The 72,089-nt window shown below is 28.8% G+C and overlaps 4 protein-coding genes and 2 long non-coding RNA genes across 6 annotated transcripts; 2 read left to right on the top strand and 4 right to left on the bottom strand.

Moving 5' to 3' along the window:
• The first annotated feature begins 1,985 nt into the window (after positions 1 to 1,985).
• LOC123898713 lies at positions 1,986 to 5,207 on the top strand. The gene is made up of 4 exons (XR_006805405.1): positions 1,986 to 2,436; positions 4,101 to 4,231; positions 4,660 to 4,776; positions 5,094 to 5,207. It is a non-coding gene; the product is annotated as an uncharacterized LOC123898713 (long non-coding RNA).
• Positions 5,208 to 13,074: 7,867 nt separating this feature from the next.
• LOC123898682 (serine carboxypeptidase-like 51) lies at positions 13,075 to 17,346 on the bottom strand. Its single transcript, XM_045949696.1, has 12 exons — positions 17,084 to 17,346; positions 16,861 to 16,958; positions 16,653 to 16,760; positions 16,282 to 16,525; positions 16,000 to 16,043; positions 15,847 to 15,914; positions 15,485 to 15,590; positions 15,199 to 15,353; positions 14,678 to 14,747; positions 14,441 to 14,491; positions 13,937 to 13,989; positions 13,075 to 13,168 (listed from the first exon to the last, which is right to left on the bottom strand). Exons 1-12 carry the CDS (start codon positions 17,286 to 17,288, stop codon positions 13,144 to 13,146), a joined length of 1,227 nt encoding a protein of 408 aa, XP_045805652.1. The 5' UTR covers positions 17,289 to 17,346; the 3' UTR covers positions 13,075 to 13,143.
• Positions 17,347 to 18,919: 1,573 nt separating this feature from the next.
• LOC123896512 (serine carboxypeptidase-like 51) lies at positions 18,920 to 23,666 on the bottom strand. Its single transcript, XM_045946888.1, has 13 exons — positions 23,644 to 23,666; positions 23,394 to 23,538; positions 23,204 to 23,311; positions 22,741 to 22,981; positions 22,490 to 22,533; positions 21,973 to 22,040; positions 21,568 to 21,673; positions 21,284 to 21,486; positions 20,508 to 20,577; positions 20,377 to 20,427; positions 19,783 to 19,835; positions 19,538 to 19,670; positions 18,920 to 18,988 (listed from the first exon to the last, which is right to left on the bottom strand). The coding sequence occupies exons 1-13, from the start codon at positions 23,664 to 23,666 to the stop codon at positions 18,920 to 18,922; spliced, it is 1,314 nt and encodes a 437-aa protein (XP_045802844.1).
• A 6,982-nt stretch (positions 23,667 to 30,648) lies between these two features.
• Positions 30,649 to 33,870, top strand: LOC123898716. The gene is made up of 4 exons (XR_006805407.1): positions 30,649 to 31,099; positions 32,764 to 32,894; positions 33,323 to 33,439; positions 33,757 to 33,870. It is a non-coding gene; the product is annotated as an uncharacterized LOC123898716 (long non-coding RNA).
• Positions 33,871 to 41,711: 7,841 nt separating this feature from the next.
• LOC123898728 (serine carboxypeptidase-like 51) lies at positions 41,712 to 45,853 on the bottom strand. The gene is made up of 12 exons (XM_045949744.1): positions 45,727 to 45,853; positions 45,504 to 45,601; positions 45,296 to 45,403; positions 44,923 to 45,166; positions 44,639 to 44,682; positions 44,486 to 44,553; positions 44,125 to 44,230; positions 43,839 to 43,993; positions 43,319 to 43,388; positions 43,082 to 43,132; positions 42,577 to 42,629; positions 41,712 to 41,805 (listed from the first exon to the last, which is right to left on the bottom strand). The coding sequence occupies exons 1-12, from the start codon at positions 45,851 to 45,853 to the stop codon at positions 41,781 to 41,783; spliced, it is 1,149 nt and encodes a 382-aa protein (XP_045805700.1). The 3' UTR covers positions 41,712 to 41,780.
• Positions 45,854 to 66,611: 20,758 nt separating this feature from the next.
• Positions 66,612 to 70,631, bottom strand: LOC123898697 (serine carboxypeptidase-like 51). The gene is made up of 12 exons (XM_045949712.1): positions 70,505 to 70,631; positions 70,279 to 70,376; positions 70,071 to 70,178; positions 69,698 to 69,941; positions 69,414 to 69,457; positions 69,261 to 69,328; positions 68,900 to 69,005; positions 68,614 to 68,768; positions 68,094 to 68,163; positions 67,857 to 67,907; positions 67,366 to 67,418; positions 66,612 to 66,754 (listed from the first exon to the last, which is right to left on the bottom strand). Exons 1-12 carry the CDS (start codon positions 70,629 to 70,631, stop codon positions 66,730 to 66,732), a joined length of 1,149 nt encoding a protein of 382 aa, XP_045805668.1. The 3' UTR covers positions 66,612 to 66,729.
• Between the last annotated feature and the right edge of the window lie 1,458 nt (positions 70,632 to 72,089).

Below are 72,089 nucleotides of genomic sequence, written 5' to 3'. Positions count from 1 at the left end.
AATGTAATGGTAATAAGTTACTTATTGACATTTGATTTTGCGAGCAACTTTTAACTAATATGAGAAACATCATAGGTTTTCTATATCTAATAAATAAGCAATTTAATATATATATATATATATATATATATATATATATATATATATATATATATATATATATATATATATATATTTCTCCTCAAATTTATTTCTTTACATTTACACACACTATAGCACTTAAATTATCTTACATTCGAAAATGATATTTAAGTAGACTTAAAGTGTTAACTCAATGGAAATAATTTACATAATAATTTTAAGGTACGACGGGTTCTAATTCTATCAGGGATGATTGTAAAATGGTCATTGGTACCACATTGAATTAATAAAACGAATGATATTTAAGTGCAGACTTATTTCCGTAAAAAAAAAAAAAAAAGTGCAGACTTATTTCATTTTTCTTTGACATAATAATTAAAAAAAATAGAAAATCATTTGAAGAAAAACATGTGAACTAATTAATGTTATTGAGATGAGAACAAAGAAACAAATTATGTACTCTGTTTTGGACTGGATCAATGCACAATACACACAGCACAAACGCTCTAAGATTCAAACGCTCTAAGATTCAGCCAAAATTCACCCCTCAACGGACACTTCTCATATTAGCCAAGGGTAACAAAAATAATAGTTTATGTACACTCTTATAGCTATTACACTCCGAACACGCTCGAGCAGGAAGAATAATTTAAAAATAAGACAACAAAGAAAGTATACTTCATGTTAATCGTTCATCAACTTCAAAACGCAAGCCAAATTCAAAAAGAAAAGAAATACTTTATATGACACTTTTTTTTAAGGTCCTGAATCTATGAATAGTAGTTTTGTTTAGTGATGAATTTCTAGCTAGATCGATATATATGCTCTCATGATAATAAATTAATTATATTTTCTTTCAATTTCATTATAACAATATTAAACAAATATTATAGATTTTCTATATTCAGTAAATAGGCCTTTTAAAAAATTAACTTTGAACATCATTGCAATAAAGTACCTATCCATAATGGTGATAATTCATAATTGAGTTTTTTTATACAACTTTTTTCATTATATTTTGTACATGAACTCGATTAGAGATATGGGTCTATACTCTCCTAGTCTTTGGTGTTATTTTTCTTTCTTATCAACACAATGTTTATGAACTATTATTCCTTTTAAAAATGTGTCCATTGACATGAAATTGAAGGCAAGATTTGCTGAAATTGGTCTTTACATCCTTCCAAAATTTAGTTATTTGTACATTTTTTTCGTAAACATCAAAAAGATAATTAAATATATAAAGAGGAGTGTAAGGTCAACTCAAAGCAGTAAATTTTTGCTCACCTATTTGTTTGTTCGTTAAAAAAAATACTCCCACAAAGCAGTTTTTTTTTTGTTTTTTTCCACGGTTCTTAGCACCAGTGGTTCTTTTGACCCGACCAAATCGGCGAATTGGACCTTGGTTCAAAGTTTAACTGGTTCAATCGGCTGATTCGATTTTAATAACATTGGTGTCATGTAAATGACTAATTTGACAGTAAGTTGAAAATGTCAATACTATTTTGATAGAAAATGGATAATGTCAAAGACATGAACTATTTTGAAATATTGATAGAGTTAGATACCTATTTAAGAGCGACAAAGACAATGACCAATTTACTAATCTACTCATTATTTGTATTTGAAATCGTTATGACCCCCACAAACTAATTAATGTGGGTCTTTCACTAGTAGAAATATGACATATTACTTAAGCATTTTACATCTGACGAACATATGTCAGATGTAAAACGCTATATGGAGTAGTCTTTTCATCTGGTCTCAATATCCACAGATGTAAAAAATATATAGACAAGACTTTTTACATCTGACTTCAATATACCAGATGAATAACTAAACGCGGTGGCAATCTTGTAATTATGGTGAAAATTATCTAAAATACATATATATATCTGGCCATATTTAGCCTCAGATATAAAAAGTCAGGTTGAATAAAAAAAATAAAATAATATTTTTGGAATAGAGGTAATGTACGTATATCTCTCTCTCAGCTCGCAAGACAAAAAAACACTCGCACAAAAAAAAAGAAATCGATACAATACAACCCTAGCTCTCTCTCGCGATGCAAACCCAGCGCCGTCCTCCACCGGCGACGAGATTGAACCTCAGCGCCGTCCTTTAATCAACTCACCACCACCGCCTTATCTCAGCAGTCGTTCTCTCTCTCACTCGCGCAGTCGTCCTCTCTCTCTCACTCGCGCAGTCGTCCTCTACCCTCACGAACCCTAACTCCAAATCGAAGGTTGTCTTTCATTCTCCAGCCTCTACTCTCACGAATCGAAGGTTGTCCTCCTTTCTCCGGCCTCTACTCTCACGAATTGAAGCTTGTCTTTCTCTTTCACATCGATTCAGGTACGTACTCTTGTTTCTCACGAATCGAAGGTTTTAGCTCTTAGCTCTTTGTGGTTTGTTACTTGATTTTGTTTCTACTGAACTGTTTCTTTGTGTTTGTGGTTTATTTTGTTTCTACTGAACTGTTACCTGATTTGGTTTTAGCTCTTATTCTTTGTGTTTGTGTTAAAGTTTAGTGGTAAAGTTTAGCTCTTATTCTTTGATTTTAGTTCTTAGTTTCTCAATTTCTATTCTTAAAATTATGTTATGTTTGTGTTCTTAGTTTAGAACTCTGCAGATCTGTTTCTGTTCTATTTTGATTAAACTAAAATTTCTGTTTAGTTGAATTGAAGTTTAGGTTAATTGGAAGAATTTTCACATATCAATTAACAGATATAACTATGAAGAATTTCTGTTTAGTTTAAGAATTTCTGTTTATATTTGTTACGGTATGGTTTTGGTTTTAAAACTTTTGTTTAGTTTAAGTTTAAGTTAATCTGTGAAAAATTTCTGTGCTATTTCACATTGGTTAATTGGAAAACATTTCAACACAATTATGGTATGGATTCTTCATATTTATATTTTTTTTAAGGTGTTAAACTTGTCTGTAGTTGTTGGCTTATTGATAAAACAATTCTTCAATTATATTAGTGAACTAACGATTTTACTCTCTTTGTATCAATAACGTGAAAGTTCCACTTGCTTTAACTATATGTGCTTTAACTATAACGTGAAAGTTGTTTGGCATATGGTACTGGTTTTTATGTGCTTTCTTGCTCAGTTCTTGAGTGATTGGATTCTTAGTTTATGTTATTCTTGAAGGCCTGCTTTGGTTTGGGTTTCCTGGCGTCTGTCTTTTGGGGTTTGGCCCTTAAGTATGGTTTTGGGTTCTCTTGTTTGTGGTTCTGTATCTGTTTTTGCTGCTGGTAGTTTGGGTAAGGTGATGGTTTTTGGGACTTGTAGCTTTTTAGTTTTTAGTTCCAGCTGTTGTTTCATGGTTTCTTCTTGATTTTTATTTTTATTTGCATTTGTTTCTATGATTTCTTTTGTAAGTTATTGCTTTTGATTGCTTTTGGTGTTGATTCATGACTTTAGCAGTTATGTTAAATTAGGTGACAACAAGCACATGTATTGCTTTTTTTCTCAGTTATTGCATATATGTTTCACAGGTTAACTTCTTTTGTCTCTTTCTATGTGAGTGTTGTTGATTGGATAATTTGGATTGATTTTCTAGTTTAAGCATTGGTTGCTATTAGCTAACAGAACATGGACTTCATGTTTCAAGGTTGGTGATCTTATTCATTAGGTCACCGGAAGCTAATGAATGGCTTTGGTGATCCTGTTACCACTCTTTTTCATTAACTATTTCTTTGATTCTGTTGGATTCAGGCATATACAGAGACAGAGTAAGTGTATGCACAAATGACCATGTTTTCTTGAGTACCAATGGAGGCATATGATAAATAGCCTTTTACGGTTATGTGGCTGGTTATATTGTTTCAATTTCAATACCTAACATAACATGTGATTGCATTTGGCCATTCAAAAAAGTATTGTAGAAATTACTATTGTGACTTGTTTGTGTTTATGCTTATGTTTTTGTTCATATGTTGAGCCAATGTTCCTTCAATGTGTGGCTATTGAAATGTTGTCTTCTAATTTATTGTGATGACCATATGATTCAGGTTTGAGAGAGTGGTTACATTTTATTTCTCAGAGTTAGTAATATCCATTACGATGCCAATGTGGATGGATGGCGGGATCTTGATTGGAGTAGCAAGGCCATACATATTGCTGCTAGAAACCAAACAAAGTGGTAAGTATATGACTTATCAAATTAATCTTCTAGTCACAAATGGTTTGAGTAATATTACACTACCTGACCCTGGCTCTGTTAGTAGACTTTTGAATGCATTTGTTTATATGATAGCATATGATATGACTGCCTTGTCTTGATTCAAGTTGAAGTTCTGTACATTTTTGCTATATGATATTTATGTTTCATGTAAAAGACTAAATTATAACCTTTTCAGTTTTCAATCACTACCATGATTTCTTTGCAACTGATATTATCCTTATATTAATTTAGGTCACATTAAGTTGCTAAGTAGTCTTTGTTTACCCTTCCGAAATGGTAGAAAAGTAAGTATTATACATGTTATATTTATATTTATATTCTTTATCTTGTTTTTATATTCCCCCCAAAGAACAAATTAATTAATTAATTAGGCATCTGTTTTGCAGATAGGTTGAGATTGTAAGGGAAGAAGGATTGGAGATATCTCAACCAGCTCTTGATCCAAATTCGACAGAGATACATCATAGAATTACAGTTAGAGCTAGGACCAAGAAAGCGCATAGGTAACATTTGTTTTAGAGCACACAATTGTACTTACTAATCGTTGCTTGTCACTTGTCATGCCTTATCTTGATTTTCTTACCTGCATACGAGTGTATGACTTAGTAATTTGTTGTTCTTGAGCATCTACTATAAACTTCACTAAATGGCTATGCTGGTTGTTGCTTGCGTGATTCACTAGCTAGAAAGGGGTCAAACAGTGTGTTATTCACATTTGCTTTTGCATTTAGCTGTTGTTTGGATAAATGATTCATTTACCATACATTAATTAACATATTGTAGTTATTTACATATGAATTAAGTTATTTACATATTGTAGGTGTTCAATGATCCCACGACATTAACAGAGGAGGAGCTGTATGATTTGCGAGACCGTTGGGCAACTTGTTTTCTTGACCTATATAATCCTGATGTAGATTATGATGATGCCGACGGAAAGATTAGGAGCTAGCTAGGTTTGTGTGAAGTTACAATTGATTAGTTATGATGATGTTTTAATTTGTATTTTGGATGGATTAGTATTAATTATTATGATGTTTTGTATTTTGGATTTCAATGGTTATACTTTAATGACATTATTACTATATATATGTTGAATGTTGAATTTGGCTACGGATGTTGAATTTTAGTATTATGTTCTTGATGCAAGTTATGTTATATTGTTGGCATTGTGGGTTAGATTTTTTTTAATAAGAAAAAAAGATTTAAAATATTAAAAACAATGCAGGTTTTTGAAAAAAAAAAAGTTAAGATTTCACATCTGGTGGACTTGGTCAGATGTAAAAGGTCCAATTTAATTTTTAAAAAATAATATTTGATTTTCCCGTTGGTCAGAGGTAAAAAGTGTTTTTTTACATCTGACTATGCCAGATGTAAAACGTGTATACTTACTAAGTCTCGTGCGCCTACATCTGACATTTCTCAGATGTAAAAAGTGTTTTTCGCCAGATGTAAAAAAGCTTTTTTCTACTAGTGTTTCAAGTGTGATTTGTCTCACTCACTCCTACACTTTATAAAAACTTTTCATAAGGTCATCCATATAAAGCGTTTTTACAAATTAGTTTTTATAAGCCTTCTTTCTATGGTACAGTCTTATACAGTCTCCGGATCATAGTCCCATATAATCTTAGGATTCCTTCAATTATTGATTTGAATTTGGTTCGTTGATGTAATTTTTGCCCCAAAGCTGTCAAATGTCGCTCACTGTCCATATCTTGTGCATCAACGATCACTTTTACCGTCACATGATCAATTATAACCTTAAATATATTTTTATTATATTTAGAAAAAATGATCACAGTTTAAAACTGAAACTGTTCAAGTTGAAATATATTAGTATCTATTGTCGGCTGATCACATTTATAAAATAGTTCAACCACATCTTTTATCAAAATTATAAATGTAATGCATCATTTGCTCACCTTTTATCCACTAGTTTTTACTAATTTAGTTTTAGGAATTTAGAAATCTAAGAGGCATTTTGTTAACCGTAGCTTTAGTCATGTAAAAGAAAAGAGGAGGGGAATAAACTTGCTCACCTTTTAGCCCACTATGATCTTCTAGAGACTAACCGGATTTGATATTTTCTCTCCCCACCCCCCATGAATCTTTTATCTCCCTTGAATTTCCAATTTTGCTCTTGAAAAAACTTCGGTTCGTAGAAAGTTTTTTTTTGCCTTAAAAACAAATTTCGGTTTCTAAAAACCGAAATTTACTCTGAATTTGCACTAGAAAAATTTCGGTTTCTGCGAACCGAATATTTCTGCAAGGGCAAAATTGGAATATTGGGGGGTATAAAAGATTCATGGGAGGGGGGAAGAGAAAATATCAACCGGATTTAGATGGGGGAGGTTTTCATGGGCTTTGGGCCCAATTACTCTGATCTTGCTTCTTGATAAAATTAGTCTTTGTTTCAAATTTAATTTAATTTTAAAGAAATTTATAAAACTATTTGATTCTTTGAGACTTTAACTATTTATAATCATTATATATATATATATATATATATATATATATATATATATATATATATATATATATATATATATATATATATATATATATATATATAAATTTAATATGTTTTATATTTGTTTTAGAAGGTATCGTTTGATGGTAAGACTTGTCAGGTTTTTATATATTTTCTATAGTTTATTAATTTCCTTTTATTTAATGAATATAAAAAGGAATCTTTTTATTATTTTTCCAAGTTATAAAATAAAATATTAAAAGTTACAAAGTTTGTTATACATTTTCTATAGATTAATAATTTCCTTTTATTTAATAAATTTGCATTTAAAAAATAATCATCTTATTATTCTTCCTTTCTCCAAGTGAGGCTACGTCTCATCCAAAACATGACAATATCTTAGACGAGAAGACGCAAAAAAAAAAAAAAAAAAAAGCAAAAATAGGGAAAATGTATCATTTTAGAGTATAAACTATTAAATCTTGAGACTTTATTAATTATATATAATAATTGTTTGGTATGTATATAAATTTTTGCCAAAATAAATTTAGAAAAACTTATCAAATAAAATAAAATATTATTGTTTAGTATATACTTCCTCCGGTCCTTAATATAAAAAAAAATTACTTTTTAAATTCATTGAAAATATAATGTATCTAGTCAATAATTTGGACTAGATACATTAGATTTTCAATGAATCTAAAAAGTAAAATTTATCTTATATTAAGAATGTATAAAGTTTTCAAAATAAATTTAGAAAAAGATCATATAAAATAGAATATTAAAAAGTACCATTTGACTATATGGCTTGTTAATTTTGGTATATATTTCTATACTCTCTCTAGTCTTTTTTTTTTTTTTTTTTTGATGATATCTCTCTCTAGTCCTTAATATAATAGAAGTTTTACTTTTTAAGTTCATTGAGTTTTTAATATATTTGGTCTATATTATTGACCAAATACATTAGAAATTCAATGAACTTAAAAAGTAAAACTTCTATTATATTAAAGACCGGAGGGAGTAGATAATTAGTTTCTTTTTATTTAATGAATTTTCATTTTAAAAAAAATCAGAGTTTTACGTCTAACTATCTTAGTTTATGAGCCTCTGTTGACCCACCAATATTTTATGTTGACTGCCTATAGATTATTGTTTGTCAATTTCTAATCACTACTATTTTATGTTGACTGTCCAGAGTCAATATTCTACACAATCGGAATGGTAAGTTTACTCATTTCAATTACAATGTCAAGTTTGATTTTTTTATTCTTATTTTTTCTGATTACAATTGATGTGTTTGTTGCATAGGATATGATGCACGTGCCCTGGTTGCAAACATTGTTGGCAATCACTACGTTTTTCACTATTTGTGAAGACCATTCAAACGATCCCAAAAATGAGCGTAACAAGTTCTGCATCGATTGCATTGACAATCCATTATGCGGATCTTGTATTCTTAAACAAGAGGAATCGACCACATCCTAAGAGGAACAATATTGGTAAAATTGGTCACAATAGCAACTCTCTTTGTAAAATATGTGATAGAAATCTTATTGATTCTTCTTGCTTTTGCTCTTTAGCATGTAAGGTAAATTGTTTGTCTTGATCTCATTTATATTCTCTTTATCATATATCTCTTAGTTCTTTTATATATCATTTTTTATTCCATTTTTTTCAAATAAAATAAAATTGTGACAAGTTATCTAATCAAGAATGTAATTGGTGTTTATTTTTTCTATTTGTAATTAAATTTAAGAAAATATGGTGCTTAAATTTGAATAGGCTTTCGGTGATTATATTGAGTATGTGATGGATAATATTTTCTTATGAATTACAAAGTATTCTTTGTAGTTTTTTATGGTTATTTTTGTTTAGTCTACTAATTAATTTTTTTATGGTTATTTTATTTATTTCACTTTTGGAAAAATATAAATGTGAATTGTTATTTTTTTTTTTTTTTGGAATAAGTAAAAGAGAATTGGCTTGAAACGTGATAAATTTGAATGTTGAATGAAATAAATTATAATATTATTTAAATATTTTTTAATCAAAATAAAGAGTGTAGCTTACTTTTGTAACAAAAAAAAAAAAGAGTGTAGCTCACTTGACAAAAAAGAGAGTATTGATCATCCTAATCCTAAATTGAACGGGGAATTAGAATGGAATTAATCTACTTGATAGTTTTTTTATTTTAACAAACAAAGAGAAATAGACACTATTGTGAAGTGTGGATTACCTTACATTCCCTCCTTGATAGTTTTCTTGCACCCAAAGAAAGGGAAGTCGGGGCATAAAGGGATATCGATGATATGGCACACAACGATTTGGCGTGCACGTAATGAGAAAATTTTCTCGGCCAAGGAAATTCAGGTGAATGAGATAATTGTGAGGAGAAAATCGGTGTTGTGGAAATGGTTGCTAACAAAGAAAGTTCATTTGTCATGCCTTTATTATTAACGGTGTGTGAACCCATTGGATTGTATAGCTAGATAACTTTTTGAGTGGTATACGGAAAAGGAATATACAACGATATGAACATTGTCTATTGTTTTAGCTATAGCTTTTGGGTTTTGAGTACTATATATCTATACTTCTTTTACAAGAATTGGTAGAATACGTCTTATATATGATAGTTTTGTTGCACCTAAAGAAAGGGAAATCGGGGCATAAAGGGATATCGATAATATGGCACGCAACGATTTGGATGATTTGGCGTGCACGTAATGAGAAAATTTGCTCAGCCAAGGAAATTCATGTTAATGATATAATTGAGAGAATAAAATTGGTGTCGCGGAAATGGTTGCTAGCAAAGAAAGTTCATTCGTCATGCCTTTATTATGAATGGTGCGTGAACCCATTGGATTGTATAGCTAGCTTATAGCGTACATTTTGGGTGGTATAGGGAAAAGTAATATACAACAATATTGTCTTTTGTTTTAGCCGTAGCTCTTGGGATTGAGTATCATCTATACTTGTCCTACCAGAATGGGTAGAGTATCTCTTGTATTTTTTTTCTTCCATTTGTTGATTTATAATATATTATTAATCGTTAGTTGGTCCAGTGACAATTGGCGGTTGGGGTCTGAAACCACTTGATGCCAAAATTGATCCCAAGTCAGATTAGACGGTACATTATTTCTAGGAAAATACAATGAACACAATGAACACTATTGGTTACACACCCCCACAAAGTGAAATAGAAAAAATAAAAAGGAAAATAGAAGTTTTTTAAGGGTTTCAAATTGTGTAAAAAAAAAAAAGGGTTTCAAATGAAATTTGCACGTCAACTTTTTTTTTTTAATAAGCAAAATTTTATTATAAAAAAATACTTGGGGATACTCAATCATTCACATAATCACATTTGCCGTTACGGACTAATTTTCTCCATTATGACAGCCCCTTCCATTAAAACCATAACACTTCTATGTTTGTTTAAATCATTATTTATTAGTAGTAATGTGATTATGTGAGTGGAGCACCGAAACGAGTTCAGGTATGCTCCATTACCTTATTCTCAAGTTCCTTCCATTACCTTGCCCAGATAGTGACACTTGGATAAAAACTAATCAACAGTCCGGATTAAAAATTAAAAAAAGTTTTAACAACATCATGTAATTTGTCTTCTTCCTTTCCTTTGTCACTCTTCCTCCACAGTACAATGCTTCATTTTCCTCTCATCACCGTTTGGCCATCGTCGCCCACTCTAGCAATCCCTACGCCGCTCGCCACCGTCCTAGTGACGACATCATCCCTCTGCGTTCATTCCAGCGCCGAGCATATTTTCACGTTGCAGATCTTCCAAACAAGAACAAAATCTAATGGAAAAAAATGAAACACCTCTTCCGAAAAACTGATAGATCTTAAAACATTAGAATCTTAAAATTACAGAAACTTAAGTTGCAGAATCTTAAAATTACATTTTCCCTCTTTTCTAATTCCTGTCTCAAATCGATTGCATCACCACCAAACAACAATTTCAATCAATCAATCTTCAATGACAATCTTAAGTTTCAATCAAACAATCTTCAAACTGAAAAAAATGGGGAGATGGCGGCACAAAGAAGATACCACGACGGCAAGCGGCGGCGGATGTGAAAATAGCGGTGAACGGCACCGTAACAAACATAGCGAAAAACAATTTGGGGGAGAAAAGTGCAAATCTAAAAAAATTGCAGAGCTTTGGCATGGTAGATTTGAGAGAAAAAGAAGATCAATAATATAAACACGGTGGCGGCGAAGCTTTGCCATGGTGGTGGCCGTCGAGTGTCAACGGTGACACTGCAAAACTGCAAACAGAGAAGAGGAAGCGTACAGAGAATAAGAGGAGTAGAGTAACCATAAAATGTTGAACCTATTGAAGTTTAATCTCACCCATTAAATTTTTTAATTGCCACATGTCATTCATCCATAAAGGAACTGGAGCAAACTGGAGGATAAAGGAATGGAGCATAACTGAACTCCACCGAAACAGAGTTTTAATAAATCTTGATTTTATGGTTTAAACTTTAAAATATGGCGAGACCTATTCTATATCTTCATAATTTAGGAAAGATAAATTTATTCATTTTCGTTCATTAGTTCTAAAATTAAAATTGAATACATGATGAATAAAAATTAAAAATTAACTACGAAAGATAATACAAATTAACTACATGATGTATGGTTGAGTTAAATTGAATACATGAAAGATAATAAAAATTAAAAAATTAACTACATGATGTATGGTTGAGTTAAATTGAATACGTGATGAATAAAAATTAACTACGAAAAACAAAAATTATTCATTTTCGTTCATTAGTTCTAAAGTGTTTTAATGACTACATATATTTTTTTTCTTCTGTATCCGTATTCCGTATGTCTTCCTTTTAAAATTCTTCACAATATAGTCTACGGTGGTGATGGTGCGATGAGGTACTACTTCGTGCCATTATTTCACCTTGTTGGGGTTCTTATACTCCTTTCCACCGTCAATCTCCACCACGTCGGTAGAGTTGAAGTAGTTTTCAAATGGTGATATGGTTCTCGTTAGTGTCGTCAAAACCGGGTTTTATTATTGAGGCTTGTTGTTACACCGCTAGGGGATTTGTTACGCCATCAAATAATTCTCTATTTGATTGTTGTTGTTTTTGATTGAATTTCTTGAAATTTGGAAGTTTTGAGTGTTAGAATTAGAGATACACAAATAGGAAAAGAGAAAGACGGTTAGGGTTCAATAGAATATCATTGCATTAACTTAACATTACAAAAAGTTATTAGAGAATATGTATAAGACCTAATGAACTCTAAACTAACAGGCCCAATAACATAGCCTATTATTTTATTATCTAACACATACTCTTAAACTCATTATGTATCAACAAGAAGCATTATGAGTTTGTCAAACAAAATACGAAAAACTTACTATAAACTTCAAACATTGAGTTTGGCATACGCAAAGTCGTCCCCAATTTTTTAGAAGTCTTACTTGAATATTAAAAATGAGTCGCTAATAAAAAATACAAAATATTTAAAAAGAATTATTCTTAATTTAAATTATAAAAACATAAAAATTAATTATCATTGTATATAACATTAAAAAGTGACATTGGTTAAAAAAAAACATTAAAAAGTGACATCTTAATTCACAATTAAATTTGACGCAAAATTTAAATGACCTACTGATTGAGTTCTATATCTTTTGAACCAAAGACCTTGCACACCAAAAAAAAAAACAATATCCTACCACTAATTTATTAATGCACAAATGATATTTTTACAACCATTAAAAATATATAACTATTATTAATAAGGCATCAAAATTTTGAGGCTCGATATCGTTGCACGCTCAACACATGGGTGTGGGTCGAGCCTGCTGTCAGTGCTGTTTAATATTAACTATATACTATTCAGATTTGAGCTACTTCTAATTTAACCAATTCCTAACCTCATAGGTTGCATTTTTTTTATGACGTTTTCTTTTAATCAATGAAAAGAGAAATTTCAATATGAGATTTAAATTTTAAGTATTTTTTTAGTTTAGTTGGTAAAGTTGAAAAGACAAAAGTCCAATCCTTAACCTTAGCAATATTTTAACTTTTCTATTTTTTTTTCTTTTACAAAGCCTATTTTGTTATCGTTTTTTATAAGTTATAAATTTATAAAAAAAAGAAACACAATTGGGGTGGACAAAATCTAATCAGAAAAAATAAAATAAAAATATCTTAACAAATAAAAATATATTTATGATTATTAATAATCGATAAACATAGAATGATCAACATTTTACATATGCCATCACGAATTTTCAACAGGATCTCTGTTTCATTCTCTATTTGTATTATTTATATTTAATAATATGTATGCCATATAAGATAAATTCAAGGCGCTGGTGATTTTGTAATTGCACCCACCATGTTTAGTGCTATGCATGGCTCAAAAAGAGGTACCTACATCAATGATCAAAATAAAGAGACAAAGATAAGCATACCACAAATTAAATATATGGTTTTGAATTAAATTTAAGATATTATATAATAAATCTAAATAAAATCATAACTATTTTGTCAAAAAAATAAAATAAAATCATAACTATTAAATGAACAAAGTAGTTCATCTCATATATATGAAAAATATTTTAGAGGATTCTTTTTCAAAATTTTAAATTTCGATCCTTTATTGATTATGTGGTCTGAGCTCTGAGGCTGACTACATAATACTTTATTGAATGAATTTAATGACTGACCTCGAATATATATATATATATATATATATATATATATATATATATATATATATATATATATATATATATATTAAATAATTAGCAATCTCAATTATTCTTAAAGTAAGCACTTAACATATGATCATTATATTAAAAATTTGTTAATATTTCAATATTAAAAAAGAAGCATAGGTGAGAAATAGAAGCAATGTTTTTTAGATGATGATTGATTTTGACTCACATTTTGGCCAGCATTAAGTATCCAATAGAAGCTTAGGTTTTCATATGACTTAAAAAAGCCATTGGTAATTCTTTCATTTCCACAATACAAGGGAGTTCTGTCTTTGCTCAAGAAATTTTGAAGGCCTGACCATCTACACAAATAACCCAAAAAAGTAATGAGAATTAAAACAATAATTATGCAAATTAAATTAATTACTGATTGCTTTCACCAAATTTGAAGAGGTGAATAAATAGGTGAGATGTTACTTACTTGAGTTTCTTGACCCAAGCTTCAGTTCCCTTGGTTGAACAAAGTAGATCAACCTATAATTGTCAAGAATAGTATATTTATTTTATGGAAAATGTCAACGAGTGCTTCCGGAGAGCTCTTTAAGCAATTTATTTAAATAAATTATTTAATTAAAAATTTAAATATTTTGATTTTCAATATATTGACTTCACACATTTTCATAAAAAGTTTATAAAAATTTATTATTTAAGATATGTAAAAAGTGTTCCGAAAAGACTTGTTAGCAAATTCTTATTTTATTTTGTAAAAAGGACCTATAATAGTCGAGAATAATTTATTTTGTTATTTTGTAAAAAGGAACTATAATAGTCGTGAATAATTTATTTAGTTTTTTTTTTTATGTAAAAAGGACCCAATAATCATCATTATAAACAAAAGGAAAAATACAAGATTGTCAATTAATTCTAAAATAATTTCAAATGCAATTAACAAAAATTATATATTATTTTCATGAAGAAAACTTACTTGTCCATTGTAGATAGTCACATTGACCCCAAGAGCTAGCAACTCATCAACCTAAGATAACCAAATTAGAGACATCAAATTAAAATCATGCAGGCACCTAAGTTTAGAAAATGAAATAAAAATTATACACTTAAGTTTAGAAAATGAGAGCATAATGTTTACAAGAAATAAAACATGATGAATACAATTTTTTAACCCCAAGTTGAGTTAAAACCAAAGTTTCAAGCTTGTTCTCACCTCAGCTATTCTTGGTTTCATAAAATCACCTTTTAAACTGTTAAACACACCTTCACACCAGGGTGTCCACCTGTCAGCAATTGCAAAAAAAAAACATCAAATTATGGCTTTAATCATTACAATTAAGAACATTTAATATAGACCTAGTCCAAATGTGAATCTTACTATTTTTAATAAATTTTAATAATTGCTTCAAAATAATAAATTTTAATAATTGCTTCAAAATAATAAATTTTAATAATATATTATGAAAAATGTTAAATAATATCTCTGGGCCACACTAATAAGAAAGTATATATTATGTACTTAAAAAAAAGTATTATTTTGAAAATGTGCCTTCAATATCTTAAAAAAATAAAAAATAGTACCCGGAGACTTTTCTAGCATTTTCCTTTTATCATCATTATATAAAATTCAATTTTACAAATTCAATTCTATTAAAAATGTTAATTAGGATCCACATTTAAACTATTTTTAGAGGTACATTTATTTTTATTTTAGAAAGTTATATAGAGACTTACATAAGAATCTTTGGAATGATCTTTAATTTTTTTCTTATGGCACCATTTAATAAGTTGTATACATCATCTTTACGCCTCATTGATATTTCAAAGAATGATCTCTTCTTTGTTGTTGACAAATTTCTTCCAACATCCGCCATAAAATCAGTGAAACTCTTGAACACACAAACATGAGATTTAATTCAAATTAATTCTTCAATAGTACTAATAGATATTATAATTATGAAGATATATCTCTCATTTAAGTGCTTTTAAATATGATTAATAAAAATATATATGTTAGTACCACATAGTTGCTGCTATTGCTAATTACATCTTCAACTTCTTTCCATGTATCAAATGCATTCGAAAATTCACCAGCATCAAGTTGTTGCTTCATCTTTTCAGCCAAACTGTTCTCAAAATCATGTTCATCAAATAATATATAGAGAACAACTGGTAAATTGATTCTACAATACTTCAGCTACAATTATAAGCATTTTTTATTTACATATTTATTGAATAACTAATGTATCTATAAATTATATATAAATTAGATATATCAGTTATTCAATAAATCTAAAAAAAAAATACTTATAATTATGGTCGGGAGAAGTACGATCATTAATTAACACTAAAAAGATGAAAATTAAAACATATGTTACATACATGTTTGATTTTTGTAGTCCATTGTCATCTATTCTTGAGAGGTCTTTCAATAGAGGAGCCCATGAGAACTGCAAAGTCAAATTAAATGTTAAAAAAGTGAAAGCTCAAATTAATGTTGAAAGAAATTAAGGATAGAATTATTTTTGTTCTTACCACATAATCTTCTGGGGAGATCCAACTATCTGCTAATACCACACCTAAATTTGGATAAAAATAGTATAGAGTCACAAAATACTATATAGTATATATATATATAATATAATTAATATTTAGGACTTTAATATGATTTTTATTTGTGACATATATATCCAATTTTTAGTCTTTTTTTTTCTTTTGAAATGATTTATGTGTTCTTTTTTTTTTTATTCCATTTTAATAGTTGTTTTTGTTTATTCCTTATAACAAATGATAAAAAATTTCAAAGAAAATGAATACCTCCAAGTTTGGCCTTCAATGTTCCATTTTTAATTGCTTTGTAGGCTGATAATCCAAGAGTAGCAGCAAATTTTCCACCATAAGATTCTCCAAAAATGAATAAATTACACTTTTGGAGGAATGAATCATTATTGAATACTTTGATTAATAATGTAACCAAGTCGGTGGCTGCATCCTCGTCTGTTTTAACAAATAAGCTGGTGTAATCCTCAACAAAACTGTACCCTATTCCAACTGGATTTTCCTATATATATAACAACAAAAAAGAAGTATTTAATAAAAATTACACTTTTAAAGTTTAATAAAATTACAGTGTAAGTTAAATTTCATCAAATTCATCATTATTTGAATCGTGCATATAGCTAAGTTACCACAAATAGCAAATCTGCTTTTCTCAACCAAGTGAAATTCCTTTGCTTCAAATCGAGATCAAGAGGGCCAATCTCTTGAAAATTTCCAATTGCAACTGCTGAACCACCCTGTTTGATTCAGTTAATATTGGAGATTTCAGTCCACAATAAAATAAAAATATGGATTAATTGTTCTTGTTCAAAATTAATTAAATCAAATAATACTTACTGGTGGTCCTCCCCCCAACCAGAGAATTATTGGCCATGGCTCGGAGGAATTCTCCACTCTGTAGGGACTTTTATAATGCCACCAAAACATGTGTGCTTCTATGATAACACAATTCAAAATAACACCATCATTATTGAAATTACACAAATTCTAATGCAATCAATTTAAAAAGTTTGGAAAACACAATAATTGAAATTACACAATTCTAATGCATTTGGCTTACTAGGTCTAACTTGTACATATCCCCATTCCTCTGATCCATCTTCACTACTCAAAGCACCAACTTTTCCATCATGAAATAGGATACCAATGCATATAAGAGTGGCCAAAAACACATAAAGCTTTGCCATTGTGAAAATGAAAAACAATAACAAGTAATAATAATATGAGTAAACAATAATGAAACTCGCTAGCAATTTATATTGCATTGGTATGAAAATACTCTACATGATAAACATGTTTAATTTTGTCGTTAGTCCCAACAGAAATAATGTGACGATGGAAGGCTAGCACAAAAAATGGAAAAGCTAGACAAAAGCATGGTGATACCCATGCTACCAATTCATAAATAGTGTGACATTCCTTAATGTATAAGTATAATATATACACCACTCGGTCACTATTATAAGCAAAAAAAACCACTTTTTAGATTCATTGAAAAACTGATGTACTCCCTTCATCCCAAATTTTAAGGTAAAAAAAAACTGCTTAAGAAAAACCAAAACATAATAATTTGAAATCTTTGTTTGTATTTTTCTTGAAAATAGTTGCATGAAAAAATGTAAAAACAATTTGTACTGGTTATGGAAAAGATGAGAGAGAGAGTAAATTAAATGCAATTTACATTTAATTTTGTGAGAATAAGCAAAAAGAAATTTTAAAAAAGATAAATATTTGTGTTTTTCATTTATAATTTGGGACAAAAAAAAGTGAGTATTTTCTCTTATAATTTGGGACGAAGGGAGTATCTGACTTACAATACAGTTCATATATATCATTTTTTCGATGAACCTAAAAAGTGGTTTTTTTTGCTTATAATAGTGATCGAATATGAAATATTTTCTTTTAAAAACTTAATTACACAAGTTTCAAAACCATTTTACTATATTTGGCTCTTTAATTAATGCCACTGAGACACATTACTATTTTCATATTATTATTTGCATGACAACGAGGCGGGACGGGTACGAATTTTGCACTCGCCAAACCGATAAAGTTTGGTATCCCCATACCAATCTCAATTCTCAACGGAAATAAAAAATAGAACCCAAACTCATATCCAACAGAGTTTGATTTTTGCGTGGGGTTCAGGTATCTCCATGCCAGTCCACCTCCATATGAACTTATGTTACAAAATTTGTTTATGAAACAAAGAGTTATTAAAAGTCGAAAACTATTTTGTTTCAGTAATATGATGTTTTTTAAACAAAATAAATAAATAGAGAAAAAAAAACTTGTTTAAAACTCAACTTAAAAATAAAAATAAGGCATAAATAATCAATTCATCCCTATAAGTTCGTGAGTTTTTGGTTTTCTTCCATGTACTTTTTTTTTTTTGTTTTAAAGCGGCTCCTAAAAGATCAATTTTCTTTGGTTTTTGTCTCTGATGCATAGTCTCTTAAAAAACGTATGTGACAAACAGGGATTGACATGACATCGTGTGACATGACAAACTAGGATGATGTGTCAAAAATGATATTCAGTCATCCACTTAGAGAGACCAAATTCAAACGATCACAAATAATTAAAAGAAGAAGATGTCTCACTTTTTAGTTTTTCATTTTTTTATGCAAGTTTTTAGTTTCTCATCGAAAAAGGATGATATGTGAACCACATTTTTCTTTTCTTTCCACTTTTTCCAACTAGCTGTCTTTAGCACACAAAAATATCTTAACATATAAAAAGGTATGTATGATTATTAATAATCGATAAACATAGAATGATCAACATTGTACATATAGCATCCCTAATTTCCAATTATGTTTCATTCTCTATTTGTATTATTTTTATTTATATTTATTTAAATTCTCTATATATGATATGATATATGCTGGTAACTTCAAGCCGCTGGTGATTGTGTAATTGCACCCACCATGTTTAGTGCTATGCATGGCTGATAAATAGGTACCTACATCAATCATCAAAATAAAGGAACAAATTGATAAGCATACATAAATATATAGTTTTGAATTAAATTTATGATATTATATAGTATATCTAAATGAAATCATAAATATTAATGAACAAACCTCATATATATGAAATAAATATTTTAGAGGATTCACTTTCCAAAATTTTGAATTTCAATCCTTTATTATTATGTGGTCAGAGATCGAATACATATATGATTCATCCGTTAAATATTAAATAATAAATAATAGATTTAATAGGTGTGAAATGATCATTTTTCTAAACCCTCGAACTCTCTATTACTTTTTGTATTCGTAGATTGACCATGAAATTCATCAAATAAATGAGTTTAGCCCTCTCAATTATTGAATGGATTTCATGGCTAACCTTTAATCGTATATACGCGTAGTTAATAACACACATGATCAATATATTAAAAAAATTGTAGATATTTTGATATTAAAAACCACAGTTATTATTTTTAATTTCTTTTTTTAAGTGAGAAATAGAAGCAATGTTTTTGAGATGATGATTGATTTTGACTTACATTATGGCCAGCATCAAGTATCCAATAGAAACTTAAGTTTTCATATGACTTAAAAAAGCCTTTGGTCTTTCTTTCACTTCCACAATACAATGGAGTTCTATCTTGGCTCAAGAAATTTTGAAGGCCTGACCATCTACACAAATAACCCAAAAAAGTTATGATAATTAAAAAGACAATTATGCAAATTAATTAAGTTACTTTCACCAAATTTTAAGAGGTAAATAAATAGGTGAGAGGTTACTTACTTGAGTTTCTTGACCCAAGCTTCCGTTCCCTTGGTTGAACAAATTAGATCAACCTATATATAATACTAATCAATAAAAATATATTCTTTTTATTTTGTAGGAACTATAATAGTCAAGAATAATTTATATATATTATATTTTCTAAAAAGGACCCAATAATAGTCAAAAATAATTTATTTACTTTTATTTTTTAAAATGGACCCAATGAACATGATTTTATACAAAAGGAAAATACATGTGTTATAGCATGTTAGATCCTTGTCTCTCTTTTTGAGGGGTTTTTGGATTTTCTTATAGTTGGAGGTTAGAGGTGTTTATTTTTGCTATTGTTATGTCATTTTGCTTATATGTGTTATAGCCTGTTAGATGTTGGTGGAGCGTACTTTTAATACCCATGTATTCTGAATATTATATTGTACTTTTGTCGCTAATATATATATATATATATATATATATATATATATATATATATATATATATATATATATATATATATATATATATATATATTATTTTTCCATTAAAATAAAAATCTTAAATCTAAAATAATTTCAAATCCAATTATCAAAATTTATTTTCATGAAGAACACTCACTTGTCCATTGTAGATAGTCACATTGACCCCGAGAGCTAGCAACTCATCAACCTAAGACAATCAAATAAACATCATGAATATAATTTTAACCCCAAGTTGATTTAAAACCAAAGTTCCAAGCTTGTTCTCACCTCACTAATTCTTGGCTTCATAAAATCACCTTTAAAATTTTCTAACACATATTGTAACACGGGTTGCCATCTGTCAGCAATTGCAAAAAACATGAAATTATGGTTTTAAACTTTTAATCATTAGAATTAAGAACATCTAATATAGACCTAGTCCGAATGTCAACCTTACTATTTTTAGTAAATGTTAATAAAATATTAATTAGTATATTTGCTCTCCATTTTTATCATAATAAATTATACTCCCTCTGGTCCTTATTATAAGAAGAAGTTTACTTTTTAGATTCATAGAATATTAGATGTATCTGGTCCATATTATTGACTAGATCCATCCAACATTTTATGAATCTAAAAACTAAATTTTTTCTTATAATAAGGACCGAAGGGAGTATTTTACTAAAAAAGTAAGGGTTCACGTTTTAACTATTTTTAGAGGTATATTAGGTGCATTCGATCTGCTAAAGAATAAAAGATTGAACAAGACAACTTTAGTTATTATAGTTTCAAACTGTTCTTCGGACTGGACAAACTGTGAGCCAAGGGATATGACAAAAACTGAAATTCTTATCGCCACTGAACCATGCAGGTACTGCTTTTTGTCATCTGCACAAGTTTTTTAATATTATTTTTTTCACCAAATATCATACAAGACAACATTTACTCAATACCTTAAATTTCATCATATGTTGTTTTGTCATCTACTATTTTGGTAAGTACTTATATTTTGTTGATCAAAGAGACTCTTATTTTTATTTTAGAAAGTTATAGTATAGACTTACGTAAGATTCCGTGGAATGATCTTTAATTTTTCCTTTATGGCACCATTTAATAAGGTGTATAGAATCTTCATATCATCATTACCAACTGTAGAAGTAATATAGTTGGAGTAACGCCTCATTGATATTTCATTGAATAATCTCTTCTTTGTTGTTGACATGGTATTTATATGGCTTCCATTATCCTCCGTAAAATCATAGAAATTCTTGAACACACAATCATGAAATTTAATTAAAATTAATTCTTCATTTAAGTGATTTTAAATATGAAGAATATATGTTAGTACCACATAATTGCTGCTATTGCTTATTACAGCTTCAGTTTGATTCCAAGTATCAAATGCATTTAGAAATTCACCAGCTTCGAGTTGTTGCTTGATCTTTTCAGCCAAACTGCTCTCAAAAATATGTTCATCAAATAATATAGAGAAATTGGTACATTAATTATACAATATTGACTTAACTGCACATTTGATCTGTTACGTTTATTTTAGATTTCAATTTGGTCCATTACTATTAAAACGTATCGATTTACAAAAATATTTACATTTAACCTCCTCCAACTAGCGGGCCTCGAACCTGCGACGTCTAGAATTTAATTAAGACTTTTTTACCACTAGATCAAGCCTTTGGATTGGAGTACCATAATTTATTAACATTAGAAGATGGAAATTAAAACATATGTTACATACATGTTTGATTTTTGTAGTCCATTGTCATCAATTCTTGAGAGGTCTTTCAATAGAGGAGCCCATGAGAGCTGCAAAGTCAAATTAAATGCTAAAAAAGTGACTCCGTGTTCAACAATGTAGCAGTTACGGTGGAGGAGGTGGTAGAGCAAATTAAGGTTGTATCATGGCAATGGTTCATTGGGAGGATGGCGAAGGGTCCGTGTATGCTGTATGAATGGAAATGGAGTCCGATATATTGCATGAGAAGATGAATTGTGTGCTTTTTGTATCTGTGGTGTGGATGGTTTACTGCTTTTTATGTGAGCAGTAACTGACTTTTGTTTTAGCCCTATTTCTAGCTTTTGGTTTCTTTCCTCTGTGCTTATCTCTTGTACTCTTTTAGCCCTCATAACATGCCTTATGTTATGCAGTGGTTGTTAATAAAATTTTTGTTGCTCAAAAAAAAAAAAATGCTAAAAAAGTGAAAACTCAAATTAATGGTGAAAGAAATTAAGGATAGAATTATTTTTGTTCTTACCACATAATCTTCTGGGGAGATCCAACTATCTGCTAATACCACACCTAAATTTGGATAAAAATAGTATATGGTCACAAAATACAATATAGTAACATATAGTAATATTATTTATACATTTAGGACTTCAATATGGTTTCTTTTTCTTTTTCCCATTGAAATGATTTATGTATTTTTTTTATTTCATTTTAGTAGTTGTTTTGTTTATTCCTTAATTATAACAAATGATCATGAATTTCAAAGAAAATTAATACCTCCAAGTGTAGCCTTCAGTGTTCCATTTTTAATTGCTTTGTAGGCTGATAATCCAAGAGTAGCAGCAAATTTTCCACCATAAGATTCTCCAAAAATGAATAAATTACACTTTTGAAGGGTTGAATCATTGTTAAATATTTTGATTAATAATGTAGTCAAGTCGGTGGCTGCATCGTCGTCTGTTTTAACAAGTAATGTTGAATCCTCGACAAAACTGAACCCTGTTCCAACCGGAGTGTCCTATATATGACAAAAAAAAGCATTTAATATGAGTTAAATGCATTTTTAGTTCTCCATTTTCTATGAAATAAGATTTTAGTTCTCTCATCTTAAAATCTAGAATTTTAATATTGAATTTCATACATTATTCGAATTTTAGTTCTCTCATCTTAAAATAATAGTGTCAATATAATTTGGTCAAATTCACTATATTCGAATCATGCATGCACATAGCTAAGTTACCACAAATAGCAAATCTGCTTTTCTCAACCAAGTGAAATTCCTTTGCTTCAAATTGACATCAAGAGGGCCAATCTCTTCAAAATTTCCAAGTCCAATTCCTGAATCACCCTATTCAATTCAATTCAATTAATATTTGAGACTTCAATCCACAATAAAATAAAAATATGGATTTAATTCAAATAATACTTACAGGTCCTCCTTGCAACCAGAGAATTATTGGCCATGGCTCGGAGGAATTCTCCACTTTGTATGGACTTTTATAATGCCACCAGAACATATTTGCTTCTATGATAATACGATTCAAAATAACACCATTATTTTCAAAAATTGGATAACTAAAATATCAAGATTATGCGTTTTCTGACTTTTTTAAGGTGATTTTAGGGTTTCTAAAGTCAACAAAAGACTAGAGTTTATTAGAGAACTTCTCTTGGGCATACTCTAGGGTTGGGGATTGATTCATCACCTTGTAAACACTTATTGATTGAATTTCTTGGTCACGGGGAGAGATTCGGGAAAAGGGTAGAATTTAGGATCAAGACTAAATTCTTGCAACTCTTGTATTGAATCTTTGTAATCAAGTTTTTCATTGATAGTGGAACGGAGAGTCTCTCTCCCCCAGACTAGGTTGTTATAACCGAACTGGGTAAACAATATCTCGTGTTCTTTACGTTTTCGCGGTTTATATTTTGTTATTGTTATTATTGTCATTCTCGCTTGTTGATTGCTTTAATCCATTTGCTCCACACACATCAAGGTATTGGTGTGATTCAATCCGAATTCACAACAGAGACTTTAACTATTTAATATCATTTTCCATAAAAGGTTATTAAAAAAAATAAAATATTAAAAAGTATCGTTAGATGGTAAGGCTTGTCAAATTTGTTGTACATTTTCTATAGTTTATTAATTTCCTTTTATTTAATGAATTTTCATTTAAGAAAAATCATTTTATTATTTTTCCTAGTTATCAAATAAAATATTAAAAAAATTCAAACTTTGTTAGGTTTATTATAAATTTTCTATAGATTATTAATTTCCTTTTATTTAATGAATTTGCATTTAAGAATAATCATCTTATTATTTTTCCTTTTTCCAAGTGATGCCACCCGTCATCCAAAATATGACAACGATACAAAAATAAAAGGAAAAAAAAGAAATGAAAAAGGTACTATTATAGAGTGTTCCAATTCAGTGCTCTAAAAATAAAACCTCTAGAAATAATATGAATCGTATGATGTATGATTTAGAATTTGTTTTGAAAATATGATTATGTGATTAAAGGAAATGTATAAAACTATTTAAATAATTGAGACTTTAATAATATATAACCATTTTTTAGTATATATAAAGTTTAGTCAAAACAAATTTAGAAAAAGTTTTTTTTTTTTGAAGCAAAATTTAGAAAAAGTTATAAAATAAAATATTATTGTTTAGTATATATAAATTTTGTCAAAATAAATTTAGAAAAAGTTATGATATAAAATAAAATATCAAAAAGTATCATTTGATGATAAGGCCCGTCAATTTTGGTATATATTTCTATAGATAATTAGTTTCTTTTATTTAATGAATTTTCATTTTAAAAAACATTACTTTATTATTTTTCCTTTCTCCAACAATATAAAATAAAATGGTATTCTATATTGGTCAAATGATTCTAAGAAAAATAAAATAAAATGATATTCTAAACTTAAAATCTACACCGTCTAATTTCAATCGAACCATCATAATTTATCGTCAAACTAAATTTGTGTGCTTGCATGAATTCCTACGTATAGAGGATCCGAGTCTCCGTTGGCCCAACAATCTAATGTTGACTGTCTATAGCATCACTGTCACTATATAAACCCTTTTATTGTCACTATTAGGGGTGATCGCGGTGCGGTTTGGTTCGGTTTTGAGCATAAAAGTCATCCTAACCGCGAGATAAAAATGTATGCGGTTCGGTTTGGTTCGGTTGATTTTTAAAAAGTCATCCAAACCAAACCAAACCAAACCAATGCGGTTTGGATCGGTTTGGTTGGTGCGGTTTAAAACATAACGATTGTACCGAACAATTTTAAGCATAAATAAAAAATAAAAAATTGAAGTTCCAAAATAACATTATAGTACCAACAAAAATTATTTATCCAAAATAACATTATAGTAACTTACAATTTTAAATATATAAAAAAATTGAATTTTCAAAATAACATCACGGTACCGATAAAATTTGTTTATTTAAAACAACATTACAACACCAAAATAAAATTTCAGTACAAAAAATAAAAACAACTTGAAGTTCGATTAATTTGGTCGACTGACTTGGTAATTGGGCATGTATATTGGAATATAAATATATTTTCTTTTACGATATTGGAATATAAATATATAATAGTAACTTAATGCGGTTTTTGCGGTTATCCGCGGTTTTTGCGGTTTGCGGTTTTGCGGTTTGCGGTTCAGTAAGAAAGCCATCCAAATACATCCAAACCAAATGCGGTTTTTGCGGTTTTCGGTTTGGTTTGGTTCGATTTGCGGTTTTACTTTTGGATTGGTTCGGATACGATCACCCCTAGTCACTATATAATCACCATATTTACTGAAAATTATCATCCTTCTCTATCTTTTTTAAGCTTGTTCAAAATCATTTTTCTACACATTCATAATGGTAATACTTATTTCAATTACAATATAAAGTTTAATTCATTTATTTATATTTTTTCTGATTAGACTATATACAATGGTTTCAACACCAAAACACCTTCAACATCTACTTTTTCACTCCACATCATTTTCTCTTTCTTCCACCTAATCATTCAACACACATTCAACTTTTACCCTCTCCAATGGTTTTTCTATTCAACACCCTACCCCACCACTTTCTCTACCCCACCACTTTCTATTTCATATTCTTATTTAAATTTTAATTTTTGTTTTTATGATTAAATAAAATTATAATTATCGATTAAAATTAAATTAAAATAATACACTTAACAAAATTTATTTAAATATTTTTTTTATTTTCTTAATTTAAAATGCAATACATCACACAAATAACGTAATTAGTACGATACAAATTAACTTAAAATGCAATACAACACACAAGTTACGTAATTAATACAATGTAAATTAACTTAAAATACGAAACAACACACAAATAACGTATAGAAGAATTGTTGGGATCCATTTCACTAAAAAAAGATTAAAACTTCAAAAGAAAGACTAATTAGAAAGATAATAATAGATTAAGATAGTGAAAATTTTGGTTTTTTTTCTGTGTCCAAATGAAATGAACCAAGTCTCTATTTGTAGAGAAAAAAAAATCACGAATTTTGGTAAAAAAATAAAAAAATAATTTGCAATGAGATAATTGAGTTCAAAGTATTAATGTGATAAGAATCCGAAGAGCCAATCAGACGAAGACACGTGTCCTTATTTCTTTCTCTCTCCGCGTTTCACTCTCGCCCACTCTCCTCACCCGCGCGTGTATCACACGCGCCCTGCTGCAACCAAACAAAACCCGCCGCGTGGCCACTGCGTCAGATTCAACACAGTTGAAACATTTCATCACCCAACTCCTCCACATCATTTTTTCAACACTCCCTCCAATGGTTTCAACAGTTGAAACACTCCTTCAACACCCTTTTTTCTTTCCATTGCACATGGTCTTACAATTGTTGCGTTTGTTGCTTAGGATATGATACAAGTGCCCGGGCTGGAAACATTGTTGGCGATGACTACGTTTTTTACAACTTGTGTAGCCCATCCAAACAATCCTAAAAATGAGTGTAACAAGTTCTGCATCAATTGCATTGACAATCCAATATGCGCATCTTGTATAAAATTTCATCACAAAGATCACAACGTAATTCAAGTAAGTGTTGTTAATTAATTTGACAGCATATCTATATAACATCTCCACAATCTATGTATCTTTGTGTTATATCAATTTCTCTTCATTTTATATTTGTTACATTAAAGCAATTTTAATTATTTTTTTAAACTTTGAAATGTAAATTTGAACCTTGACACTTGAAATTATAAAACAGGTAAGGAAGTCATCATATAATGAAGTAGTTAAGATCACTGAAATTTACAAGCATGTGGACATCCTAGGAATCCAAACATATGTGATCAATAGTTGTCCAGTTGTATTCTTAAACAAGAGGAATCGACCACATCCTAAGAGGAACAATATTGGTAAAATTGGTCACAGAAGCAACTTTCTTTGTAAAATATGTGATAGAAATCTTATTGATTCTTCTTGCTTTTGCTCTTTAGCATGTAAGGTAAAGTATTTGTCTCGATCTCATTTATCTGTTCTCTTTATCATATATCTCTTAGTTCTTTCATATATTTTTTTTTATTCCATTTTTTTCCAAATAAACTAAAACTTTGTCATCTTATCTAATTGAGAATGTAATTGGTGTTTATTTTTTCTATTTGTATTTAAATCTAACAAAATATGGTGCTTCAATTTCAGTAGGCTTCCAATTTTTTTTTTTTTTTTTTAACACTAGGCTTTCAGTGATATTATATTGAGTATGTGAATGCATAATTTTTTTATGGGTATTTTTGTTTAGTTTGCAAATGAATTTTTTTATGGTTATTTATTTCACTTTTGGAAAAATATGAAAGAGAATTGACTTTTTTTTTTTATAGAAAAAGAGAATTGACTTGAAACGTGATAAATTTGAATGTGGAATAAAATAAATCATAATCCTAAACTGGACAGGAAATTAGAACAGAATCTACTTGATATTTTTTTTTTAAAAATTATTTTTTATATTATATTTTAATCGGTTTAAATTATAAAAAACTAGTATATTTTATTCCATTTCAGTTCATTCGCTTCTATTAGTCAAATCGGATCGGAAGCAAATAAAGGACATTATAATTTTTTTTTTTTTTACCAATTACAATTGTTGTACTTTCGTTTTTTTAAATATAATTAATTAATATTGCATTATGCGTTTATGATACTAGTTTGAATATATAAAGAAGAATGGAGGCTTTTCCGTAAACCCAAAAGAAATGGAAGAAATGGAAAGATTGCTAGAGGAATCGATCAAGGTATCACCACAAAAAGAAAAAGCCAAATGTTCGCGTGAACAAAATCTAAAACAAAAAGTAGATGAAGCAGGAATTGATGAACAAAATGAAGAAGGTGAAGAGAAAGAAGACAATAATAAAGAAGAAGTAGAAGAAGAAGAAGAAGAAGAAGAAGAAGAAGAAGACGACGACAAAGAAAGTGCCCTTCCTGTTAATCGTCCATCGGCTTCATTTCGTAAGCTAGATTCAAGAAGAAAGGGAATACCTCACAGGGCTCCTTTTTTTTAATGTTCTTTATAATTGCAGAGGGCCCAAGGCCGTCAGTAATGCATGCATTTTAGACGAAATTTGTGCATTACTGAGGGCTTTTGGCCGCCAGTAAATACTTGTTTTCTTGTAGTGAGATAGATCGATATGTATGCCAATGTAATGGTAATAAGTTACTTATTGACATTTGATTTTGCGAGCAACTTTTAACTAATATGAGAAACATCATAGGTTTTCTATATCTAATAAATAAGCAATTTAATATATATATATATATATATATATATATATATATATATATATATATATATATATATATATATATATATATTTCTCCTCAAATTTATTTCTTTACATTTACACACACTATAGCACTTAAATTATCTTACATTCGAAAATGATATTTAAGTAGACTTAAAGTGTTAACTCAATGGAAATAATTTACATAATAATTTTAAGGTACGACGGGTTCTAATTCTATCAGGGATGATTGTAAAATGGTCATTGGTACCACATTGAATTAATAAAACGAATGATATTTAAGTGCAGACTTATTTCCGTAAAAAAAAAAAAAAAAGTGCAGACTTATTTCATTTTTCTTTGACATAATAATTAAAAAAAATAGAAAATCATTTGAAGAAAAACATGTGAACTAATTAATGTTATTGAGATGAGAACAAAGAAACAAATTATGTACTCTGTTTTGGACTGGATCAATGCACAATACACACAGCACAAACGCTCTAAGATTCAAACGCTCTAAGATTCAGCCAAAATTCACCCCTCAACGGACACTTCTCATATTAGCCAAGGGTAACAAAAATAATAGTTTATGTACACTCTTATAGCTATTACACTCCGAACACGCTCGAGCAGGAAGAATAATTTAAAAATAAGACAACAAAGAAAGTATACTTCATGTTAATCGTTCATCAACTTCAAAACGCAAGCCAAATTCAAAAAGAAAAGAAATACTTTATATGACACTTTTTTTTAAGGTCCTGAATCTATGAATAGTAGTTTTGTTTAGTGATGAATTTCTAGCTAGATCGATATATATGCTCTCATGATAATAAATTAATTATATTTTCTTTCAATTTCATTATAACAATATTAAACAAATATTATAGATTTTCTATATTCAGTAAATAGGCCTTTTAAAAAATTAACTTTGAACATCATTGCAATAAAGTACCTATCCATAATGGTGATAATTCATAATTGAGTTTTTTTATACAACTTTTTTCATTATATTTTGTACATGAACTCGATTAGAGATATGGGTCTATACTCTCCTAGTCTTTGGTGTTATTTTTCTTTCTTATCAACACAATGTTTATGAACTATTATTCCTTTTAAAAATGTGTCCATTGACATGAAATTGAAGGCAAGATTTGCTGAAATTGGTCTTTACATCCTTCCAAAATTTAGTTATTTGTACATTTTTTTCGTAAACATCAAAAAGATAATTAAATATATAAAGAGGAGTGTAAGGTCAACTCAAAGCAGTAAATTTTTGCTCACCTATTTGTTTGTTCGTTAAAAAAAATACTCCCACAAAGCAGTTTTTTTTTTGTTTTTTTCCACGGTTCTTAGCACCAGTGGTTCTTTTGACCCGACCAAATCGGCGAATTGGACCTTGGTTCAAAGTTTAACTGGTTCAATCGGCTGATTCGATTTTAATAACATTGGTGTCATGTAAATGACTAATTTGACAGTAAGTTGAAAATGTCAATACTATTTTGATAGAAAATGGATAATGTCAAAGACATGAACTATTTTGAAATATTGATAGAGTTAGATACCTATTTAAGAGCGACAAAGACAATGACCAATTTACTAATCTACTCATTATTTGTATTTGAAATCGTTATGACCCCCACAAACTAATTAATGTGGGTCTTTCACTAGTAGAAATATGACATATTACTTAAGCATTTTACATCTGACGAACATATGTCAGATGTAAAACGCTATATGGAGTAGTCTTTTCATCTGGTCTCAATATCCACAGATGTAAAAAATATATAGACAAGACTTTTTACATCTGACTTCAATATACCAGATGAATAACTAAACGCGGTGGCAATCTTGTAATTATGGTGAAAATTATCTAAAATACATATATATATCTGGCCATATTTAGCCTCAGATATAAAAAGTCAGGTTGAATAAAAAAAATAAAATAATATTTTTGGAATAGAGGTAATGTACGTATATCTCTCTCTCAGCTCGCAAGACAAAAAAACACTCGCACAAAAAAAAAGAAATCGATACAATACAACCCTAGCTCTCTCTCGCGATGCAAACCCAGCGCCGTCCTCCACCGGCGACGAGATTGAACCTCAGCGCCGTCCTTTAATCAACTCACCACCACCGCCTTATCTCAGCAGTCGTTCTCTCTCTCACTCGCGCAGTCGTCCTCTCTCTCTCACTCGCGCAGTCGTCCTCTACCCTCACGAACCCTAACTCCAAATCGAAGGTTGTCTTTCATTCTCCAGCCTCTACTCTCACGAATCGAAGGTTGTCCTCCTTTCTCCGGCCTCTACTCTCACGAATTGAAGCTTGTCTTTCTCTTTCACATCGATTCAGGTACGTACTCTTGTTTCTCACGAATCGAAGGTTTTAGCTCTTAGCTCTTTGTGGTTTGTTACTTGATTTTGTTTCTACTGAACTGTTTCTTTGTGTTTGTGGTTTATTTTGTTTCTACTGAACTGTTACCTGATTTGGTTTTAGCTCTTATTCTTTGTGTTTGTGTTAAAGTTTAGTGGTAAAGTTTAGCTCTTATTCTTTGATTTTAGTTCTTAGTTTCTCAATTTCTATTCTTAAAATTATGTTATGTTTGTGTTCTTAGTTTAGAACTCTGCAGATCTGTTTCTGTTCTATTTTGATTAAACTAAAATTTCTGTTTAGTTGAATTGAAGTTTAGGTTAATTGGAAGAATTTTCACATATCAATTAACAGATATAACTATGAAGAATTTCTGTTTAGTTTAAGAATTTCTGTTTATATTTGTTACGGTATGGTTTTGGTTTTAAAACTTTTGTTTAGTTTAAGTTTAAGTTAATCTGTGAAAAATTTCTGTGCTATTTCACATTGGTTAATTGGAAAACATTTCAACACAATTATGGTATGGATTCTTCATATTTATATTTTTTTTAAGGTGTTAAACTTGTCTGTAGTTGTTGGCTTATTGATAAAACAATTCTTCAATTATATTAGTGAACTAACGATTTTACTCTCTTTGTATCAATAACGTGAAAGTTCCACTTGCTTTAACTATATGTGCTTTAACTATAACGTGAAAGTTGTTTGGCATATGGTACTGGTTTTTATGTGCTTTCTTGCTCAGTTCTTGAGTGATTGGATTCTTAGTTTATGTTATTCTTGAAGGCCTGCTTTGGTTTGGGTTTCCTGGCGTCTGTCTTTTGGGGTTTGGCCCTTAAGTATGGTTTTGGGTTCTCTTGTTTGTGGTTCTGTATCTGTTTTTGCTGCTGGTAGTTTGGGTAAGGTGATGGTTTTTGGGACTTGTAGCTTTTTAGTTTTTAGTTCCAGCTGTTGTTTCATGGTTTCTTCTTGATTTTTATTTTTATTTGCATTTGTTTCTATGATTTCTTTTGTAAGTTATTGCTTTTGATTGCTTTTGGTGTTGATTCATGACTTTAGCAGTTATGTTAAATTAGGTGACAACAAGCACATGTATTGCTTTTTTTCTCAGTTATTGCATATATGTTTCACAGGTTAACTTCTTTTGTCTCTTTCTATGTGAGTGTTGTTGATTGGATAATTTGGATTGATTTTCTAGTTTAAGCATTGGTTGCTATTAGCTAACAGAACATGGACTTCATGTTTCAAGGTTGGTGATCTTATTCATTAGGTCACCGGAAGCTAATGAATGGCTTTGGTGATCCTGTTACCACTCTTTTTCATTAACTATTTCTTTGATTCTGTTGGATTCAGGCATATACAGAGACAGAGTAAGTGTATGCACAAATGACCATGTTTTCTTGAGTACCAATGGAGGCATATGATAAATAGCCTTTTACGGTTATGTGGCTGGTTATATTGTTTCAATTTCAATACCTAACATAACATGTGATTGCATTTGGCCATTCAAAAAAGTATTGTAGAAATTACTATTGTGACTTGTTTGTGTTTATGCTTATGTTTTTGTTCATATGTTGAGCCAATGTTCCTTCAATGTGTGGCTATTGAAATGTTGTCTTCTAATTTATTGTGATGACCATATGATTCAGGTTTGAGAGAGTGGTTACATTTTATTTCTCAGAGTTAGTAATATCCATTACGATGCCAATGTGGATGGATGGCGGGATCTTGATTGGAGTAGCAAGGCCATACATATTGCTGCTAGAAACCAAACAAAGTGGTAAGTATATGACTTATCAAATTAATCTTCTAGTCACAAATGGTTTGAGTAATATTACACTACCTGACCCTGGCTCTGTTAGTAGACTTTTGAATGCATTTGTTTATATGATAGCATATGATATGACTGCCTTGTCTTGATTCAAGTTGAAGTTCTGTACATTTTTGCTATATGATATTTATGTTTCATGTAAAAGACTAAATTATAACCTTTTCAGTTTTCAATCACTACCATGATTTCTTTGCAACTGATATTATCCTTATATTAATTTAGGTCACATTAAGTTGCTAAGTAGTCTTTGTTTACCCTTCCGAAATGGTAGAAAAGTAAGTATTATACATGTTATATTTATATTTATATTCTTTATCTTGTTTTTATATTCCCCCCAAAGAACAAATTAATTAATTAATTAGGCATCTGTTTTGCAGATAGGTTGAGATTGTAAGGGAAGAAGGATTGGAGATATCTCAACCAGCTCTTGATCCAAATTCGACAGAGATACATCATAGAATTACAGTTAGAGCTAGGACCAAGAAAGCGCATAGGTAACATTTGTTTTAGAGCACACAATTGTACTTACTAATCGTTGCTTGTCACTTGTCATGCCTTATCTTGATTTTCTTACCTGCATACGAGTGTATGACTTAGTAATTTGTTGTTCTTGAGCATCTACTATAAACTTCACTAAATGGCTATGCTGGTTGTTGCTTGCGTGATTCACTAGCTAGAAAGGGGTCAAACAGTGTGTTATTCACATTTGCTTTTGCATTTAGCTGTTGTTTGGATAAATGATTCATTTACCATACATTAATTAACATATTGTAGTTATTTACATATGAATTAAGTTATTTACATATTGTAGGTGTTCAATGATCCCACGACATTAACAGAGGAGGAGCTGTATGATTTGCGAGACCGTTGGGCAACTTGTTTTCTTGACCTATATAATCCTGATGTAGATTATGATGATGCCGACGGAAAGATTAGGAGCTAGCTAGATTTGTGTGAAGTTACAATTGATTAGTTATGATGATGTTTTAATTTGTATTTTGGATGGATTAGTATTAATTATTATGATGTTTTGTATTTTGGATTTCAATGGTTATACTTTAATGACATTATTACTATATATATGTTGAATGTTGAATTTGGCTACGGATGTTGAATTTTAGTATTATGTTCTTGATGCAAGTTATGTTATATTGTTGGCATTGTGGGTTAGATTTTTTTTAATAAGAAAAAAAGATTTAAAATATTAAAAACAATGCAGGTTTTTGAAAAAAAAAAAGTTAAGATTTCACATCTGGTGGACTTGGTCAGATGTAAAAGGTCCAATTTAATTTTTAAAAAATAATATTTGATTTTCCCGTTGGTCAGAGGTAAAAAGTGTTTTTTTACATCTGACTATGCCAGATGTAAAACGTGTATACTTACTAAGTCTCGTGCGCCTACATCTGACATTTCTCAGATGTAAAAAGTGTTTTTCGCCAGATGTAAAAAAGCTTTTTTCTACTAGTGTTTCAAGTGTGATTTGTCTCACTCACTCCTACACTTTATAAAAACTTTTCATAAGGTCATCCATATAAAGCGTTTTTACAAATTAGTTTTTATAAGCCTTCTTTCTATGGTACAGTCTTATACAGTCTCCGGATCATAGTCCCATATAATCTTAGGATTCCTTCAATTATGATTTGAATTTGGTTCGTTGATGTAATTTTTGCCCCAAAGCTGTCAAATGTCGCTCACTGTCCATATCTTGTGCATCAACGATCACTTTTACCGTCACATGATCAATTATAACCTTAAATATATTTTTATTATATTTAGAAAAAATGATCACAGTTTAAAACTGAAACTGTTCAAGTTGAAATATATTAGTATCTATTGTCGGCTGATCACATTTATAAAATAGTTCAACCACATCTTTTATCAAAATTATAAATGTAATGCATCATTTGCTCACCTTTTATCCACTAGTTTTTACTAATTTAGTTTTAGGAATTTAGAAATCTAAGAGGCATTTTGTTAACCGTAGCTTTAGTCATGTAAAAGAAAAGAGGAGGGGAATAAACTTGCTCACCTTTTAGCCCACTATGATCTTCTAGAGACTAACCGGATTTGATATTTTCTCTCCCCACCCCCCATGAATCTTTTATCTCCCTTGAATTTCCAATTTTGCTCTTGAAAAAACTTCGGTTCGTAGAAAGTTTTTTTTTGCCTTAAAAACAAATTTCGGTTTCTAAAAACCGAAATTTACTCTGAATTTGCACTAGAAAAATTTCGGTTTCTGCGAACCGAATATTTCTGCAAGGGCAAAATTGGAATATTGGGGGGTATAAAAGATTCATGGGAGGGGGGAAGAGAAAATATCAACCGGATTTAGATGGGGGAGGTTTTCATGGGCTTTGGGCCCAATTACTCTGATCTTGCTTCTTGATAAAATTAGTCTTTGTTTCAAATTTAATTTAATTTTAAAGAAATTTATAAAACTATTTGATTCTTTGAGACTTTAACTATTTATAATCATTATATATATATATATATATATATATATATATATATATATATATATATATATATATATATATATAAATTTAATATGTTTTATATTTGTTTTAGAAGGTATCGTTTGATGGTAAGACTTGTCAGGTTTTTATATATTTTCTATAGTTTATTAATTTCCTTTTATTTAATGAATATAAAAAGGAATCTTTTTATTATTTTTCCAAGTTATAAAATAAAATATTAAAAGTTACAAAGTTTGTTATACATTTTCTATAGATTAATAATTTCCTTTTATTTAATAAATTTGCATTTAAAAAATAATCATCTTATTATTCTTCCTTTCTCCAAGTGAGGCTACGTCTCATCCAAAACATGACAATATCTTAGACGAGAAGACGCAAAAAAAAAAAAAAAAAAAGCAAAAATAGGGAAAATGTATCATTTTAGAGTATAAACTATTAAATCTTGAGACTTTATTAATTATATATAATAATTGTTTGGTATGTATATAAATTTTTGCCAAAATAAATTTAGAAAAACTTATCAAATAAAATAAAATATTATTGTTTAGTATATACTTCCTCCGGTCCTTAATATAAAAAAAAATTACTTTTTAAATTCATTGAAAATATAATGTATCTAGTCAATAATTTGGACTAGATACATTAGATTTTCAATGAATCTAAAAAGTAAAATTTATCTTATATTAAGAATGTATAAAGTTTTCAAAATAAATTTAGAAAAAGATCATATAAAATAGAATATTAAAAAGTACCATTTGACTATATGGCTTGTTAATTTTGGTATATATTTCTATACTCTCTCTAGTCTTTTTTTTTTTTTTTTTTTGATGATATCTCTCTCTAGTCCTTAATATAATAGAAGTTTTACTTTTTAAGTTCATTGAGTTTTTAATATATTTGGTCTATATTATTGACCAAATACATTAGAAATTCAATGAACTTAAAAAGTAAAACTTCTATTATATTAAAGACCGGAGGGAGTAGATAATTAGTTTCTTTTTATTTAATGAATTTTCATTTTAAAAAAAATCAGAGTTTTACGTCTAACTATCTTAGTTTATGAGCCTCTGTTGACCCACCAATATTTTATGTTGACTGCCTATAGATTATTGTTTGTCAATTTCTAATCACTACTATTTTATGTTGACTGTCCAGAGTCAATATTCTACACAATCGGAATGGTAAGTTTACTCATTTCAATTACAATGTCAAGTTTGATTTTTTTATTCTTATTTTTTCTGATTACAATTGATGTGTTTGTTGCATAGGATATGATGCACGTGCCCTGGTTGCAAACATTGTTGGCAATCACTACGTTTTTCACTATTTGTGAAGACCATTCAAACGATCCCAAAAATGAGCGTAACAAGTTCTGCATCGATTGCATTGACAATCCATTATGCGGATCTTGTATTCTTAAACAAGAGGAATCGACCACATCCTAAGAGGAACAATATTGGTAAAATTGGTCACAATAGCAACTCTCTTTGTAAAATATGTGATAGAAATCTTATTGATTCTTCTTGCTTTTGCTCTTTAGCATGTAAGGTAAATTGTTTGTCTTGATCTCATTTATATTCTCTTTATCATATATCTCTTAGTTCTTTTATATATCATTTTTTATTCCATTTTTTTCAAATAAAATAAAATTGTGACAAGTTATCTAATCAAGAATGTAATTGGTGTTTATTTTTTCTATTTGTAATTAAATTTAAGAAAATATGGTGCTTAAATTTGAATAGGCTTTCGGTGATTATATTGAGTATGTGATGGATAATATTTTCTTATGAATTACAAAGTATTCTTTGTAGTTTTTTATGGTTATTTTTGTTTAGTCTACTAATTAATTTTTTTATGGTTATTTTATTTATTTCACTTTTGGAAAAATATAAATGTGAATTGTTATTTTTTTTTTTTTTGGAATAAGTAAAAGAGAATTGGCTTGAAACGTGATAAATTTGAATGTTGAATGAAATAAATTATAATATTATTTAAATATTTTTTAATCAAAATAAAGAGTGTAGCTTACTTTTGTAACAAAAAAAAAAAGAGTGTAGCTCACTTGACAAAAAAGAGAGTATTGATCATCCTAATCGTAAATTGAACGGGGAATTAGAATGGAATTAATCTACTTGATAGTTTTTTTATTTTAACAAACAAAGAGAAATAGACACTATTGTGAAGTGTGGATTACCTTACATTCCCTCCTTGATAGTTTTCTTGCACCCAAAGAAAGGGAAGTCGGGGCATAAAGGGATATCGATGATATGGCACACAACGATTTGGCGTGCACGTAATGAGAAAATTTTCTCGGCCAAGGAAATTCAGGTGAATGAGATAATTGTGAGGAGAAAATCGGTGTTGTGGAAATGGTTGCTAACAAAGAAAGTTCATTTGTCATGCCTTTATTATTAACGGTGTGTGAACCCATTGGATTGTATAGCTAGATAACTTTTTGAGTGGTATACGGAAAAGGAATATACAACGATATGAACATTGTCTATTGTTTTAGCTATAGCTTTTGGGTTTTGAGTACTATATATCTATACTTCTTTTACAAGAATTGGTAGAATACGTCTTATATATGATAGTTTTGTTGCACCTAAAGAAAGGGAAATCGGGGCATAAAGGGATATCGATAATATGGCACGCAACGATTTGGATGATTTGGCGTGCACGTAATGAGAAAATTTGCTCAGCCAAGGAAATTCATGTTAATGATATAATTGAGAGAATAAAATTGGTGTCGCGGAAATGGTTGCTAGCAAAGAAAGTTCATTCGTCATGCCTTTATTATGAATGGTGCGTGAACCCATTGGATTGTATAGCTAGCTTATAGCGTACATTTTGGGTGGTATAGGGAAAAGTAATATACAACGATATTGTCTTTTGTTTTAGCCGTAGCTCTTGGGATTGAGTATCATCTATACTTGTCCTACCAGAATGGGTAGAGTATCTCTTGTATTTTTTTTCTTCCATTTGTTGATTTATAATATATTATTAATCGTTAGTTGGTCCAGTGACAATTGACGGTTGGGGTCTGAAACCACTTGATGCCAAAATTGATCCCAAGTCAGATTAGACGGTACATTATTTCTAGGAAAATACAATGAACACAATGAACACTATTGGTTACACACCCCCACAAAGTGAAATAGAAAAAATAAAAAGGAAAATAGAAGTTTTTTAAGGGTTTCAAATTGTGTAAAAAAAAAAAAGGGTTTCAAATGAAATTTGCACGTCAACTTTTTTTTTTTAATAAGCAAAATTTTATTATAAAAAAATACTTGGGGATACTCAATCATTCACATAATCACATTTGCCGTTACGGACTAATTTTCTCCATTATGACAGCCCCTTCCATTAAAACCATAACACTTCTATGTTTGTTTAAATCATTATTTATTAGTAGTAATGTGATTATGTGAGTGGAGCACCGAAACGAGTTCAGGTATGCTCCATTACCTTATTCTCAAGTTCCTTCCATTACCTTGCCCAGATAGTGACACTTGGATAAAAACTAATCAACAGTCCGGATTAAAAATTAAAAAAAGTTTTAACAACATCATGTAATTTGTCTTCTTCCTTTCCTTTGTCACTCTTCCTCCACAGTACAATGCTTCATTTTCCTCTCATCACCGTTTGGCCATCGTCGCCCACTCTAGCAATCCCTACGCCGCTCGCCACCGTCCTAGTGACGACATCATCCCTCTGCGTTCATTCCAGCGCCGAGCATATTTTCACGTTGCAGATCTTCCAAACAAGAACAAAATCTAATGGAAAAAAATGAAACACCTCTTCCGAAAAACTGATAGATCTTAAAACATTAGAATCTTAAAATTACAGAAACTTAAGTTGCAGAATCTTAAAATTACATTTTCCCTCTTTTCTAATTCCTGTCTCAAATCGATTGCATCACCACCAAACAACAATTTCAATCAATCAATCTTCAATGACAATCTTAAGTTTCAATCAAACAATCTTCAAACTGAAAAAAATGGGGAGATGGCGGCACAAAGAAGATACCACGACGGCAAGCGGCGGCGGATGTGAAAATAGCGGTGAACGGCACCGTAACAAACATAGCGAAAAACAATTTGGGGGAGAAAAGTGCAAATCTAAAAAAATTGCAGAGCTTTGGCATGGTAGATTTGAGAGAAAAAGAAGATCAATAATATAAACACGGTGGCGGCGGAGCTTTGCCATGGTGGTGGCCGTCGAGTGTCAACGGTGACACTGCAAAACTGCAAACAGAGAAGAGGAAGCGTACAGAGAATAAGAGGAGTAGAGTAACCATAAAATGTTGAACCTATTGAAGTTTAATCTCACCCATTAAATTTTTTAATTGCCACATGTCATTCATCCATAAAGGAACTGGAGCAAACTGGAGGATAAAGGAATGGAGCATAACTGAACTCCACCGAAACAGAGTTTTAATAAATCTTGATTTTATGGTTTAAACTTTAAAATATGGCGAGACCTATTCTATATCTTCATAATTTAGGAAAGATAAATTTATTCATTTTCGTTCATTAGTTCTAAAATTAAAATTGAATACATGATGAATAAAAATTAAAAATTAACTACGAAAGATAATACAAATTAACTACATGATGTATGGTTGAGTTAAATTGAATACATGAAAGATAATAAAAATTAAAAAATTAACTACATGATGTATGGTTGAGTTAAATTGAATACGTGATGAATAAAAATTAACTACGAAAAACAAAAATTATTCATTTTCGTTCATTAGTTCTAAAGTGTTTTAATGACTACATATATTTTTTTTCTTCTGTATCCGTATTCCGTATGTCTTCCTTTTAAAATTCTTCACAATATAGTCTACGGTGGTGATGGTGCGATGAGGTACTACTTCGTGCCATTATTTCACCTTGTTGGGGTTCTTATACTCCTTTCCACCGTCAATCTCCACCACGTCGGTAGAGTTGAAGTAGTTTTCAAATGGTGATATGGTTCTCGTTAGTGTCGTCAAAACCGGGTTTTATTATTGAGGCTTGTTGTTACACCGCTAGGGGATTTGTTACGCCATCAAATAATTCTCTATTTGATTGTTGTTGTTTTTGATTGAATTTCTTGAAATTTGGAAGTTTTGAGTGTTAGAATTAGAGATACACAAATAGGAAAAGAGAAAGACGGTTAGGGTTCAATAGAATATCATTGCATTAACTTAACATTACAAAAAGTTATTAGAGAATATGTATAAGACCTAATGAACTCTAAACTAACAGGCCCAATAACATAGCCTATTATTTTATTATCTAACACATACTCTTAAACTCATTATGTATCAACAAGAAGCATTATGAGTTTGTCAAACAAAATACGAAAAACTTACTATAAACTTCAAACATTGAGTTTGGCATACGCAAAGTCGTCCCCAATTTTTTAGAAGTCTTACTTGAATATTAAAAATGAGTCGCTAATAAAAAATACAAAATATTTAAAAAGAATTATTCTTAATTTAAATTATAAAAACATAAAAATTAATTATCATTGTATATAACATTAAAAAGTGACATTGGTTAAAAAAAAACATTAAAAAGTGACATCTTAATTCACAATTAAATTTGACGCAAAATTTAAATGACCTACTGATTGAGTTCTATATCTTTTGAACCAAAGACCTTGCACACCAAAAAAAAAAACAATATCCTACCACTAATTTATTAATGCACAAATGATATTTTTACAACCATTAAAAATATATAACTATTATTAATAAGGCATCAAAATTTTGAGGCTCGATATCGTTGCACGCTCAACACATGGGTGTGGGTCGAGCCTGCTGTCAGTGCTGTTTAATATTAACTATATACTATTCAGATTTGAGCTACTTCTAATTTAACCAATTCCTAACCTCATAGGTTGCATTTTTTTTATGACGTTTTCTTTTAATCAATGAAAAGAGAAATTTCAATATGAGATTTAAATTTTAAGTATTTTTTTAGTTTAGTTGGTAAAGTTGAAAAGACAAAAGTCCAATCCTTAACCTTAGCAATATTTTAACTTTTCTATTTTTTTTTCTTTTACAAAGCCTATTTTGTTATCGTTTTTTATAAGTTATAAATTTATAAAAAAAAGAAACACAATTGGGGTGGACAAAATCTAATCAGAAAAAATAAAATAAAAATATCTTAACAAATAAAAATATATTTATGATTATTAATAATCGATAAACATAGAATGATCAACATTTTACATATGCCATCACGAATTTTCAACAGGATCTCTGTTTCATTCTCTATTTGTATTATTTATATTTAATAATATGTATGCCATATAAGATAAATTCAAGGCGCTGGTGATTTTGTAATTGCACCCACCATGTTTAGTGCTATGCATGGCTCAAAAAGAGGTACCTACATCAATGATCAAAATAAAGAGACAAAGATAAGCATACCACAAATTAAATATATGGTTTTGAATTAAATTTAAGATATTATATAATAAATCTAAATAAAATCATAACTATTTTGTCAAAAAAATAAAATAAAATCATAACTATTAAATGAACAAAGTAGTTCATCTCATATATATGAAAAATATTTTAGAGGATTCTTTTTCAAAATTTTAAATTTCGATCCTTTATTGATTATGTGGTCTGAGCTCTGAGGCTGACTACATAATACTTTATTGAATGAATTTAATGACTGACCTCGAATTATATATATATATATATATATATATATATATATATATATATATATATATATATATATATATATATATTAAATAATTAGCAATCTCAATTATTCTTAAAGTAAGCACTTAACATATGATCATTATATTAAAAATTTGTTAATATTTCAATATTAAAAAAGAAGCATAGGTGAGAAATAGAAGCAATGTTTTTTAGATGATGATTGATTTTGACTCACATTTTGGCCAGCATTAAGTATCCAATAGAAGCTTAGGTTTTCATATGACTTAAAAAAGCCATTGGTAATTCTTTCATTTCCACAATACAAGGGAGTTCTGTCTTTGCTCAAGAAATTTTGAAGGCCTGACCATCTACACAAATAACCCAAAAAAGTAATGAGAATTAAAACAATAATTATGCAAATTAAATTAATTACTGATTGCTTTCACCAAATTTGAAGAGGTGAATAAATAGGTGAGATGTTACTTACTTGAGTTTCTTGACCCAAGCTTCAGTTCCCTTGGTTGAACAAAGTAGATCAACCTATAATTGTCAAGAATAGTATATTTATTTTATGGAAAATGTCAACGAGTGCTTCCGGAGAGCTCTTTAAGCAATTTATTTAAATAAATTATTTAATTAAAAATTTAAATATTTTGATTTTCAATATATTGACTTCACACATTTTCATAAAAAGTTTATAAAAATTTATTATTTAAGATATGTAAAAAGTGTTCCGAAAAGACTTGTTAGCAAATTCTTATTTTATTTTGTAAAAAGGACCTATAATAGTCGAGAATAATTTATTTTGTTATTTTGTAAAAAGGAACTATAATAGTTGTGAATAATTTATTTAGTTTTTTTTTTTTATGTAAAAAGGACCCAATAATCATCATTATAAACAAAAGGAAAAATACAAGATTGTCAATTAATTCTAAAATAATTTCAAATGCAATTAACAAAAATTATATATTATTTTCATGAAGAAAACTTACTTGTCCATTGTAGATAGTCACATTGACCCCAAGAGCTAGCAACTCATCAACCTAAGATAACCAAATTAGAGACATCAAATTAAAATCATGCAGGCACCTAAGTTTAGAAAATGAAATAAAAATTATACACTTAAGTTTAGAAAATGAGAGCATAATGTTTACAAGAAATAAAACATGATGAATACAATTTTTTAACCCCAAGTTGAGTTAAAACCAAAGTTTCAAGCTTGTTCTCACCTCAGCTATTCTTGGTTTCATAAAATCACCTTTTAAACTGTTAAACACACCTTCACACCAGGGTGTCCACCTGTCAGCAATTGCAAAAAAAAACATCAAATTATGGCTTTAATCATTACAATTAAGAACATTTAATATAGACCTAGTCCAAATGTGAATCTTACTATTTTTAATAAATTTTAATAATTGCTTCAAAATAATAAATTTTAATAATTGCTTCAAAATAATAAATTTTAATAATATATTATGAAAAATGTTAAATAATATCTCTGGGCCACACTAATAAGAAAGTATATATTATGTACTTAAAAAAAAGTATTATTTTGAAAATGTGCCTTCAATATCTTAAAAAAATAAAAAATAGTACCCGGAGACTTTTCTAGCATTTTCCTTTTATCATCATTATATAAAATTCAATTTTACAAATTCAATTCTATTAAAAATGTTAATTAGGATCCACATTTAAACTATTTTTAGAGGTACATTTATTTTTATTTTAGAAAGTTATATAGAGACTTACATAAGAATCTTTGGAATGATCTTTAATTTTTTTCTTATGGCACCATTTAATAAGTTGTATACATCATCTTTACGCCTCATTGATATTTCAAAGAATGATCTCTTCTTTGTTGTTGACAAATTTCTTCCAACATCCGCCATAAAATCAGTGAAACTCTTGAACACACAAACATGAGATTTAATTCAAATTAATTCTTCAATAGTACTAATAGATATTATAATTATGAAGATATATCTCTCATTTAAGTGCTTTTAAATATGATTAATAAAAATATATATGTTAGTACCACATAGTTGCTGCTATTGCTAATTACATCTTCAACTTCTTTCCATGTATCAAATGCATTCGAAAATTCACCAGCATCAAGTTGTTGCTTCATCTTTTCAGCCAAACTGTTCTCAAAATCATGTTCATCAAATAATATATAGAGAACAACTGGTAAATTGATTCTACAATACTTCAGCTACAATTATAAGCATTTTTTATTTACATATTTATAGAATAACTAATGTATCTATAAATTATATATAAATTAGATATATCAGTTATTCAATAAATCTAAAAAAAAATACTTATAATTATGGTCGGGAGAAGTACGATCATTAATTAACACTAAAAAGATGAAAATTAAAACATATGTTACATACATGTTTGATTTTTGTAGTCCATTGTCATCTATTCTTGAGAGGTCTTTCAATAGAGGAGCCCATGAGAACTGCAAAGTCAAATTAAATGTTAAAAAAGTGAAAGCTCAAATTAATGTTGAAAGAAATTAAGGATAGAATTATTTTTGTTCTTACCACATAATCTTCTGGGGAGATCCAACTATCTGCTAATACCACACCTAAATTTGGATAAAAATAGTATAGAGTCACAAAATACTATATAGTATATATATATATATAATATAATTAATATTTAGGACTTTAATATGATTTTTATTTGTGACATATATCCAATTTTTAGTCTTTTTTTTTTCTTTTGAAATGATTTATGTGTTCTTTTTTTTTTTTATTCCATTTTAATAGTTGTTTTTGTTTATTCCTTATAACAAATGATAAAAAATTTCAAAGAAAATGAATACCTCCAAGTTTGGCCTTCAATGTTCCATTTTTAATTGCTTTGTAGGCTGATAATCCAAGAGTAGCAGCAAATTTTCCACCATAAGATTCTCCAAAAATGAATAAATTACACTTTTGGAGGAATGAATCATTATTGAATACTTTGATTAATAATGTAACCAAGTCGGTGGCTGCATCCTCGTCTGTTTTAACAAATAAGCTGGTGTAATCCTCAACAAAACTGTACCCTATTCCAACTGGATTTTCCTATATATATATAACAACAAAAAAGAAGTATTTAATAAAAATTACACTTTTAAAGTTTAATAAAATTACAGTGTAAGTTAAATTTCATCAAATTCATCATTATTTGAATCGTGCATATAGCTAAGTTACCACAAATAGCAAATCTGCTTTTCTCAACCAAGTGAAATTCCTTTGCTTCAAATCGAGATCAAGAGGGCCAATCTCTTGAAAATTTCCAATTGCAACTGCTGAACCACCCTGTTTGATTCAATTAATATTGGAGATTTCAGTCCACAATAAAATAAAAATATGGATTAATTGTTCTTGTTCAAAATTAATTAAATCAAATAATACTTACTGGTGGTCCTCCCCCCAACCAGAGAATTATTGGCCATGGCTCGGAGGAATTCTCCACTCTGTAGGGACTTTTATAATGCCACCAAAACATGTGTGCTTCTATGATAACACAATTCAAAATAACACCATCATTATTGAAATTACACAAATTCTAATGCAATCAATTTAAAAAGTTTGGAAAACACAATAATTGAAATTACACAATTCTAATGCATTTGGCTTACTAGGTCTAACTTGTACATATCCCCATTCCTCTGATCCATCTTCACTACTCAAAGCACCAACTTTTCCATCATGAAATAGGATACCAATGCATATAAGAGTGGCCAAAAACACATAAAGCTTTGCCATTGTGAAAATGAAAAACAATAACAAGTAATAATAATATTGATTAACACTAATGAAACTCGCTAGCAATTTATATTGCATTGGTATGAAAATACTCTACATGATAAACATGTTTAATTTTGTCGTTGGTCCCAACAGAAATAATGTGACGATGGAAGGCTAGCACAAAAAATGGAAAAGCTAGACAAAAGCATGGTGATACCCATGCTACCAATTCATAAATAGTGTGACATTCCTTAATGTATAAGTATAATATATACACCACTCGGTCACTATTATAAGCAAAAAAAACCACTTTTTAGATTCATTGAAAAACTGATGTACTCCCTTCATCCCAAATTTTAAGGTAAAAAAAAACTGCTTAAGAAAAACCAAAACATAATAATTTGGAATCTTTGTTTGTATTTTTCTTGAAAATAGTTGCATGAAAAAATGTAAAAACAATTTGTACTGGTTATGGAAAAGATGAGAGAGAGAGAGTAAATTAAATGCAATTTACATTTAATTTTGTGAGAATAAGCAAAAAGAAATTTTAAAAAAGATAAATATTTGTGTTTTTCATTTATAATTTGGGACAAAAAAAAGTGAGTATTTTCTCTTATAATTTGGGACGAAAGGAGTATCTGACTTACAATATAGTTCATATATATCATTTTTTCGATGAACCTAAAAAGTGGTTTTTTTTGCTTATAATAGTGATCGAATATGAAATATTTTCTTTTAAAAACTTAATTACACAAGTTTCAAAACCATTTTACTATATTTGGCTCTTTAATTAATGCCACTGAGACACATTACTATTTTCATATTATTATTTGCATGACAACGAACCTTGTTTCAAACAAAGAACCTTGTTTTTTGCCCAAATTTTCAGGTTACTCTAGTTTCCTCTTTCCTCATATTTCCAAATGTACTATTTCCTTTGAATTGAAACACATTATAGTTAACCCTATTTATAATGGAATTCAAAAGCATCATACATTTTCTTCATGGCAAAACAATTCTAATCACTGGTTTCAATTACTTAAAAAAATATTTGTCTCACTCTTCTAAATAAAGGTTTAGTTATATACCATTTGTTTGTATGCTTGTGTGATTTTGTGGTTTTTATGGAAAAAAAATTAGAAGTTCAACTAAATGTGAAGAAACTATATCTTCTTCTTAGAGCCAAAAATTATAATTCTACTAACCAACGCTTCCACGTTGAGGTGATGAATATTTGTATTATGGAAAGGCTACTTTTCTTTTTAACCAAATAAAAATAAATCAAGTATATTTGACATACAATATTTTTTTTGTAAGATATACAATTATTATTTATTCTTTTAAAACCTATAAACATAATTTATTTGTATGACATTCTTTATATAAAAATTTGTTTATTATTATTAGTGGTATATGTTCTTGTTTTATACAATTTATGGCATTCTTTTTATGAAATTTTCAAATTTTCATATTTTTTATATTTTTTTAAAGACCGAGTTATCCGATTCAACTGGTTTAATAACTATATAGTCTTATCATAGAGACCGGTTCATTCCATCGGTTTAATCCGGTTTGTCATGCGGTTCGACCAGTGACCCAGTGGTTCGACCAATGAACCAGTGACGCAGTGCCCTCGCCGGTTCGATGACCGGTCCGGTTTTTAAAACACTGATCTCATTATATATTATGATAGTGTGTATTGTTACTAAACTTCACCTATTATTAAGGTAGCCACTTAACTAAATCAATCCTAATTACAAGGATTTGTTGTTTTACAACATAATCATGTAGACCCATTAAATTAGGTGATACGTTATTGGTTGTTTTGTTGTTGTTTTTTTATATCATTTTCTTTCATTGTATATTATTATTTTTTTCATTGTATATTATTGGTTCTATATAAAGTGAAACTTTGTGCTTCTTTAATTTGCAAGGCCGATTAGACGGACGGAAATAAGCAACTAGTCGTGCCATCATACTATACGTTACGGTCGGATTGGCAAAGCTAAAATATAATATATTTTTTGGACAAAACTAAGCTAAAATATAATCTAAAAATATAAAATTTCCACCATCATAAAAGTAACAATTATCATACAACAGTATAAAACTCTGATGATATATTTTTGACTAGAAAAAAACAAGAAACAACAAAGGTATACTAGGTAAAATTGAATTCACACTTCTAAATAGAATAAAATATTTATATTTATGTATATATAAAGTAAATTTCTCGGGTCTTACGGTTTTAACCACTTCAAGTTAGAAAAAGTTCCACAAGGATTAAATAGTTTCCTCAATAAAACACATTGAAATCGGAAATTCAAATCAAAATGCACTGAAACAACATTCAACTAAATACATTCAAATCCAACATTAGAGCACCTCAATATTTTTCTATGCTAAAGCTAACAAATAGGTCTTGCCTTTGAGTAACAGATTAATTGTTTATAAAGTATGCATACTGCCTATAAGCAAGAAAAAGAATATTGTTTATAAAGTAAGCTAACAAAAGTCACAGATTAATTGTTTATAAAGTATGCATATTGCCTATAAGCAAGAAAAAGAATATTGTTGTTAAAGAAGAAGATAACAGGTTTATTAATTAATTAATAATTTTTTTTTTATAATGTTTGCCTTCTCAAAAGAATACCTTACTACTTCAATAATTCTGTGGTAAATCAAATCAACTTTAAAATAAACTCATTCAATTATAACCATCAAATCATTGAAAGATTGAAATTAATCATGACTATTTTCTAAAATCACATGTATGAATATGCTTTAAGTCAAAATTAATTACCTTTTGAAAAATTAGTTCGTCTTTCGCAATATAAGTGATTATCTTTTGTACACCTCTTTTATGCCACTCGTTGAAGTCTTTGAAGTCTTGAAAAAAGTTGCTGCAGAAATCGTTTGATCGAGGTCTCAAAATTCAAATGGAGTCTCAGATGATCTAACAATTTCTGCAACAACTTTTTCCAATAAAACAAAGGAATGTAAATACCAAGAGATGAAGATCGGCATTTGTGCCTCCCCCATTGATGTTGTATATAATTATTCCATTTAAATAATTCTCTTGACGAATTTATTCATATCAATCTTATTATATAGTATTATGATAGCGCGTGTTTGTTACTAAACTTCACCTATTATTAAGGTAGCCACTTAACTAAATCAATCCTAATTACAAGGATTTGTTGTTTTGCAACATAATCATGTAGACCCATTAAATTAGTAAATTAGGTGATATGTTATTGGTTATTTTGTTGTTGTTTTTTTAAATTTTTTTTTCATTGTATATTATTGGTTCTATATAAAGTGATACGTTACTTTGTGCTTCTTTAATTTGCTGGGCCGATTGACGGACGGAAATAAGCAACTAGTCGTGCCATCATATCATACCTTACTGTCAGATTGGCAAAGCTAAAAAATATAATATATTTTTTGGACAAAACTAAGCTAAAATATAATGTAAAAATTTAAAATTTCCACCATCATAAAAGTAACAATTATCATACAACAGTATTTGTACATGTTCATGTCTACGTAAAGACATAATATATCACTATGTAGGTGGCATCTCATTGTAATTCCATTCCTTCCTTGGAGAAAATAGAACACTGTTATTTCAAACAAAGAACCTTGTTTTTTGCCCAAATTTCCAGGTTACTCTAGTTTCCTCTTTCCTCATATTTCCAAATGTACTATTTCCTTTAAATTGAAACACATTATAGTTAACCCTATTTATAATGGAATTCAAAAGCATCATACATTTTCTTCATGGCAAAACAATTCTAATCACTGGTTTCAATTACTTAAAAAAATATTTGTCTCACTCTTCTAAATAAAGGTTTAGTTATATACCATTTGTTTGTATGCTTGTGTGATTTTGTGGTTTTTATGAAAAAAAAATTAGAAGTTCAACTAAATGTGAAGAAACTATATCTTCTTCTTAGAGCCAAAAATTATAAATCTACTAACCAACGCTTCCACGTTGAGGTGATGAATATTTGTATTATGGAAAGGCTACTTTTCTTTTTAACCAAATAAAAATAAATCAAGTATATTTGACATACAATATTTTTTTTGTAAGATATACAATTATTATTTATTCTTTTAAAACCTATAAACATAATTTATTTGTATGACATTCTTTATATAAAAATTTGTTTATTATTATTAGTGGTATATGTTCTTGTTTTATACAATTTATGGCATTCTTTTTATGAAATTTTCAAATTTTCATATTTTTTATATTTTTTTAAAGACCGAGTTATCCGATTCAACTGGTTTAATAACTATATAGTCTTATCATAGAGACCGGTTCATTCCATCGGTTTAATCCGGTTTGTCATGCGGTTCGACCAGTGACCCAGTGGTTCGACCAATGAACCAGTGACGCAGTGCCCTCGCCGGTTCGATGACCGGTCCGGTTTTTAAAACACTGATCTCATTATATATTATGATAGTGTGTATTGTTACTAAACTTCACCTATTATTAAGGTAGCCACTTAACTAAATCAATCCTAATTACAAGGATTTGTTGTTTTACAACATAATCATGTAGACCCATTAAATTAGGTGATACGTTATTGGTTGTTTTGTTGTTGTTTTTTTATATCATTTTCTTTCATTGTATATTATTATTTTTTTCATTGTATATTATTGGTTCTATATAAAGTGAAACTTTGTGCTTCTTTAATTTGCAAGGCCGATTAGACGGACGGAAATAAGCAACTAGTCGTGCCATCATACTATACGTTACGGTCGGATTGGCAAAGCTAAAATATAATATATTTTTTGGACAAAACTAAGCTAAAATATAATCTAAAAATATAAAATTTCCACCATCATAAAAGTAACAATTATCATACAACAGTATAAAACTCTGATGATATATTTTTGACTAGAAAAAAACAAGAAACAACAAAGGTATACTAGGTAAAATTGAATTCACACTTCTAAATAGAATAAAATATTTATATTTATGTATATATAAAGTAAATTTCTCGGGTCTTACGGTTTTATCCACTTCAAGTTAGAAAAAGTTCCACAAGGATTAAATAGTTTCCTCAATAAAACACATTGAAATCGGAAATTCAAATCAAAATGCACTGAAACAACATTCAACTAAATACATTCGAATCCAACATTAGAGCACCTCAATATTTTTCTATGCTAAAGCTAACAAATAGGTCTTGCCTTTGAGTAACAGATTAATTGTTTATAAAGTATGCATATTGCCTATAAGCAAGAAAAAGAATATTGTTTATAAAGTAAGCTAACAAAAGTCACAGATTAATTGTTTATAAAGTATGCATATTGCCTATAAGCAAGAAAAAGAATATTGTTGTTAAAGAAGAAGATAACAGGTTTATTAATTAATAATTTTTTTTTGATAATGTTTGCCTTCTCAAAAGAATACCTTACTACTTCAATAATTCTGTGGTAAATCAAATCAACTTTAAAATAAACTCATTCAATTATAACCATCAAATCATTGAAAGATTGAAATTAATCATGACTATTTTCTAAAATCACATGTATGAATATGCTTTAAGTGAAAATTAATTACCTTTTGAAAAATTAGTACGTCTTTCGCAATATAAGTGATTATCTTTTGTACACCTCTTTTATGCCACTCGTTGAAGTCTTTGAAGTCTTGAAAAAAGTTGCTGCAGAAATCGTTTGATCGAGGTCTCAAAATTCAAATGGAGTCTCAGATGATCTAACAATTTCTGCAACAACTTTTTCCAATAAAACAAAGGAATGTAAATACCAAGAGATGAAGATCGGCATTTGTGCCTCCCCCATTGATGTTGTATATAATTATTCCATTTAAATAATTCTCTTGACGGATTTATTCATATCAATCTTATTATATAGTATTATGATAGCGCGTGTTTGTTACTAAACTTCACCTATTATTAAGGTAGCCACTTAACTAAATCAATCCTAATTACAAGGATTTGTTGTTTTGCAACATAATCATGTAGACCCATTAAATTAGTAAATTAGGTGATATGTTATTGGTTATTTTGTTGTTGTTTTTTTAATTTTTTTTTTTCATTGTATATTGTTGGTTCTATATAAAGTGATACGTTACTTTGTGCTTCTTTAATTTGCTGGGCCGATTGACGGACGGAAATAAGCAACTAGTCGTGCCATCATACCATACCTTACTGTCAGATTGGCAAAGCTAAAAAATATAATATATTTTTTGGACAAAACTAAGCTAAAATATAATGTAAAAATTTAAAATTTCCACCATCATAAAAGTAACAATTATCATACAACAGTATTTGTACATGTTCATGTCTACGTAAAGACATAATATATCACTATGTAGGTGGCATCTCATTGTAATTCCATTCCTTCCTTGGAGAAAATAGAACACTGTTATTTCAAACAAAGAACCTTGTTTTTTGCCCAAATTTCTAGGTTACTCTAGTTTCCTCTTTCCTCATATTTCCAAATTTACTATTTCCTTTGAATTGAAACACATTATAGTTAACCCTATTTATAATGGAATTCAAAAGCATCATACATTTTCTTCATGGCAAAACAATTCTAATCACTGGTTTCAATTACTTAAAAAAATATTTGTCTCACTCTTCTAAATAAAGGTTTAGTTATATACCATTTGTTTGTATGCTTGTGTGATTTTGTGGTTTTTATGAAAAAAAAATTAGAAGTTCAACTAAATGTGAAGAAACTATATCTTCTTCTTAGAGCCAAAAATTATAAATCTACTAACCAACGCTTCCACGTTGAGGTGATGAATATTTGTATTATGGAAAGGCTACTTTTCTTTTTAACCAAATAAAAATAAATCAAGTATATTTGACATACAATATTTTTTTTGTAAGATATACAATTATTATTTATTCTTTTAAAACCTATAAACATAATTTATTTGTATGACATTCTTTATATAAAAATTTGTTTATTATTATTAGTGGTATATGTTCTTGTTTTATACAATTTATGGCATTCTTTTTATGAAATTTTCAAATTTTCATATTTTTTATATTTTTTTAAAGACCGAGTTATCCGATTCAACTGGTTTAATAACTATATAGTCTTATCATAGAGACCGGTTCATTCCATCGGTTTAATCCGGTTTGTCATGCGGTTCGACCAGTGACCCAGTGGTTCGACCAATGAACCAGTGACGCAGTGCCCTCGCCGGTTCGATGACCGGTCCGGTTTTTAAAACACTGATCTCATTATATATTATGATAGTGTGTATTGTTACTAAACTTCACCTATTATTAAGGTAGCCACTTAACTAAATCAATCCTAATTACAAGGATTTGTTGTTTTACAACATAATCATGTAGACCCATTAAATTAGGTGATACGTTATTGGTTGTTTTGTTGTTGTTTTTTTATATCATTTTCTTTCATTGTATATTATTATTTTTTTCATTGTATATTATTGGTTCTATATAAAGTGAAACTTTGTGCTTCTTTAATTTGCAAGGCCGATTAGACGGACGGAAATAAGCAACTAGTCGTGCCATCATACTATACGTTACGGTCGGATTGGCAAAGCTAAAATATAATATATTTTTTGGACAAAACTAAGCTAAAATATAATCTAAAAATATAAAATTTCCACCATCATAAAAGTAACAATTATCATACAACGGTATAAAACTCTGATGATATGTTTTTGACTAGAAAAAAACAAGAAACAACAAAGGTATACTAGGTAAAATTGAATTCACACTTCTAAATAGAATAAAATATTTATATTTATGTATATATAAAGTAAATTTCTCTGGTCTTACGGTTTTATCCACTTCAAGTTAGAAAAAGTTCCACAAGGATTAAATAGTTTCCTCAATAAAACACGTTGAAATCGGAAATTCAAATCAAAATGCACTGAAACAACATTCAACTAAATACATTCAAATCCAACATTAGAGCACCTCAATATTTTTCTATGCTAAAGCTAACAAATAGGTCTTGCCTTTGAGTAACAGATTAATTGTTTATAAAGTATGCATATTGCCTATAAGCAAGAAAAAGAATATTGTTTATAAAGTAAGCTAACAAAAGTCACAGATTAATTGTTTATAAAGTATGCATATTGCCTATAAGCAAGAAAAAGAATATTGTTGTTAAAGAAGAAGATAACAGGTTTATTAATTAATAATTTTTTTTTGATAATGTTTGCCTTCTCAAAAGAATACCTTACTACTTCAATAATTCTGTGGTAAATCAAATCAACTTTAAAATAAACTCATTCAATTATAACCATCAAATCATTGAAAAATTGAAATTAATCATGACTATTTTCTAAAATCACATGTATGAATATGCTTTAAGTGAAAATTAATTACCTTTTGAAAAATTAGTACGTCTTTCGCAATATAAGTGATTATCTTTTGTACACCTCTTTTATGCCACTCGTTGAAGTCTTTGAAGTCTTGAAAAAAGTTGCTGCAGAAATCGTTTGATCGAGGTCTCAAAATTCAAATGGAGTCTCAGATGATCTAACAATTTCTGCAACAACTTTTTCCAATAAAACAAAGGAATGTAAATACCAAGAGATGAAGATCGGCATTTGTGCCTCCCCCATTGATGTTGTATATAATTATTCCATTTAAATAATTCTCTTGACGGATTTATTCATATCAATCTTATTATATAGTATTATGATAGCGCGTGTTTGTTACTAAACTTCACCTATTATTAAGGTAGCCACTTAACTAAATCAATCCTAATTACAAGGATTTGTTGTTTTGCAACATAATCATGTAGACCCATTAAATTAGTAAATTAGGTGATATGTTATTGGTTATTTTGTTGTTGTTTTTTTAATTTTTTTTTTTCATTGTATATTATTGGTTCTATATAAAGTGATACGTTACTTTGTGCTTCTTTAATTTGCTGGGCCGATTGACGGACGGAAATAAGCAACTAGTCGTGCCATCATACTATACCTTACTGTCAGATTGGCAAAGCTAAAAAATATAATATATTTTTTGGACAAAACTAAGCTAAAATATAATGTAAAAATTTAAAATTTCCACCATCATAAAAGTAACAATTATCATACAACAGTATTTGTACATGTTCATGTCTACGTAAAGACATAATATATCACTATGTAGGTGGCATCTCATTGTAATTCCATTCCTTCCTTGGAGAAAATAGAACACTGTTATTTCAAACAAAGAACCTTGTTTTTTGCCCAAATTTCCAGGTTACTCTAGTTTCCTCTTTCCTCATATTTCCAAATGTACTATTTCCTTTGAATTGAAACACATTATAGTTAACCCTATTTATAATGGAATTCAAAAGCATCATACATTTTCTTCATGGCAAAACAATTCTAATCACTGGTTTCAATTACTTAAAAAAATATTTGTCTCACTCTTCTAAATAAAGGTTTAGTTATATACCATTTGTTTGTATGCTTGTGTGATTTTGTGGTTTTTATGAAAAAAAAATTAGAAGTTCAACTAAATGTGAAGAAACTATATCTTCTTCTTAGAGCCAAAAATTATAAATCTACTAACCAACGCTTCCACGTTGAGGTGATGAATATTTGTATTATGGAAAGGCTACTTTTCTTTTTAACCAAATAAAAATAAATCAAGTATATTTGACATACAATATTTTTTTTGTAAGATATACAATTATTATTTATTCTTTTAAAACCTATAAACATAATTTATTTGTATGACATTCTTTATATAAAAATTTGTTTATTATTATTAGTGGTATATGTTCTTGTTTTATACAATTTATGGCATTCTTTTTATGAAATTTTCAAATTTTCATATTTTTTATATTTTTTTAAAGACCGAGTTATCCGATTCAACTGGTTTAATAACTATATAGTCTTATCATAGAGACCGGTTCATTCCATCGGTTTAATCCGGTTTGTCATGCGGTTCGACCAGTGACCCAGTGGTTCGACCAATGAACCAGTGACGCAGTTCCCTCGCCGGTTCGATGACCGGTCCGGTTTTTAAAACACTGATCTCATTATATATTATGATAGTGTGTATTGTTACTAAACTTCACCTATTATTAAGGTAGCCACTTAACTAAATCAATCCTAATTACAAGGATTTGTTGTTTTACAACATAATCATGTAGACCCATTAAATTAGGTGATACGTTATTGGTTGTTTTGTTGTTGTTTTTTTATATCATTTTCTTTCATTGTATATTATTATTTTTTTCATTGTATATTATTGGTTCTATATAAAGTGAAACTTTGTGCTTCTTTAATTTGCAAGGCCAATTAGACGGACGGAAATAAGCAACTAGTCGTGCCATCATACTATACGTTACGGTCGGATTGGCAAAGCTAAAATATAATATATTTTTTGGACAAAACTAAGCTAAAATATAATCTAAAAATATAAAATTTCCACCATCATAAAAGTAACAATTATCATACAACAGTATAAAACTCTGATGATATGTTTTTGACTAGAAAAAAACAAGAAACAACAAAGGTATACTAGGTAAAATTGAATTCACACTTCTAAATAGAATAAAATATTTATATTTATGTATATATAAAGTAAATTTCTCAGGTCTTACGGTTTTATCCACTTCAAGTTAGAAAAAGTTCCACAAGGATTAAATAGTTTCCTCAATAAAACACATTGAAATCGGAAATTCAAATCAAAATGCACTGAAACAACATTCAACTAAATACATTCAAATCCAACATTAGAGCACCTCAATATTTTTCTATGCTAAAGCTAACAAATAGGTCTTGCCTTTGAGTAACAGATTAATTGTTTATAAAGTATGCATATTGCCTATAAGCAAGAAAAAGAATATTGTTTATAAAGTAAGCTAACAAAAGTCACAGATTAATTGTTTATAAAGTATGCATATTGCCTATAAGCAAGAAAAAGAATATTGTTGTTAAAGAAGAAGATAACAGGTTTATTAATTAATAATTTTTTTTTGATAATGTTTGCCTTCTCAAAAGAATACCTTACTACTTCAATAATTCTGTGGTAAATCAAATCAACTTTAAAATAAACTCATTCAATTATAACCATCAAATCATTGAAAGATTGAAATTAATCATGACTATTTTCTAAAATCACATGTATGAATATGCTTTAAGTGAAAATTAATTACCTTTTGAAAAATTAGTACGTCTTTCGCAATATAAGTGATTATCTTTTGTACACCTCTTTTATGCCACTCGTTGAAGTCTTTGAAGTCTTGAAAAAAGTTGCTGCAGAAATCGTTTGATCGAGGTCTCAAAATTCAAATGGAGTCTCAGATGATCTAACAATTTCTGCAACAACTTTTTCCAATAAAACAAAGGAATGTAAATACCAAGAGATGAAGATCGGCATTTGTGCCTCCCCCATTGATGTTGTATATAATTATTCCATTTAAATAATTCTCTTGACGGATTTATTCATATCAATCTTATTATATAGTATTATGATAGCGCGTGTTTGTTACTAAACTTCACCTATTATTAAGGTAGCCACTTAACTAAATCAATCCTAATTACAAGGATTTGTTGTTTTGCAACATAATCATGTAGACCCATTAAATTAGTAAATTAGGTGATATGTTATTGGTTATTTTGTTGTTGTTTTTTTAATTTTTTTTTTTCATTGTATATTGTTGGTTCTATATAAAGTGATACGTTACTTTGTGCTTCTTTAATTTGCTGGGCCGATTGACGGACGGAAATAAGCAACTAGTCGTGCCATCATACCATACCTTACTGTCAGATTGGCAAAGCTAAAAAATATAATATATTTTTTGGACAAAACTAAGCTAAAATATAATGTAAAAATTTAAAATTTCCACCATCATAAAAGTAACAATTATCATACAACAGTATTTGTACATGTTCATGTCTACGTAAAGACATAATATATCACTATGTAGGTGGCATCTCATTGTAATTCCATTCCTTCCTTGGAGAAAATAGAACACTGTTATTTCAAACAAAGAACCTTGTTTTTTGCCCAAATTTCTAGGTTACTCTAGTTTCCTCTTTCCTCATATTTCCAAATTTACTATTTCCTTTGAATTGAAACACATTATAGTTAACCCTATTTATAATGGAATTCAAAAGCATCATACATTTTCTTCATGGCAAAACAATTCTAATCACTGGTTTCAATTACTTAAAAAAATATTTGTCTCACTCTTCTAAATAAAGGTTTAGTTATATACCATTTGTTTGTATGCTTGTGTGATTTTGTGGTTTTTATGAAAAATAAATTAGAAGTTCAACTAAATGTGAAGAAACTATATCTTCTTCTTAGAGCCAAAAATTATAAATCTACTAACCAACGCTTCCACGTTGAGGTGATGAATATTTGTATTATGGAAAGGCTACTTTTCTTTTTAACCAAATAAAAATAAATCAAGTATATTTGACATACAATATTTTTTTTGTAAGATATACAATTATTATTTATTCTTTTAAAACCTATAAACATAATTTATTTGTATGACATTCTTTATATAAAAATTTGTTTATTATTATTAGTGGTATATGTTCTTGTTTTATACAATTTATGGCATTCTTTTTATGAAATTTTCAAATTTTCATATTTTTTATATTTTTTTAAAGACCGAGTTATCCGATTCAACTGGTTTAATAACTATATAGTCTTATCATAGAGACCGGTTCATTCCATCGGTTTAATCCGGTTTGTCATGCGGTTCGACCAGTGACCCAGTGGTTCGACCAATGAACCAGTGACGCAGTGCCCTCGCCGGTTCGATGACTGGTCCGGTTTTTAAAACACTGATCTCATTATATATTATGATAGTGTGTATTGTTACTAAACTTCACCTATTATTAAGGTAGCCACTTAACTAAATCAATCCTAATTACAAGGATTTGTTGTTTTACAACATAATCATGTAGACCCATTAAATTAGGTGATACGTTATTGGTTGTTTTGTTGTTGTTTTTTTATATCATTTTCTTTCATTGTATATTATTATTTTTTTCATTGTATATTATTGGTTCTATATAAAGTGAAACTTTGTGCTTCTTTAATTTGCAAGGCCGATTAGACGGACGGAAATAAGCAACTAGTCGTGCCATCATACTATACGTTACGGTCGGATTGGCAAAGCTAAAATATAATATATTTTTTGGACAAAACTAAGCTAAAATATAATCTAAAAATATAAAATTTCCACCATCATAAAAGTAACAATTATCATACAACGGTATAAAACTCTGATGATATGTTTTTGACTAGAAAAAAACAAGAAACAACAAAGGTATACTAGGTAAAATTGAATTCACACTTCTAAATAGAATAAAATATTTATATTTATGTATATATAAAGTAAATTTCTCGGGTCTTACGGTTTTATCCACTTCAAGTTAGAAAAAGTTCCACAAGGATTAAATAGTTTCCTCAATAAAACACGTTGAAATCGGAAATTCAAATCAAAATGCACTGAAACAACATTCAACTAAATACATTCAAATCCAACATTAGAGCACCTCAATATTTTTCTATGCTAAAGCTAACAAATAGGTCTTGCCTTTGAGTAACAGATTAATTGTTTATAAAGTATGCATATTGCCTATAAGCAAGAAAAAGAATATTGTTTATAAAGTAAGCTAACAAAAGTCACAGATTAATTGTTTATAAAGTATGCATATTGCCTATAAGCAAGAAAAAGAATATTGTTGTTAAAGAAGAAGATAACAGGTTTATTAATTAATAATTTTTTTTTGATAATGTTTGCCTTCTCAAAAGAATACCTTACTACTTCAATAATTCTGTGGTAAATCAAATCAACTTTAAAATAAACTCATTCAATTATAACCATCAAATCATTGAAAAATTGAAATTAATCATGACTATTTTCTAAAATCACATGTATGAATATGCTTTAAGTGAAAATTAATTACCTTTTGAAAAATTAGTACGTCTTTCGCAATATAAGTGATTATCTTTTGTACACCTCTTTTATGCCACTCGTTGAAGTCTTTGAAGTCTTGAAAAAAGTTGCTGCAGAAATCGTTTGATCGAGGTCTCAAAATTCAAATGGAGTCTCAGATGATCTAACAATTTCTGCAACAACTTTTTCCAATAAAACAAAGGAATGTAAATACCAAGAGATGAAGATCGGCATTTGTGCCTCCCCCATTGATGTTGTATATAATTATTCCATTTAAATAATTCTCTTGACGGATTTATTCATATCAATCTTATTATATAGTATTATGATAGCGCGTGTTTGTTACTAAACTTCACCTATTATTAAGGTAGCCACTTAACTAAATCAATCCTAATTACAAGGATTTGTTGTTTTGCAACATAATCATGTAGACCCATTAAATTAGTAAATTAGGTGATATGTTATTGGTTATTTTGTTGTTGTTTTTTTAATTTTTTTTTTTCATTGTATATTATTGGTTCTATATAAAGTGATACGTTACTTTGTGCTTCTTTAATTTGCTGGGCCGATTGACGGACGGAAATAAGCAACTAGTCGTGCCATCATACTATACCTTACTGTCAGATTGGCAAAGCTAAAAAATATAATATATTTTTTGGACAAAACTAAGCTAAAATATAATGTAAAAATTTAAAATTTCCACCATCATAAAAGTAACAATTATCATACAACAGTATTTGTACATGTTCATGTCTACGTAAAGACATAATATATCACTATGTAGGTGGCATCTCATTGTAATTCCATTCCTTCCTTGGAGAAAATAGAACACTGTTATTTCAAACAAAGAACCTTGTTTTTTGCCCAAATTTCCAGGTTACTCTAGTTTCCTCTTTCCTCATATTTCCAAATGTACTATTTCCTTTGAATTGAAACACATTATAGTTAACCCTATTTATAATGGAATTCAAAAGCATCATACATTTTCTTCATGGCAAAACAATTCTAATCACTGGTTTCAATTACTTAAAAAAATATTTGTCTCACTCTTCTAAATAAAGGTTTAGTTATATACCATTTGTTTGTATGCTTGTGTGATTTTGTGGTTTTTATGAAAAAAAAATTAGAAGTTCAACTAAATGTGAAGAAACTATATCTTCTTCTTAGAGCCAAAAATTATAAATCTACTAACCAACGCTTCCACGTTGAGGTGATGAATATTTGTATTATGGAAAGGCTACTTTTCTTTTTAACCAAATAAAAATAAATCAAGTATATTTGACATACAATATTTTTTTGTAAGATATACAATTATTATTTATTCTTTTAAAACCTATAAACATAATTTATTTGTATGACATTCTTTATATAAAAATTTGTTTATTATTATTAGTGGTATATGTTCTTGTTTTATACAATTTATGGCATTCTTTTTATGAAATTTTCAAATTTTCATATTTTTTATATTTTTTTAAAGACCGAGTTATCCGATTCAACTGGTTTAATAACTATATAGTCTTATCATAGAGACCGGTTCATTCCATCGGTTTAATCCGGTTTGTCATGCGGTTCGACCAGTGACCCAGTGGTTCGACCAATGAACCAGTGACGCAGTTCCCTCGCCGGTTCGATGACCGGTCCGGTTTTTAAAACACTGATCTCATTATATATTATGATAGTGTGTATTGTTACTAAACTTCACCTATTATTAAGGTAGCCACTTAACTAAATCAATCCTAATTACAAGGATTTGTTGTTTTACAACATAATCATGTAGACCCATTAAATTAGGTGATACGTTATTGGTTGTTTTGTTGTTGTTTTTTTATATCATTTTCTTTCATTGTATATTATTATTTTTTTCATTGTATATTATTGGTTCTATATAAAGTGAAACTTTGTGCTTCTTTAATTTGCAAGGCCGATTAGACGGACGGAAATAAGCAACTAGTCGTGCCATCATACTATACGTTACGGTCGGATTGGCAAAGCTAAAATATAATATATTTTTTGGACAAAACTAAGCTAAAATATAATCTTAAAATATAAAACTTCCACCATCATAAAAGTAACAATTATCATACAACGGTATAAAACTCTGATGATATGTTTTTGACTAGAAAAAAACAAGAAACAACAAAGGTATACTAGGTAAAATTGAATTCACACTTCTAAATAGAATAAAATATTTATATTTATGTATATATAAAGTAAATTTCTCGGGTCTTACGGTTTTATCCACTTCAAGTTAGAAAAAGTTCCACAAGGATTAAATAGTTTCCTCAATAAAACACGTTGAAATCGGAAATTCAAATCAAAATGCACTGAAACAACATTCAACTAAATACATTCGAATCCAACATTAGAGCACCTCAATATTTTTCTATGCTAAAGCTAACAAATAGGTCTTGCCTTTGAGTAACAGATTAATTGTTTATAAAGTATGCATATTGCCTATAAGCAAGAAAAAAAATATTGTTTATAAAGTAAGCTAACAAAAGTCACAGATTAATTGTTTATAAAGTATGCATATTGCCTATAAGCAAGAAAAAGAATATTGTTGTTAAAGAAGAAGATAACAGGTTTATTAATTAATAATTTTTTTTTGATAATGTTTGCCTTCAGAGAATGGATGTTCTGAGTAGTTTGGAATATCTGAATACTGATCCTCTGATACCTGAAATCTAGACAAACCTTCCACAAGCTCTGACACTTGGTCAGGCTCTTTGTCATCAAACTTGACATGCATAGTTTCTTCCACAGTGTGTGTTTCAGAAATATACAGTCTGTATGCTTTTGAGCGTTCAGAATATCCTATAAAGATACCCTTATAACCTCTAGCATCAAATTTCTTTAGATGGACTTTGTTGTTTAAGATGTAACAAGTACATCCAAACTGATGAAAATAAGAAATGTCAGGCTTTCTTCCCTTGAACAATTCATAAGCAGTTTTGTTCAATTTAGATCTGATATAGATTCTATTTTGAACATAACATGCTGTGTTTACAGCTTCTGCCCATAAAAATTTTGCTACATTAGTTTCATGCATCATGGTTCTGGCCATTTCTTGCAGAGTTCTATTCTTTCTTTCTACAACCCCATTTTGTTGAGGAGTTCTAGGAGAAGAGAATTCATGCAAGATGCCATATTTTTCACAAAAGTTTTCAAAAGGTTCATTTTCAAATTCTCCACCATGATCACTTCTAACTTTTAAAATAGTGTAGCCTTTTTCATTTTGAATTTGTTTGCAGAAAACACTAAACTCATCATATGCTTCATCTTTTGTTCTTAGGAATTTTACCCAAGTCCATCTACTGTAGTCATCAACAATCACTAATCCATACTTCTTTCCATTGATTGAGGCAGTGTTAACTGGTCCAAACAGATCAATGTGAAGAAGTTCCAATGGTCTTGAGGTAGAAACAATGCTCTTAACCATCGATCTCAGATTGTTCTTTCATTGCAAATTCAAACCTGTTCTAACCCTAAAAAGAACCATAAACAAAATCCCAAATTAATCGCTAAAATAATAATGAAAAGGATTCAATTTATATTTTTGGGGAAAATGAGAGAGAGATTAGGGTTTTTTTAAAAAAAATCAAATAACGACGATGAGATATTACGATACGAATTGAGAAATTGGAGATTTGATTTTGATATTGTGATGATGAATTTATGATTTGATTGATGGGTTTGTGTTGATTTTGTGAAAGTTTTCTGAAATGGTTGAAGAAAGAAATAGGTGAAAATTTTGATATGACAAAACTACGACCACTACTATGGTGGCGATTCATTTTCTTTTCCTCGAGTTTTTTCAAAATAAAAAATGTCTTTGTGTTTTTTTTTTTAATAAATTAATATTCCTAAATAGTTAGACCATGTACAATGCTTTTTTGACTTATAATTATAATTATAGTCAGGAGAAGTATGATCATTAATTAACACTAAAAGATGAAAATTAAAACATACGTTACATACATGTTTGATTTTTGTAGTCCATTGTCATCCATTCTTGAGAGGTCTTTCAATAGAGGAGCCCATGAGAACTGTAAAGTCAAATTAAATGTTAAAAAAGTGAAAGCTCAAATTAATGTTGAAATAAGTTAAGGGTCATGCTAAACAGTGCCCCCGGGGCACTTGTTAAGCATACTTAAAAAGGAAATAAAAAATAAAATTTATATTGAAAAGACAACTTTTTGTACTTTTGAGGCATTGAATGCACGCATTTCGAAACAAAATTTTTATTTTAACATGCTTAACCAGTACCCCGGGGGCACTGTTTAGCATTTTCCATAAGTTAATTAGGGGTAGAATTTTTTTTCTTTACCACATAATCTTCTGGGGAGATCCAACTATCTGCTAATACCACACCTAAATTTGGATAAAAATAGTAGAGTCACAAAATACTATATAGTAATATAATTAATATTTAGGACTTTAATATGATTTTTATTTGTGACATATCCAATTTTTAGTCTTTTTTTTTCTTTTGAAATGATTTATGTGTTCTTTTTATTTTTATTCCATTTTAATAGTTGTTTTTGTTTATTCCTTATAACAAATGATAAAAAATTTCAAAGAAAATGAATACCTCCAAGTTTGGCCTTCAATGTTCCATTTTTAATTGCTTTGTAGGCTGATAATCCAAGAGTAGCAGCAAATTTTCCACCATAAGATTCTCCAAAAATGAATAAATTACACTTTTGGAGGAATGAATCATTATTGAATACTTTGATTAATAATGTAACCAAGTCGGTGGCTGCATCCTCGTCTGTTTTAACAAATAAGGTGTAATCCTCAACAAAATTGTACCCTACTCCAACTGGATTTTCCTATATATATAACAAGAAAAAAGAAGTATTTAATATGAAGAACTTAAATGCATTTTTGATTCTCTATTTTACGTGAAATTATAAGATTTTAGTTTTCTCATCTTAAAGTCTAGATTATTGTGATTTTAATCATAATCCAAATTTATAACATCAAAAGTGGTGATATTTGGGCTTAAAAGATGTGATTTTTTTTAAATGGGGGGAAAATATTACTACTAGGTCCAAATTTATAACAATGTGTAGAACTTGGGTCGAAATTCAAGTTTTTTAAGATAGAAGGATGTTTTAAGTAATATGATTGATGAGAACCTCACCCTCAAAATTAAAGAAAAAAAAACAAATACAAAAGACAAAATTAACTAGTTAGTATATATTTAAATTAATGATGAGTTTGAGAGAATCACAATAAACCATCGTAATTTTTATTAAAATTACACTTTTAAAGTTTAATATATAAAATTACAGTGTAAGTTAAATTTCATCAAATTCATCATTATTTGAATCGTCCATATAGATAAGTTACCACAAATAGTAAATCTGCTTTTCTCAACCAAGTGAAATTCATTGGCTTCAAATCGAGATCAAGAGGGCCAATCTCTTGAAAATTTCCAATTGCAACTCCTGAACCACCCTGTTCGATTCAATTAATATTGGAGATTTCAGTCCACAATAAAATAAAAATATGGATTAATTGTTCTTGTTCAAAATTAATTAAATCAAATAATACTTACTGGTGGTAAATAAAAAATACAAAATATTTAAAAAGAATTATCCTTAACTTAAATTATAAAAACATAAAAATTAATTATCATTGTATATAACATTAAAAAGTGACATTGGTTCAAAAAAACCATTAAAAAGTGACATCTTAATTCACGATTAAATTTGACGCAAAGATTTAAATGACCTACTGATTGAGTTCTATATCTTTTGAACCAAAGACCTTGCACACCAAAAGAAATAATATCCTACCACTAATTTATTAATGGACAAATGATATTTTTACAAACATTAAAAATATATAACTATTATTAATAAGGCATCAAAATTTTGAGGTTCGATATCGTTGCACACTTAACACATGGGTGTGGGTCGAGCCTACCTGTCAGTGCTATTTAATATTCGTGTATCTTCATTGATTCATAATATATTTATCATCCTCTTCATCTTCGGATTGACACTGGACTGATTGGCTCGAAAGAGTCACTACTTGTTATTGTTGCAAGGAGTTGTTGGTTAGACTCATTTCGTGTTTGGGGTCGGTTTATTCACAAGTCATTATACATACATGTGATTAATGTTAATTAGACTTATAGAGGTTGGAAACTCCTTTTAAATATTTGCATCACCGGTTTGGGTTGATCTACACTTTGAGTGATTTTACTAGGTTAGGTTTTATGTCTCCTCACTTTATATTTCTCTTGTAATTTTTTTTTGTATATATATTATGTAATTATGAGAATATGGTAGAGGATGAGGGTTTTTGGATGTGCCAACTTAATTGGTATGCCTAAAAATTCTTTAATATTTGTTTTTTCTCTTAATTTATCTTTTTTTTTAAGCACACTTACAAAAAATTATATATCATTTAAATATTTTTGACTTTACCCATTTCACATTTGTGTAAGTATACCTAAATATTTTTTTTAGCTTGTGAATGTCAGTGTTACTCCTCAGTTTCTCATTCAATAGTGGGCATATGTAAGTTTCATGGAACATACAGAATGAGATTTCAATGAAAAGAGAGATTTCAATATGAGATTCAAATTTTAAGTATTTTTTTAGTTTAGTTGGTAAAGTTGAGACCTCAAATTCTTAAGACAAAAGTCCAATCCTTAACCTTAGCAATATTTTAACTTTTCTATTTTTTTTTCTTTTGCAAAGCCTATTTTGTTATCGTTTTTTATAAGTTATAAATTTATAAAAAAAAGAAACACAATTGGGGTGGACAAAATCTAATCAGAAAAAATAAAATAAAAATATATTTATAATTATTAATAATCGATAAACATAGAATGATCAACATTTTACATATGCCATCCCGAATTTTCAACAGGATCTCTGTTTCATTCTCTATTTGTATTATTTATATTTAACAATATGTATGCCATATAAGATAAATTCAAGGCGCTGGTGATTTTGTAATTGCACCCACCATGTTTAGTGCTATGCATGGCTCAAAAAGAGGTACCTACATCAATCATCAAAATAAAGAGACAAAGATAAGCATACCACAAATATATGGTTTTGAATTAATTTAAGATATTATATAATAAATCTAAATGAAATCATAACTATTAAATGAACAAAGTAGTTCATCTCATATATATGAAATAAATATTTTGGAGGATTCTTTTTCAAAATTTTAAATTTCAATCCTTTATTGATTATGTGGTCAGAGGCTGACTACATAATACTATATATATATATATATATATATATATATATATATATATATATATTAAAATTTGTTAATATTTCAATATTAAAAAAGAAGCATAGGTGAGAAATAGAAGCATGTTTTTTAGATGATGATTGATTTTGACTCACATTATGGCCAGCATTAAGTATCCAATAGAAGCTTAGGTTTTCATATGACTTAAAAAAGCCTTTGGTCTTTCTTTCACTTCCACAATACAATGGAGTTCTATCTTTGCTCAAGAAATTTTGAAGGCCTGACCATCTACACAAATAACCCAAAAAAGTAATGATAATTAAAACAACAATTATGCAAATTAAATTAATTACTGATTGCTTTCACCAAATTTGAAGAGGTGAATAAATAGGTGAGATGTTACTTACTTGAGTTTCTTGACCCAAGCTTCAGTTCCCTTGGTTGAACAAAGTAGATCAACCTATAATTGTCAAGAATAGTATATTTATTTTATGGAAAATGTCAACGAGTGCTTCCGGAGAGCTCTTTAAGCAATTTATTTAATTAAAAATTTAAATATTTTGATTTTCAATATATTGACTTCACACATTTTCATAAAAAGTTTATAAAAATTTATTATTTAAGATATGTAAAAAGTGTTCCGAAAAGACTTGTTAGCAAATTCTTATTTTATTTTGTAAAAAGGACCTATAATAGTCGAGAATAATTTATTTTGTTATTTTGTAAAAAGGAACTATAATAGTCGTGAATAATTTATTTAGTTTTTTTTTTTATGTAAAAAGGACCCAATAATCATCATTATAAACAAAAGGAAAAATACAAGATTGTCAATTAATTCTAAAATAATTTCAAATGCAATTAACAAAAATTATATATTATTTTCATGAAGAAAACTTACTTGTCCATTGTAGATAGTCACATTGACCCCAAGAGCTAGCAACTCATCAACCTAAGATAACCAAATTAGAGACATCAAATTAAAATCATGCAGGCACCTAAGTTTAGAAAATGAAATAAAAATTATACACTTAAGTTTAGAAAATGAGAGCATAATGTTTACAAGAAATAAAACATGATGAATACAATTTTTTAACCCCAAGTTGAGTTAAAACCAAAGTTTCAAGCTTGTTCTCACCTCAGCTATTCTTGGTTTCATAAAATCACCTTTTAAACTGTTAAACACACCTTCACACCAGGGTGTCCACCTGTCAGCAATTGCAAAAAAAAACATCAAATTATGGCTTTAATCATTACAATTAAGAACATTTAATATAGACCTAGTCCAAATGTGAATCTTACTATTTTTAATAAATTTTAATAATTGCTTCAAAATAATAAATTTTAATAATTGCTTCAAAATAATAAATTTTAATAATATATTATGAAAAATGTTAAATAATATCTCTGGGCCACACTAATAAGAAAGTATATATTATGTACTTAAAAAAAAGTATTATTTTGAAAATGTGCCTTCAATATCTTAAAAAAATAAAAAATAGTACCCGGAGACTTTTCTAGCATTTTCCTTTTATCATCATTATATAAAATTCAATTTTACAAATTCAATTCTATTAAAAATGTTAATTAGGATCCACATTTAAACTATTTTTAGAGGTACATTTATTTTTATTTTAGAAAGTTATATAGAGACTTACATAAGAATCTTTGGAATGATCTTTAATTTTTTTCTTATGGCACCATTTAATAAGTTGTATACATCATCTTTACGCCTCATTGATATTTCAAAGAATGATCTCTTCTTTGTTGTTGACAAATTTCTTCCAACATCCGCCATAAAATCAGTGAAACTCTTGAACACACAAACATGAGATTTAATTCAAATTAATTCTTCAATAGTACTAATAGATATTATAATTATGAAGATATATCTCTCATTTAAGTGCTTTTAAATATGATTAATAAAAATATATATGTTAGTACCACATAGTTGCTGCTATTGCTAATTACATCTTCAACTTCTTTCCATGTATCAAATGCATTCGAAAATTCACCAGCATCAAGTTGTTGCTTCATCTTTTCAGCCAAACTGTTCTCAAAATCATGTTCATCAAATAATATATAGAGAACAACTGGTAAATTGATTCTACAATACTTCAGCTACAATTATAAGCATTTTTTATTTACATATTTATAGAATAACTAATGTATCTATAAATTATATATAAATTAGATATATCAGTTATTCAATAAATCTAAAAAAAAATACTTATAATTATGGTCGGGAGAAGTACGATCATTAATTAACACTAAAAAGATGAAAATTAAAACATATGTTACATACATGTTTGATTTTTGTAGTCCATTGTCATCTATTCTTGAGAGGTCTTTCAATAGAGGAGCCCATGAGAACTGCAAAGTCAAATTAAATGTTAAAAAAGTGAAAGCTCAAATTAATGTTGAAAGAAATTAAGGATAGAATTATTTTTGTTCTTACCACATAATCTTCTGGGGAGATCCAACTATCTGCTAATACCACACCTAAATTTGGATAAAAATAGTATAGAGTCACAAAATACTATATAGTATATATATATATATAATATAATTAATATTTAGGACTTTAATATGATTTTTATTTGTGACATATATCCAATTTTTAGTCTTTTTTTTTTCTTTTGAAATGATTTATGTGTTCTTTTTTTTTTTTATTCCATTTTAATAGTTGTTTTTGTTTATTCCTTATAACAAATGATAAAAAATTTCAAAGAAAATGAATACCTCCAAGTTTGGCCTTCAATGTTCCATTTTTAATTGCTTTGTAGGCTGATAATCCAAGAGTAGCAGCAAATTTTCCACCATAAGATTCTCCAAAAATGAATAAATTACACTTTTGGAGGAATGAATCATTATTGAATACTTTGATTAATAATGTAACCAAGTCGGTGGCTGCATCCTCGTCTGTTTTAACAAATAAGCTGGTGTAATCCTCAACAAAACTGTACCCTATTCCAACTGGATTTTCCTATATATATATAACAACAAAAAAGAAGTATTTAATAAAAATTACACTTTTAAAGTTTAATAAAATTACAGTGTAAGTTAAATTTCATCAAATTCATCATTATTTGAATCGTGCATATAGCTAAGTTACCACAAATAGCAAATCTGCTTTTCTCAACCAAGTGAAATTTCTTTGCTTCAAATCGAGATCAAGAGGGCCAATCTCTTGAAAATTTCCAATTGCAACTGCTGAACCACCCTGTTTGATTCAATTAATATTGGAGATTTCAGTCCACAATAAAATAAAAATATGGATTAATTGTTCTTGTTCAAAATTAATTAAATCAAATAATACTTACTGGTGGTCCTCCCCCCAACCAGAGAATTATTGGCCATGGCTCGGAGGAATTCTCCACTCTGTAGGGACTTTTATAATGCCACCAAAACATGTGTGCTTCTATGATAATAACACAATTCAAAATAACACCATCATTATTGAAATTACACAAATTCTAATGCAATCAATTTAAAAAGTTTGGAAAACACAATAGTTGAAATTACACAATTCTAATGCATTTGGCTTACTAGGTCTAACTTGTACATATCCCCATTCCTCTGATCCATCTTCACTACTCAAAGCACCAACTTTACCATCATGAAATAGGATACCAATACATATAAGAGTGGCCAAAAACACATAAAGCTTTACCATTGTGAAAATGAAAAACAATAACAAGTAATAATATGAGTAAACAATAATGAAAATAGCTAGCAATTTATATTGCATTGGTATGAAAATATACTACATGATAAACATGTTTAATTTTGTCGTTAGTCCCAACAGAAATAATGTGACAATGGAAGGCTAGCACAAAAAATGGAAAAGCTAGACAAAAGCATGGCGATACCCATGCTACCAATTCATAAATAGTGTGACATTCCTTAATGTATAAGTATAATATATACACCACTCGGTCACTGTTATAAGCAAAAAAAACCACTTTTTAGATTCATTGAAAAACTGATGTACTCCATCCATCCCAAATTATAAGAGCATTCACAATGAAGATACTTATTTTTGAGTACTTAACTGGACCCCACGTATACACATCACTCATTTATAATTTTTTAATAATAGTACCTAATAAGTATTTAATCTCTCCAACCCAAATCTCTTAAACGGTTCTAAATTGGTCCCACCAATAACATATTCCACCAATAACTATACAACATTATAAATGAGACCCGCAAAAACAAAATAAGTACCACTTCTTATTGTAGAACCAGTACCTATTAGGTACTTTTTGTGTTTTGCTCCAATGAGAGTACCTATTAAGTACTAGTACTTAAAAAAATAAGTACCCACCATTGGAGATGATCTAAGGTAAAAAAAAAAAACTGCTTAAGAAAAACCAAAACATAATAATTTGAAATGTTTGTATGTATTTTTCTTGAAAATAGTTGCATGGAAAAATGTAAAAACAATTTGTATTGGTTATGGAAAAGATGAGAGAGATAGTAAATTAAATGCAATTTACATTTAATTTCATGAGAATAAGCAAAAAGAAATTTTAAAAAAGATAAATATTTGTGTTTTTAATTTATAATTTGGGACAAAAAAAAGTGAGTATTTTCTCCTATAATTTGGGACGAAGGGAGTATCTGACTTACAATATAGTCCATATATATCATTTTTTCGATGAACCTAAAAAGTGGTTTTTTTTTTTATACAATAAAAAATGGTTTTTTTTTGCTTATAATAGTGATCGAATATGAAATATTTTCTTTTAAAAACTTAATTACACAAGTTTCAAAACCATTTTATTATATTTGGCTCTTTAATTAATGCCACTGAGACACATAACTATTTTCATATTATTATTTGTATGACAACGAGGCGGGATGGGTATGAATTTTGCACTCGCCAAACCGATAAAGTTTGGTATCCCGATACCAGTCTTAACTCTCAACGGAAATAAAAAATAGAACCTCAAACTCATATCCAACAGAGTTTGATTTTCGCTTGGGGTTCGGGTATCCCCATGCCGGTCCACCTCCATATGAACTTAGGTTATAGTATTTTTTTATGACACAAAGAGTTATTAAAAGTCGAAAACTATTTTGTTTCAGTAATATGATGTTTTGTAAACAAAATAAATAAATAGAGAAA

The sequence above is a fragment of the Trifolium pratense genome, linkage group LG7 (assembly GCF_020283565.1).
Source record: "Trifolium pratense cultivar HEN17-A07 linkage group LG7, ARS_RC_1.1, whole genome shotgun sequence".
NCBI classification, from domain to species: Eukaryota; Viridiplantae; Streptophyta; class Magnoliopsida; order Fabales; family Fabaceae; genus Trifolium; species Trifolium pratense.
This window is presented reverse-complemented; position numbering and strand designations above follow the sequence as displayed.

What these genes read in the sequence shown, in the direction of transcription:
- LOC123898682 (XM_045949696.1), bottom strand. Translation starts at nt 17,288, where the DNA reads ATGCAATATAAATTGCTAGCGAGTTTCATTATTGTTTACTCATATTAT. An exon ending in GGACTACAAAAATCAAACAT is followed by an intron (nt 15,591 to 15,846) that starts GTATGTAACATA and finishes TTTTGAGAACAG; the next exon opens with TTTGGCTGAAAAGATGAAGC. An exon ending in TGACTATCTACAATGGACAA is followed by an intron (nt 13,990 to 14,440) that starts GTAAGTTTTCTT and finishes TGACAATTATAG; the next exon opens with GTTGATCTACTTTGTTCAAC.
- LOC123896512 (XM_045946888.1), bottom strand. Translation starts at nt 23,666, where the DNA reads ATGAATCAATCCCCAACCCTAGA. An exon ending in GGACTACAAAAATCAAACAT is followed by an intron (nt 21,674 to 21,972) that starts GTATGTAACATA and finishes TTTTGAGAGCAG; the next exon opens with TTTGGCTGAAAAGATCAAGC. An exon ending in ATCATTCCACGGAATCTTAC is followed by an intron (nt 20,578 to 21,283) that starts GTAAGTCTATAC and finishes AATTGCTGACAG; the next exon opens with ATGGCAACCCGTGTTACAAT.
- LOC123898728 (XM_045949744.1), bottom strand. Translation starts at nt 45,853, where the DNA reads ATGGCAAAGCTTTATGTGTTTTTGGCCACTCTTATATGCATTGGTATC. An exon ending in GGTTGGGGGGAGGACCACCA is followed by an intron (nt 45,404 to 45,503) that starts GTAAGTATTATT and finishes TGAATCAAACAG; the next exon opens with GGTGGTTCAGCAGTTGCAAT. An exon ending in GCTTGGGTCAAGAAACTCAA is followed by an intron (nt 41,806 to 42,576) that starts GTAAGTAACATC and finishes TCATTGATGTAG; the next exon opens with GTACCTCTTTTTGAGCCATG.
- LOC123898697 (XM_045949712.1), bottom strand. Translation starts at nt 70,631, where the DNA reads ATGGTAAAGCTTTATGTGTTTTTGGCCACTCTTATATGTATTGGTATC. An exon ending in GCAATAGCAGCAACTATGTG is followed by an intron (nt 68,769 to 68,899) that starts GTACTAACATAT and finishes TGTGTGTTCAAG; the next exon opens with AGTTTCACTGATTTTATGGC. An exon ending in TGACTATCTACAATGGACAA is followed by an intron (nt 67,419 to 67,856) that starts GTAAGTTTTCTT and finishes TGACAATTATAG; the next exon opens with GTTGATCTACTTTGTTCAAC.